The sequence below is a fragment of the Pseudopipra pipra genome, chromosome 7, assembly GCF_036250125.1.
Source record: "Pseudopipra pipra isolate bDixPip1 chromosome 7, bDixPip1.hap1, whole genome shotgun sequence".
In the NCBI taxonomy this organism is placed as follows: domain Eukaryota; kingdom Metazoa; phylum Chordata; class Aves; order Passeriformes; family Pipridae; genus Pseudopipra; species Pseudopipra pipra.
Genome location: NC_087555.1, coordinates 24,826,663 through 24,877,885, shown reverse-complemented (window position 1 = coordinate 24,877,885; position 51,223 = coordinate 24,826,663). Strand labels below are relative to the sequence as shown.

At 42.8% G+C, this 51,223-nt stretch overlaps 2 protein-coding genes across 3 annotated transcripts; both read left to right on the top strand.

Moving 5' to 3' along the window:
• The first annotated feature begins 413 nt into the window (after window positions 1–413).
• Window positions 414–38,867, top strand: SMARCAL1 (SWI/SNF related, matrix associated, actin dependent regulator of chromatin, subfamily a like 1). Of its 2 annotated transcripts, none has more exons than XM_064661264.1 (17): window positions 414–479; window positions 1,408–2,366; window positions 3,058–3,108; window positions 5,749–6,009; window positions 7,201–7,251; window positions 11,243–11,423; window positions 12,383–12,533; window positions 15,329–15,487; window positions 17,236–17,301; window positions 25,036–25,176; window positions 30,585–30,803; window positions 31,583–31,653; window positions 33,816–33,918; window positions 34,976–35,158; window positions 35,654–35,754; window positions 37,295–37,391; window positions 37,781–38,867. In XM_064661264.1, the coding sequence occupies exons 2-17, from the start codon at window positions 1,496–1,498 to the stop codon at window positions 37,985–37,987; spliced, it is 2,913 nt and encodes a 970-aa protein (XP_064517334.1). In that variant the 5' UTR covers window positions 414–479; window positions 1,408–1,495; the 3' UTR covers window positions 37,988–38,867. The 2 variants fall into 2 exon arrangements, with proteins under 2 accessions (XP_064517334.1, XP_064517335.1); XM_064661265.1 differs by having other exon boundaries at window positions 421–479; window positions 1,405–2,366.
• A 3,661-nt stretch (window positions 38,868–42,528) lies between these two features.
• On the top strand, window positions 42,529–46,149 carry RPL37A (ribosomal protein L37a). Its single transcript, XM_064661266.1, has 4 exons — window positions 42,529–42,903; window positions 43,918–44,046; window positions 45,279–45,361; window positions 45,996–46,149. The coding sequence occupies exons 1-4, from the start codon at window positions 42,544–42,546 to the stop codon at window positions 46,057–46,059; spliced, it is 636 nt and encodes a 211-aa protein (XP_064517336.1). The 5' UTR covers window positions 42,529–42,543; the 3' UTR covers window positions 46,060–46,149.
• Window positions 46,150–51,223: the final 5,074 nt, after the last annotated feature.

Genomic DNA, 51,223 nt, shown 5'->3' with positions numbered 1-51,223 from the left:
TGGACTCCTTCCTCAGTACTGAAAAGCGTTGTCACCCCTTCTCACACATCACCATCACACTCCCCACTCAGACTCCAGTTAAGAGGCACACACGCTGCTGTGCCAGACCCACTCAGCAGGAGCAGCCAGCGAGGGTGCCCTGCTCCGTCCGTGCAGCACCAGGTGCTGGCTGGAGCAAACCCTCGGCCTGGGGCCGGTAGCAGACTTCTCGCACCCCGTATGTGGCCCTGAACCGAACAGGGGCAAGCGGGTGGCAGGGGCGGCCCCTGGACCCCCGCCTGCTCCGGTGCGACCACAGCAGCGGTCCCGACATGGCGCCCTTAGCATAAGACTACACTTCCCAGCTCCCTGCGCGCTCCGCGCCGCTTGCATCTCGTCACACCGCGCGCTGCCGGTCGCTCGGTGCCGCCAGGCAGTGGCGCGGGGACTGCTGGGAGCTGTAGTCCCTCGGCGGGTCCCGGGGCTGCGCCCGCTGGCGGGTGAGCGAGGGGCGGCGGAGTCCCCGGGGCCGGGCGGGCACCGCGGCGCAGCCCCGCGCCCGGGGACGGGCGGCAGTGCCGGGACCCCGCAGGGCGGCGGGGGGCCCCGGGCGGCCCCGGGCGGCGGCGGGGGGGCGGGGAGCGGGCCGCGGGCCAGGACGTCCGTGGAGTTTGGGACGGGAGCCTGCCCGGCGCATGGGAGAGGAGCGGGCAGGGAGCGACCTCCCCGCTCCCAGGGTGGTGAGGAATGTGCGTGAATGCAGGGCTGGAGCGGGCGGGCGGCCCCGGGCATGAGGCGGAGAGGAGATGGAGCGAGGCCGGCTCCTGGGAGATGTGGCGGAAACCGGGTCTTCGCTTCTCTCCGTGAGCTGCGGGTCGACCTTTCTCAAGGCAGGAGCCGACTCTGCCCTTTGGGGTTCAATATGTACCTGCCACGCTCTGTCAGGTACCCAAAGAGCCGAAGGTGAACAGGGAGGATGGCCATCGTTCCATCTTTGCTGATGGGTACCCGAAATAGGACACATTTCCAAAAACACTGTGCAGAGATGTGCTGCTTTGCCTGCGTTTACCTTTGCAGAGCTGGCTCTGCAGTGCAGTGTGTCCCTGTGCTTTGCTATTTCATCAATTCTGCTGGGATTTGCAGACAAGAGTGCTCAGAACTGTAGTGGGATAGGGGTTTTCTCCTTTTTCTGTATGTTTTATCTACATGGGACTGGCATCAATGGTTGTCACCACCTACTTGCTGATAATGGCTGAGCCTTGGTCTGACAGCTTTGCTATACTACCAGATATTTGTGTAGGATCAGATACAGTAATACTCAATCACTAATAATACAATCAATACTTATCAATACAATAATCATTTGGGGGAACTGAGTTGAAACTTCCTGTCTCTATTTGTTCATGTTCTTTTTTTTTTTTTTAGTAGACTGGCCCCCGTTCCTGTAAAGAACAGGTGCCTCTGGATTAATTCCCGATGTATTGTTGGTGCAGATTTATTATTTGAGTTGTTGAAGATGTCGTCGGGCCTTACAGAGGAACAAAAGAGGAGAATTGAAGAGAATCGGCGGATAGCTTTGGCTCGGAGAGCAGAGAGGCTGGCAGTCCAGAGAGCTGGGCAGGTGGGGATTGCTGAACCTCAGGTGAAAGAACAGAGCCCAGGCAATCAGGGAAACTCGAGGGAAGAAAACAACCATGGCAGGTTCACCAGCCAGCACCAACAGAATCCAAACAATCCTGTGGAGCAGAAGAGCTATCTTCAGAAAGGTTATAACCATTACACTGCAAACCAACAGATGGCTGGTTCACAAAGGGAGCAGCAAAAGAATTGTTCAGAGGACTCGGAACAAGCAAGTGGCCTTAAGCATTTCCCTACAACGATCCCAAATTCTCTGAGTTATTCCCGTAAACATTACTTGGATGGTGGTGGTCAGGAACATGGACAACAAGCTTTAATTAATCTTGGAACCTTCCAGCAGTCCAAATGCTACCCAGCTTTCAAAAACTCCACAGAATCATCTCGTCCTAGATTAATTGATAACACGCACCCTGACGGTAGTAAAAATTTACAAAGTCTGAACAAATCTGCCATAAAATATGTTTTACCATCAAGCAGTGCCACCCCAAGTGATTCAGAAATGCTGATAAACACAAGCAGACTGACAGAAAGAATAGGGGAAGGTTTTGTCTCTCAGGCCAGTGGTAGGATGCAGAAGCTGACCAACTCTGCTGGTGTGGACTCTACCTTTGAAACTGCCTCTGGCAAGAAAGCAAATAATGTTACAAAAGGAAAATGTGTGAAATATGGGGAAGACCGATTCCAGGTCGAAATAGGGTATAATGCTGAACTTGTTAGTGTGTTTAAGAAGGTACCAAGCAAAGCCTATGGTAAGAATTGATTGTTGCTATCTCTGTGTTACATTGGGTTGAAGTTTTGACATCTGCTGCAATTGTAGTTGCTATATGCACCTACTAGTGTACCTATTGCTGGGGTAGAATAGGTGGTATTAATGGAGCCTAAAAAAATAAAGACAGATGAAATGGGATAGAAATTCTGGATACAAATAGCTTGAGCTTGGATTTAGAAAAGAAATCAGAAGCCTTGCTTTATGAACAGTGCTCTGAGAAATTTAGTGGCAGCAGCTGGTCAGAGTCTTTAGGGAGTGAAGGAAGGGAAGTTATTCATAAATTGATAGGGGGAAAATGGGTCACTTCTGCTGTAGTTCAGAGTTGATAAGCTGATTCTGTTAACTGGGTTACTGAAAGCAGCGGAATCTCCACCTTTTGGCTTGCTTCTGATCTTTCCCCTCTGCCTTTATTTGCTATATTCTACTTTTGTTTTCCCCGTGTGTTGCTGATCCCTGTGAATGGCTGCTGCATTCTTCTTGTTTTGATACTGATATGCCCTATGGCTTTTTTTGGGGTCACATAGCTATGAACTGTTATAACTGGGTATAACTGGTTTTCAGATATATGGCAAAAAGTTTGCATCAGTAGATTTAATTATCTTACCTCACATGAACATTGCATACCACCACTTTTTTCTACCTCAAATGATTCATATTCTACCCTATTTTAGATCCTGCTCTGAAAAAATGGAATTTCAGCTTGGGAGATTACTGCAGTCTCAGTAAGTAAATTGGTTGTTTAATGATAAAAAAGCATTGAAATCTTGACACATACCCCCCTTCCCCTGCCTTCCATAGTTATTATTTAGCTTTGTTATTGTCTTGGATAATAAAAGTAGTGCTACTCAAAGATAATGCCTATCTTTTAGGCATCTAGCTCATAGCATTTTTCTGACACTTTGTAGTTGATTAGAAATAATTTAATTTTTCATGTAATCTAAATACCAAGCACAGGTTAAACTTCTGCCATTGCTGAGTTCTTCAGCAACCAAGAAGATCGTAGGAAAATTATCTGCTGTGCTGGTACTTCATTTGAATTTGTATTGAGAATTGAGTGTGTTCCAGTGGCTAATGCTTAATTTCTGCATCCGTTCATGTATTTTCTTTTTAAATAGCTCTTTTGAAACACTTTTCCTGTTAATTTTGTGTGTCATAAAAGGATAAAGGGTAACTCTCCAGAGCTTTGAGTGAGACTGAAAATGGATTTGCCTTTTTTTGGCATAACAAGGATGGCTTTATCTTTTTTTCCCTCTCCTATCATTTTGTTCTGGAAAGATTGAGAGATGATAGAGGCAAACACTTCAGGTAAGCTTTTCAAAAGCACACTATATTGAAGTGAGTGATAAATCACTATTGATTTCAGTGGGAACAGAATTAGGCCTGTGTTGAGCACTTTGAAAAGCCACAGTTGAGTGCTGGTATTTTAGCTTCCCATGTGGGTTGCCACACATTTATAATTTAAATGCTGCTGGTTTGCTTGAATTGTATCGAGTACAGATGAGAGCAGAGTCTGCACCAAGGAGCTTGCAAATGAAGAGGATGGCTTTTAGAAATCAGACATTTTTCCTTAAAGCCATCAAATATATGAGTACTCTGTGGAAAGTTCCTGTTTACAAGTGAAGACAATATGTGATCAATATTGGGCAATGAAATTGTGGAAAAATAGTCTGAGAAAAGGGAACTGAATTAAAAGGGCCTTGAAGTCTTGACAGTGTAAAACAATTATTTTAAAAGTTCCCACTCTTAATTTAGTTCTTCTGAATAATGTGGTCTTGTATCACCTTTCTTTCTTTGTGGTATAAATTAAACATGCAGTCAAGCCGAGAAACAAATGTTGAAATAAGAATAAAATACACTTTTTTTCCCCCCATTTTCTTTCAGTATTAGTTGTAGAGGTGCGATCTAACAGTAGCATCTGAAATGTTTTCTTAGTGCATTTGCAGGAGAAAGTCTAAATTGGTGGTTTCCTATTCTTCTACTTTAAAAATTACTTTCACGGGGTGCTCTTAAACTTTTTATTTGGAGTAGAAATCTCAAATACTTGGATTTATTTTGGAAGTCACTTATCTTAAAAGAAGATTGGATTAAATCCAAACGATATTTTTATTAACTGGTTAGGAAGAAACTGTCTGAATGTCCTTCTCCCATTTCAGATCTTGACCACTGAACTTAAATTTTGTATATTTTGTTGCATATCAGTTAGCTGGACTGTTTAAAAAGAAGCAGAGTGGATCATGATGTGCAGGTCAATGCTCAAAGGACTGGATTCACCTGGATCTACTCTAAACAGCTACCAGATAGGGGAAGTTGCCTCTTCACAAATACATGGAGGCAGAATGTGCTTAGTGATCTCCTGCTTTTGAGTCTAATGGACTCTGGAGATCTTCATGAATCTTTGTGTTACTGTAGTACCTGTGAGTTGGAGTCCTGGGGACAAATTGCACTATTTTGGTGCTGTAAAAAAATACAAGAAAAGTTATTCCTGTAGCTTAACCATCAGAGTTCAGTTATAATAATGGAGGCAACACATGGGTATAGATTGGCTGAGCAACACAGGAATAAGTGGCACATTTATTATGTGGATAGCTGTGTTCTCAAGCTTACAGCTGTAAAATGCTGCATCCCTTCTCTCTCCATGCCCTGACGTGACAGAGGTGGTTGCTAGCGATGGGTAAGGCAGGAGTGCAGATGGCTGGTCAAGACAGTACAAGCCTAACTGTAAGACACAGTAGAATAAAGGGTGATGAACTTAAGTTGTAACAAAAGAGATTTAGGAATTTGGACTAGTTTCCTTCCTGCAGCACTGTGAATATGCAGTGTTCTTCCTAGATGAGATTGCCTATCAGACATTGGCAGGAGGCAGGTATTTTTAGATCTTTCTCCTTTGCTGTTTACAGAAGCACCTTCCCATCTTTTCAGGCACATACCATTGATCACCATGCCCCTGTCCCTGTGATTTTGTAAGTGAAAATGCTGTATGGCTGTGTGCAATTTACTGTTAAATGTAGTTCTGCAGATTGCTTGCCCTGGCTTAGTGAGCCACACGTTAGGATTGCTGACAGAGAAGGAGCCTAATGCAGTGACAATGCTGGACAGGGCCTTGTTCACCTACTGTCATATGTTCTCTTTGCCATGACTGTATTCTCTGTGGAAAATCCCACCAGTCTGCTCCTCCAGGCCGTTCCTCTCTCTAGTCTTTGTCCCTGTGAGTGAAAGGAGGGAATCATCATTCCTTTTCAACTTGAAGGTGCATGGTTTATTATCCTCTTGTCCCTTTTCTTCCCCAAGTATCCTATGCATCTTTAGTTTATTGGTGTTCTCTGTCATTTATTCTTTTCTGTATCTCATGTTTTTATCCCTAGTGGAAGCAGCGAATCAACTTTCATCAGTAGTTCTGGCACCACTGGAAGGAGAAAATGCAGCTGGCTTGGCATCAGGCTCTCATTTCATTGGCAGTGGGGTTGATGTGAAATCCCTCTTGAAGATGTGTAAGAACTGGAAGAAACCCTCAGCCCTTGTCAAAGGGAAGTGTGTGCTGATCTCGCGCTTGCGATTTGAGGTTGATATTGGGTATTCTGCAGAAGTGATTGGAGTGTTCAAACAGATGGATTCCAGAAATTATGGTGAGTCTCATGGTTGGTTTTTTTTTGCTTTTTTTTTAATGACCTTGTTGGGGCTGCTCTTGCTTCGAGAAGACAGATTGTGAGAGTACATCTCTCTGAAAGAGCATAAGAGATTGTGCTTTGGTGAAGATTTTGAGAGCTCTTGTAGTTCTGTTATAGTGCTGTATCTGTGTCCAGCATTTTATCCCATGGCAGAACATGTCTCCTGGGCCTGTTAGCCAAGGTAATATTTCAGAACCCAGCATGATGACATTTACTGTTGAGGTGGGATGTGCTGATAATTTGCCAGTATTACAGAGACCGTGTGAAGTTCTTGCCTTTATTATCAAATGCAGTTGGACATTCTCTTATTTCTTCTGCTTTACTCTGGTGTATAATGGCTGCAACTGCCTGGGCAGATTTAATTTACCAGCAGTTTTACCAATATTTTTGAGGCAAGTGTAACTGTAGAACACTTTTTATGTCGGCATTCAGATTTCAATGGTAAATATAATTTTTTTCCCCTTGTAATTTGGGGAATGAGGCACAGAGTGATGAGGTGACCTGCACAGTGTCACCGCAGGTCACTGACAAGCAATTCCAGATTGCTTGTTCTTTGGGCAGGGCCTCACCTGGCTCATTGTTCAGCTGATTCTGGATTCACTCTGTTTCCCTGGATGTTGTAGGCAGGTGCTACCCAGAGATAAACCTGCCAGATAGGTCTGGCATGATGTTACATTTTGGATATTGTTGAATTGGTGAATTTCCTTTGTACCCTCCTGAGCACATCAATTGTAGAGTACAGAGGTACAACTGAAAGTGATTGTTCTACTGACTGAAGCCAGAGTTTGTTGATTAACAAATGGGAACCTTCATGCACATTCTCCATCCCTTCTTGCAGTGAAAAGAAAGGGGTTGCCAAAATTCTTGAGCGGATGGGTTCATTACAGTGGTTCATTTGGAGAGCTGACCTTGGCTTGCTCTGGTGATACCAGTTCTAGATGTGTGCTCATAATTTTAAATCTTCTCCAAACTTTTTGCTTAACATGAAAGCAAACAGAGGAGAATTGATTTTGAAGAAGGTAACAATTCTTTTAAAGCAGTTCTGAAATCTGTAGCAGAAGATATGGATGAATAGACAGGTTCTTATGGACAGAGAATTCAGTCTTTATTGAAAGAGACTTATGACAGTGTTTGCTGTAACTATTGCAGATGTGAACACCAGAAAGTGGAATTTCCTGCTGGAGGATTACCCCAAACTAAGTGAGTAGCTGCATTTCCCTGGTGAGGGCTATTTTCTGGGGAGGCAAATGAATTCTAACTTTATTTTTTCTTTATTTTCACTCTGGAAAGACAAGTTGCTAATGAACTGTGAGGCCAGCGTCATCCTGTTTTGTCAAACATTTACACTGTTTGCCCAGACTCAAAACTTTATTAATGTGTGCTATTCATGACAGTACTTTAGGGGCCCATTGGGAAGGTAGCTTTAGCTTTTGTCAGATTCTGCACTGAATTTGTGGACCATTTCTTAAAGCATGGGTGTATTTACTTTTATTGCTTATAACGTAAAGCAGCTCTACTTGAACTGAGGAGTTACAGGAGAATGGATTCCTTTGTTTCCACTTGCCACGTTTGAAGAGGTTGACATGGTGGCTGCCAAGCCTACCTGTCCTTACAGAAATTCTGTCAAACTGATGTGTTTTAGCTGTGCTCCCCTTACCCTCAGTGCCAGCCCTCCTTGCACTCTTATGTGTGTATATCAATTCATACACTGTCACAGCCACCCCTTGCTTAGAAAACAAACATGTATCAGGCAATTTTGCTTCCATTTCCTTAGTAGTGTGCATGGTGGTGTGCTAGTTCATTTCACACCCAGTAAATTTGGTTTTTCAGATCAGAGCACTAGGTTTTCAAGCCAGATGATGGCTTCTGTAACGACCAGTTCATCTACAGTTACAGTCTGAATGCTTAGTTGATTTTGTTCAGCCTCATATGTTACTGCTGGTAATAATGGCTTTGCAGGCAGCACACAACTATTAAGTTTTTAGTTGATGTCTGCAGCAGGTTAGAATTCAGGTTGCTTCTATAGATTAGTTGATTCTGAGGCAAACAAGAAGAGTTGCTTGTTTCTCTTGCAGAATTGTGTAGATCTGCTTGAAGCAGAGGCATTCTTGAAGCTGAATTTCATATTCTACTAAAATGTTTTGATGCTGTTTGGATGCTTAAAAGAAAGCTTAGCAAGAAAAAAAGCATCCTATTTTTCCTTGCAAGTGGAATCTAAGCACATAGTGTCACTACAGAGTTAAGTGCTTGGTAGAAGTTGGTCAGTAGACTCAGAATCACAGAATGAGTCAGGTTAGAAGGGACCAATGTGGGTCATTTGGTCCAACCAGGGTCATCCTAGAGCACATGGCACAAGATTGCGTCCAGATGGTTTGTGGATATTTCTCCAGTGAGGGAGACTCCACAACCTCTTGGTCACTCGCACAGTAAAGAAGTTCTTCCTCATATTCAGGTGGAACTTCCTGTGCATCAGTTTCTGCCCACTGCATTTTGCCTCTATGCATCTGTGTAATCCTGCTGAAACTGTGACTTGCTGAACTGAAATGTAGAACTGTGGTTTGTTGTGTTGCAGTGATTTTTTATTTTTTTAATGGGTGCAACTTTGCAGAATAATCCAGTCTCAGCAGCATGCTTCCAGCACATCTGCTTCTTAGTCTTCTATGTTTAGTTAGAGTTTATAGAATGCTTGGAGACGAATAGCATTACACAAGTCCTAAGTGTTAGGATTATTATTTTTCATCCCAGTTGACCTGCTGTGTTTGCCTTGGTATTTGTATGTGCCTGTGGTATTTGGTTGGGGTAAGCTTCAGGAAGACAGTAAGCAAGATGCTCTACACACATTCTTAGAAAATGTGACTGAGCGTTTCAGAGATGAAAAGCTGTTGCTTAGAGTAGTTTTTATCCAGCGTGTGCTCCTGATTCCACAGGATTCCAAAGCATGTTTAATAATTGAGTATATGCATGCTTCTATGATGCATGCCTTAATAACGTTAGTAATGGCTGTAGAGCTGAAAGCCATGCAGTGGGGCTGTGTAGGAATGCCAGGTCTTGAAAACAAGAGACTGTGTCTTGGTGGAGACTATTATGAAACCGCAGGGTTGGGATGCTGACAGGTCCTGATTTCAGTGAGAGCTGGTGTTCACTCACAATTTGCTAAAAAGGCCTTTTGTACGTGCAAAGGGCCTGATCCTGTAGCACATGCTAGGCAGTCTGAGCAAACACATCACCACCCAGTCTGTCACAGTTTCAGTCATGCTGCCTGGCAGTCGTATACATTACATGAAGTATTGAGAATCCCACAGATTTGAGGAAAGAAAAAAAATTTCCGTGAATCTTGCAGGGTGTAATTTGTGAGGGCATTTGAGGCTTCTAGCACGTGCCTTTTAGAGAAACAGCATTTGCTTTGTTGCCTGTTCATTTGCCTACATCAGAATAAAAAAAGAGGAGAGAATTTAAAAAGGCTGGTTGCCATTTCCAGCAGAGAGATCTGTTAGCTGAAAACTGTTTATAGAGGTTAATGTCTCTTTGCCTAGTTGCTCAGTCATCTTTATATAAAGGTCACTTCACTAAAAAATGTCTGTTGGATGAATCATGCTGGTGGCAGATATATCTTAATCACTTTCCCAGCTCATGTACAGAACAATAGCAACAGAATTTTCAGTGAGCAAATTGTAGCAATTATGCTAACACGCAGCTCGGTCTGTGAGTGTAATAACAAGCTTCTGCTGTACTTCGGGTGGAGAGAGTTCCTGCTATTGAAGAAGTATAAATTAAACTGGAGAGTTTAAAAAGTTTGGTCATTGCCCAACCACAAATGGAAATCTTTTCATATGTATATTTCTTGGAATTGCTTTTCCCCTTTACATGGCAGGGGTCCATCCTGCTGCTTTCCTCTTGGAGATAACTGAAACAAAAATACCTAACTGAATTCTGATGCATTTACTGTTGATATAGTGAATTCTTTTTTCAGTTGTTTTTCCAAACAGTTTTTTTTATGTCTTCTGGACTTCATATACAAACCAACCACTAAATAAAAAAGAAAGTTCCTTCCTGCAGTGAAGATCTGTGCATGTGCATTTGTGTTCCTAGTGTAGAGGTGTCTTTTGTTTCATAGTCACTGGTCAAAAATTACTAAATATGTTTTCCTGGTCACAGTTCACTGCATGTTTTAAACAGGTATTTATTTTCATGGAAATTCACTGTTGGATTAAAAAGAATACTTTTATTGAGGGGGGGATGGGATAGAGAGGCTGCTGGAGGGAACTGAAATAAGGTTGTCCAGGAGGAGAATTGCCTAGATGCTTTGTTTATTATGATGCATGGGTGAAGGCCTCAAGGTCTTGGCATAATGGAGGCTGGGGAATCCCTGTAGTTCAGCTGGGAAGGTAAAGCTCAGGGGCTTCATGGGTGAAACAACATAAGTATTGAAGAACTCAAGTGACTGCCTGTGGGCTGGTTCTGACCTGCAAGCTGCTTCTGTCCAGGACAACAGCAGTGGACACCAGCTAAGCAGGGAGGTGCTGTTGCTACTGAAGGATGGCGGTCAGAGTGCTGCTGACAGCAGTACAAGAGCAGTTTCTCTGACTCCTGGGGTGATTCCTGTTTTCTTACCCAAATGTAGTAAACGAGGGGGATGAAGTGGAGACAGAACTCAACCTGTGTGAATTTGGGGAACAGGAGGAAAAGAGAGTTTTCAAAGCTGAACACGTATGATATTCTTTCGGTAACTGTCTCGGGTCACTGCTGGTGATTTGGACATGGTGGAAACCTCAGAGGTGTTTAATGCAGAATCCTAAAGTCAAGATAAAGATGCCCCTGCCTTCTAGGCTTCAGGAGCTCTTTTGTTAAAATCCATACTTTCATTTCTGAGTAAGTGTGCCCTAAGCTGCCCTCAGTGTGAATAATCCAGCTCCAGCTGTATTAGTAGCAATCATCTCAGAATGATGGCGTCAGAGTTTCATTTTTTTTATAACCAAGTCTAAATAGGAGGGGAGGAGATGTGATTCATCATGTGGTTCTGAAATAGACTTCAGGGAACAGGCCAGGCTAACACCTGTGCATGATGCAGTGATTTCTGTGAGCTGTTTCAGGACAGGAAATAATATTGCTGATGAGGTTGTGCCCTGACATCCATAATGTAAGTTGTGTGTATGTTGCCCCTTGCAATCATAAACTGCTCTGTTCTTTGCAGTGGAAGTGTTACAGAGCCTCGTGTCAGTAGAAGTGGAGCCACTGCCCCAGGCAGTAATACAGACCTTTGCTGCTCAGCTGCAGAGATCCCCGTCACGCACAGACATTCCTGATGCCGACCTTTCAGTAGTGGACTCCAAAATTGTGACGAGCCTCATGCCCTTTCAGCGGGAAGGTGTGAAGTATGTCCTTTTTGCATGCTGTTAAGGGCTACTCCTTGCCTAGAATTATCTAGTTTATATTGGTGCCCAGGTTGTATTCTCTTCCATGGAAGGCTCCACATTTCTTCAATCTTGGTCTCTTATACTCTGGCATTCTGGGCTTTTGGGTGTTTGGTATAGTATGGTTTATTTGGTTGGGATTTTTTTTTTTTTTTGTGGAATTTTTGAGTGACACATCTTGTGTCACTCACTTGTGTTTTGTTTCTAGATAGAATTCATCATGAGTCAGGAGCAAAGTAGCATTTTGCTAGTCTGAAAAAATTGTTCAAATGATACATCTCTGATCTCCCTCTTGTGATTCAGTATGTACATAATTGTCATATGATTTTTTTATTTTGTAAAGTAAAATATTTTTTTATGAGTGCATCTCTTTTGTTGTTGTTGTTTTTTGAATATTAACTACACAGGGGAAGGGACCAGGAAATGGGACCAAGGCCCTGACAGATTCAAAATGACTAACTGTATGTAAAGATAAACTCTTAAATGACCCTGTGCCCATCGTATATGATCGTTTTTTGTTGTCTTCAATATACAGTCCAGGAAAGTCTGTTCTTAGTGGCCTCAAATTGCCATTGTTATGGGTAATGATTTCTTAGCTCAGCCAGGATGAACTCTGGGACAGAATGTAACACCATGTAAAGAATGTGCTTTAAATAATTGTATGGTCTTGACACTACTTCTCATATGAAATCAGTCTCTAAGGACTGGGCTGAACCACTCTGTTCAGGAGCTTCCAAGCTGTGAGAGATCTGTGAGAGTCACTCATGTCTGTTAAGACTAAGGGAGAAAATCCAAGTTTACTGAAGAACCCAGATCACTTTCAGGTGATCCACATTAGAGGCTCGGTGATGACTTGTGCTCATCTTGGTTGCCAGATAGTAACGCAATTCTTGACCCTTATTTCCCTCTATTTTCCCCAGTTTTGCAATTTTGAGAAATGGACGTTTACTCCTTGCGGATGACATGGGCTTGGGCAAGACCATCCAGGCGATCTGCATTGCTGCCTATTACCAAAAGGAATGGCCCCTGCTGGTGGTGACTCCTTCTTCCGTGAGGTTTACATGGGCAGAGGTACTGTGAGCTTGAGCATGGGCAGGTGGCCAGTAAAGGGCTTGTGAGATGGTTATACTGTATTGCACTTTGTAAAAGTTAAATTTTTAAAATGTTAAGGCGAAGAAACTAAAAATTATACTGATTTAGAAACTTGAAGTTGGGGAAATTACTTAGCATTGACTATATGGTATATGCCAATTTTGTTTTATTGGCCATTTGTCTACTTGTGGTCCAGCTGATCCTTTGGAAAGAGGGAGAACTAGAGAAAGTATCTCCTCTGACCCTCTGTTAACTTTGTTCCTACAAGTCAGCTGGCTCCAAGGGGGCATTTTACTCATCGGTGTCAAAGATAATAGTTATATTCAAGCAATTGTCTTGTATTCAAGCCCATTGTAGCAGTATTTGCCAGTTCCTTGGCTGGAACAGGGGCCCAGATGCTGGGATTCTCTGCTCTGTTCAAAAGGCCCCATTATCACCATCATTAAGTGTGTGTCATATTAACGTCTTTTGGCCTGTCCACTGTATGCTGCTGACTCCACTGAGTCCTTAATTAATGTTGATCAAAGCCCAGGAAAGCTTGGATGATTGGGAATGTATCTCAAAATAAATCACTGCCATGGCCTGTACACTGTTGGGTTGCCATAGGCTAGTGAGATGCTCACTGTGGGAGAAGAAGGTGAGCCAGAGGTTTTAGGTCAGTAAATTCATGCCAGAGCAGGAGGGGGTGGGAGTTTAGCTTTTCCTGGAATATTGCTTTGATGAGAAGAGTATTGATTGGGATTTGCTGTTTTTGTGCTGTAGCCAGATTGTTAGAGCATCCTGGTGTGTGTTTTCACATCCAGTAGTGCAACAAAATGTAGGGCTGAAAAGAAAAGAAAATGGGAGAAGGGAGTGATGCTCATCAGACTTGAAATTTCAAGGCCTGTAGACCTCTGGGACAACACCATCGCTTCTGTGGGATATCTACCAGGAACAATTTGAGGCTTGGTTTCCTGAATTATTTGGTACCTGCAACTAAATTTCTACATTTTCCTTCAAAAGATTTAAGCAATATGAGGCATTTTTGTTTGTTTCTTTGAGTACTTGATTTCTTCTTCCTTCCCCTAATCCTGACTCCCCAGGAGGCTGTTGTATATGTTTTGTTAGGTCACTTGCTTTAGATGTGTTGCTTTTTGAGTATGTGAAAGATGCAGGTGTAAGGAAAATATGTCACAGAAAGTGGAAGTAGGTGAGGTTTATTATTGTCTCTAATCTACTCAGTTCATTCTTGCACAGATGTAACGGTAGAAACTCTCTGGAGCCAAATTGGCAGAAATTTTCTTCATCTTAATGTTATCAGTGGTTTATTTTGGCTTTTTGGGCTCAGGCCACTCAGTGACTTCATACTCGGGGTGTCATAGGAAGCTAGTGGGAAGATGCAAGGTACTCTTGGGTGAGAAGCACTGCAGCATTTAGAGTTCAGAATTGAAACTTGATTATTTAATGGTCAGGGCAGTTTTGAAGCACCTCTTGTGGACGAAGGTCAGTATCATGTGAGAAGTACAGCATCACTTGTGTGGTGTGAATTAGTCACATACTCTTTATGAAAGGAGAGGGCAGTACAATTAGGAGCTTCCAGATACTTTCCTCTTGCTGCCGCCTTTGTTTAAGATTTGACTTGGCGCCAGCCACATGTTTTTTGGTTGGGATCTAACCTGCATGTTGGCTTGTTTTGGTTGTGGTGCTTATAGTAAGTGGTGAAGGATAGTTAATTGTTACTTTTTCACATACTGAGAAATGTGGAAGCTCTCATCTAACTCCTCTTGCTGCTGCAGGTGGTTGCTGAGCAGTGGAGAGGAATGATGGTTGGGGTACTGGGTATTGGGCAGTGGGTTTAGAGACAAAGATGCCATTTCTCATCACCACTTGGATATATTTCTGTAGGGATCAGATTCGGATGGCCAAAATCCCAGACAGTTTTCTGCAGTGCAACATCATCAGAACTCAAATGTTGCAGAGAGCTTGGTGTCATTTGGGACAAAATTACAAGGGAAATGGTGGGTGGTCTGTGGCTAACAGATGGGTTTGGGGGAGGATATCTTGCTCTGGTGTGTGGAGCATTTCAAGAGGTTGATTGAATGACTATTACCACATGTATTTCAGCTGCTGTCATAGAGCAGCTGGTGTGTTGTCAACTTGATCTTTTCATTTTTTATTTTTGTTTGGCAAGTTGTTATTTTTTTTCTGTAGACCTTTTCAGAAGAGGTAGTGGAAGAGTTTTGTTGATCTGGATGAGTTGTATTTTATCCTCACTGTGGAGTAAACATTGCTATAGTAATAGATGTTTACTGCTCAGAAGTCTGTGTTTCACAGCCTGAGGTTTCCTGTTGAGTAGGAAAACTAAATTTCCCTGTAAGAAGTGGTTGCATCATTCTCTGGCTCTGAGCATAGCAGGTAACACTGTCAGGAGGTTATCCACATTTCTACTACAGATCAGGGGCTTTGTTTGTTTTATTGGGGTTTTTTGTTTTTTTTCTTTTGTCTGTCTTGCTTTTTATTTTTTCAGTAAGAAGAAAGAATAGAGCATGTTTGAGCTTTCTTAGCTGTGGAAGGTAGATTTTGCCTTATAGCCTGAATTGTGGTCTTGATCTTCCCATTACTAGGGTGGTTGGGGGAAGGCTGCTTACCCTTACTGTGCTCCCAGGTGATGTCTAGTGGTGGATGGGGTGGCTTCATGTTCTAAGTATTCATGAGGATATTCTGTGAAGTGCTTTGGGATCTTGAAAAAGAAGATAAGCACCAGAATGCAATTAATTTCTTTCCTCTTCCTCCAGGCATTTCACAGGTGGCTTCCATCCTTGAGTCCAGATAGCACTAATGTTATAGTGACTGGCAAAGACAACCTAACAGGAAGCTTGATCAACATCATCAGTTTTGACCTTCTCAGTAAGATGGACAAGCAACTTAAGAGCACATTCCAAGTAGTTATTGTTGTAAGTGGTGCACTAAAATTTCCAAGTTAATTGTATGCTGCAAATGGGGTGACCTATGTACAGCAGAGAAGTGCAAAGTGGGCCTTATTTGAAACTGAAACTATCTTATAATTGTGGCTTTGATCACAGCTGTCTTTATGAGTACAAGGAGGTTTTTCTGAAACCATTTTAAATAACTAGTGGAGTTTAATTTTTTCTGATTCCTGAGGTTGTGTTTTCGCTTTTACTGTTATGGTGCCTCTCTGATTTCATTGTGGTTGGGCATGTCCTCTGCTGGAGAGAAAGGTGTTTAATATGGTGTGTCAATACAATAGTCTTGGAATTGTATCTTCTTAAGGGGATTGGACTTCAGGGTAGTGTTACTGTTTATCCAGTAAACCAGATAACTTCTCAACAATCAAGTATGTGGGTAAAGCGTCTAAAAAATCTCCCTTTACTTGTGTTCCGCTGACAATCTGCATTAAGCCTTCTTTGATCACTTGTATCATTTCTTCTGTAAATTACTTCAAAATCCATTTTTTATCCTTTTACAGAGCCACAGTAAAAGGTGTCTTTCTGGATTTCAGTTATTAAAAATTCGAAACATCTAGTGTTTCAAATCCAGCTTGGATCAATAGAGAGCAAAAGTGTATAGGTAGCTTGCTATGAGTGTTTGATGTTCTCAGTCTAGTTTTCAGCACACATGCACCTGTCCAAAGATATGACAATTGGAACATACTAATCCTTTTGTTTCTCAGCATTAGATGACAATGTGGTAATAGGTGGAGTTCTTTGGAGACCAAACTACTCATGAGGGAATTGATTTTTTCACTTTTATATTTTTTCCCTTACACACTCTCTGACAGGAAATTCTGTTGCTCTTGTAGACTGGGGGTGGAATTGGGCTCTACTGCCCTGGAACTTTTTACCAGCCCTGAACTGGCAAATGTTCTTTCCTGTGTCTATATGTTCAAATTTGGACCCTGTGTATGTTTTTACAGAAGAGAATAGTCCTATTGAGTGCTGAGCTTTCCCATTTTTTCTTCCAGTGTTTTTGATGCCTGGGAAATTTAATGTAGCTTATTTGTTAATCAGGAGGGAGAAGCCTGTGCCTGAGAGGCTAAGCAGTTGTACTGTCTTTGCATGCATGGTTGCTTGCCTCTACACACGTGGAAAGATGAGAATGTACCTTTGGAGGGCACTGATTATTTTTTGTGTCGAAGTTCTGCCTTGCTACAGCAGTAGAAATGAAGCCTGTTTGAGGGTGATGTTTAAGTAGGAAACTATTACCCACCTGGTGAGCCCTATCAGCAGAACAGTTGGGTCTTAATTGGATTTCTTTTTTTTTTATATAATTTTCATTCACCCCTTATTAAGGGAACTGGCACTGTAGAGGCCTCCTATGTTTGCTGCATTTAAAGGATACATAGGGGCAAATGAGTATCAGTGGTGGAAATAATATTCCTTTCTCCTTCCCTCTCCAGCCCCCTCTTCTCACATGTTTTTTTGTGGTCATTTATGATTCATGGCTACCAGGTTTGGTTTCTGTTCCATTTGCTTGCAGTTGCAGTTTTGAATGCTGGAAGCCTGCTACTCTCCATCCTGTCTTTTTGTTTAGAATTTGATGTGACTATCCCAATGCCTGAAATACCATCTGACATGAGAGGCTTGTAACACTAGATAGCTGAGAATACTGGGAATTTGTTCTGTAACCTGCAGTTGGACTATGGACCAGAACTGACTTCGCTTTCATTCCTGTTTTGTTTCAGGATGAATCTCATTTCCTAAAGAACATAAAAACTGCACGATGCCGAGCTGCCATGCCTCTACTCAAGGTGCGTGTGCTGGTGGCAAACCTCGAAGGATCAAACTGCTAAGGCCAGGCTCCCAAGGCAGTGTTGCTCCATTTACCAGGTTTAGGAGCCAGCAGCTGAATTCTTGCATTGTTCAAGGGGAAATCCAGCTAAAAGTGTAGATCCAAAAGCAAAATTTGTCTCTGGCGTTACTACTTGTTTTTATACAAATATTAGATGGCAAGACCTAACAAAACAACTTCAGAAGCTCCCTTGATCTCATTGTGGTACTGCCACTGATGAGTTTTATGGTGACAGGAGAAAGGGAATATCAAACCTTACTGAATATATTCAGGGAGAGTAGAAAGAATCTAGTGATGTCAACACAGCTTCTTTAATGAAAATAATCATCAGTTACTTCTTGACACACAAATTGCTGCTGTTTATAAGAAAGACATTGCCTAGGTCCCTTCCTTGGCTTTGGATTAGGGCTCTAGTCTGTTACTGCAAGCTTCCAATGTATTTGTGTGGCTGGGGCTCAGGATCATTCCTGCTGGTTAAATGTACAGAACTACTAGGAAATGGCAAAATGTGAGGTTAGCAAGACAAGTGGCCCACAGAAGGGAGGCAGTAGTCAATTATGTGATAACAGGAAAAATGCAAATTCTCATGTTTTCCTGTTGTCCTGGGATCAAAGAATCAAACTCTCCTTGGTAGCTTCAAACAGATACAGATTAAAGTTATGGGTAGTTTCTAGGTACTGCAGAGTCTGTACATTAGAAGAAGGTACATGCAGTTCCTCTTCAGCAATTAATCAGCAAGTATGTATAAAGAGAAGATTCGATGTGTGATAGCTTTATAGCAATCAACTTTCATATACAAGATTCTTAATGGCAAACTGAAGGTGGTTGTCCTTGAATAATTTCGTTGTTCTCCTTAAAGGCCTGACTCTTGTCTTCTCTTGGTTTTCAGATCACTTCAAGACTTTTAATGTTTGGAAACTAAGTAGGAGGTCCAATTTTAAGAGTAGTTTGAAATACAATAATTAGGGGTATCTGTCTGAAAGTGGTGGAAAATAACAAATTTACCTCATTGCAAAATGCTCAAAAAGCAGCCTTATCCTTTCCTACATGAAGCTTTGTTAGGATCAGCTTGTCAGAATTATTTGCAAGCTATAAGATATGAGAATGAAGTATGGTAGCTGTTAGGCAAAGGTTAATTGCCTGTATGCACTTACTGAGAATTTACAGTTTTATGCTGTCACATCACTGGTCTTAAAGAATTGAGAACTGATGCTTCTGAAACTGAATTCCAGCACTAAGAGTTTCATGTTCATATCATGCATTATCTCACCTGCACTCAGCATGCAGTGCCAGCTATTTTGTATTAGATGTTCAGGTAAATTTTATTCTTCTGCTTGCTGACAATAACTTCTGACCTGAGTATGTGCTCTAATAGTCACTTTTTTGCCCTCCTTCCTTTCCAACATAGGCATTTTGCTCTAAAACTAGCCCCTTTGGCAGCTTTGTCTTCAGCTCCTAGTGAGTGATGCTGTGTTCGCTACTGGCACAGCACATCACACCAGTGCTTTTGTATATAAAGAACTGCCAAAATATCAGGAGCTTTCATCACTTGAATACTAGATTTAACAACTGTACTGTCATTTTTATAGTAAATAGTCAATGGGTTAACAGGGAGTATTTTCAGTATTTTACATGATGCTTTGAGATTATTGAAAAAGAGGGATTGATAGACATGCTGCTATGGATAATATTCTTGCTTGCCTTCTTTATGTTAAATAGATTGGAGCAGTACTGGGGCTCTTAGAAGAGACCAAAAAAAGGGATATCCATAGGAAAGTCTTTGATAGGTAAACTGCTTCTAGCACCTCATCCCTACCTTAAGGTCCCGATGGGAAGCCATGCCAATGCTGTATCCAGAGCCTCTGGAGCTATCTCCTGCCTTGTCTGTCTGCCTTTTAAGCGTTGCTACTTTTAACTGTTGTTAGCATTATGCTACTTTTAACTGTTTTTAGCATTATACTACTTTAAACTGTCTGAAATTGCCGTAGTTGCTTATATTCCTATGAGGTTCCCAACATCCTAAGGCATGAAAGCTTAGCCTTGAACTTTTAGAGACATAAAAAACCCCCACCCTTGGTCCTTACATGCTACGAAGATTTATGAGTCCATAATGACACTGGACAGATCTAAGTTAAAATGTTTTTGAGCCAGAAATATTTCTGTCACTTCCATCCATACTTGTTATCCTGATAGAATTTGCTCTTGTGACTTCTCCATTTGAATAATAAATAAAATACATAAATTGTTGCAAGTGTTCATACAGAACTTGACAGTAATCAGATTAAATCAGTACATTCATAATAAAGATGACTTACCTTGGATATTAATTTTAAATCTGTCTTGTTAGACAGCCAAACTGAATCTCCACCTCTGAAATATTTAACCCACGGTTACAGCATTTAAAGCCTCATTATAGCTTTAATATCTAACATTGACCAGTTTTCAAAATTAAATGGTATTTTTAGCCACTCAATAATAATAATTCATCTTTTCCTGCTCTCTTGTATATATTGCAGTACAAGTGTGGTATGGAATTCTCAAGGAAAGCCATGTATTAAACATGTGACCTAAGTTTGTCAGTTGGGAACTTCTGGACATATTTTTAATACTAACAAAAGCCACAAACTCTGTGTGTGCAGTACTCTGTATCTCTTCTGACATACTTGGCTGCTACCCTGACAGAGATTTAGAAAAGTTTTGCTTGAGACAGTGGGAGCTGTGAACAGAAGAACTTTTATAATGACTGGATGTATGCAGTGGCTGTGCTCGCTGCCTCAGCCTGCCCCAGGTTGTCATTAGCTTAGAGTAAGTATATAGACATGTTGTGCCCATTTATTGTTACTGGACAGAACTTTGAGAGGAACTTGTAATTGCACAAACAGTAAGATAAGGTGAAATGGCAGCAGCAGCAAGATGTTTAGGCCAGATTTCTTACTCCCTTCATGTTCCCAGTGGATGTGCAAACTTGTGGGTGTGCAGACTTGTACATGGGGGAGAATGCTTTATCCGCCTGCATGGAAGCAGGTGGCAGAGTTTGTACACAGTCTGTGTTATGAAGCAGGATGGTTTGAAAATTGTAGTAGAAAAAAGTCCTTTGATGTTTGATGGAGTGGCAAAACCCCTGCTTTCAAGGTCAGCCAGCTTTCACACTGGCTGGTCTGTGCCAGCAGCTTCGTGAGATCTGTCCCCAGCTGCAGCACCTCTCACAGTACTCAACAGGGCTAGAAGTTGCTGTGCTCAAAGTGGTCCTTTTGTCTTGTTTCCATGGACATCAAAGTGAGAATGGCTTCATCCTGTGGGGCTTTGATTGAGTGGTTAGGCCTGGTTTGTCCTGTTTAGGCCTGGATTGTCCTTACCCCTAATTGAAAGCTATGGCAATGGGTATTAGGACCTAGTTGTCACCTGCTGTTTTCTGTAGTCTCATGTCTGGGTGACTAAATTCTCCTGGATGTACTGATAATACTGGTTGCTCCCTTCACCTCTGCCATGCATCTGCCTCCCTCAGAGGCAGAGAGTGCCAATGGTGTTACACCTTTTGTAAGTATTTTGTTTTTTCCTTCAAAGATTAGACTGACCCAGAGACATAAACATAGGAGAGGGACCATACATGCTACCAGTATCTTAAAACAGCAAAGCCTCAACAATGTAGATGGAGAAGAAATGGCAAAACAGAAGTTTTTCATTGATCTGTAGTGGGATTTCTTAGGGACCAGATTGAAAAGGATTCTACCTCTTTTGACCAGCCAAAGTGCTGCATGGTCTTTATTCTTCTGTAGTTGCATGGAGTACTGCAATGCAGTGGAAACTGGGAAAGGTCCCAATGGAAAATGGATGAGTTTTTTGGAAGCATGACAGTAACTAGTGAAGAACTGGGTTATAAATTGAGAAATAAAAGGTAATATCTAATAAAAAATTCCAGTAGCATTAAATATTCTTATTCCCTTTGTGCTCTCTATGGGCATTGTTCTCCAACATTTGAGTAATATTAATAATGTGACTGTTCCCACTGAGCTGCTGTTCCAGTTAACAGCATGATGCACATCCTGATGTTTGGGTTAAAGGTCCTTGGTTTTGTTAGGGGAGTAAAATACACCCTTTGTTCTTGTTTCAATAGAGCAACTTAAAAATAATGAAGGGAAACAGGTCAATGCTGAAGGTAGAAGGTGAGGAGAAAACACAAATTTCCCTTTCTAGTGGGAAATAAACAGCAGTTGTCTTTAAGTCTTACAGATGTGTATGGATTAGATAAATAAGCCTTTCCTTGTCACCTGCTGTGAGAAGGAACTTCATCTTGAAACTGAAGAAGCCCTCAGGGCTGCATCTTCAGATCTGCTGTTACCCTGCAATTTCCCTTCCTTCTTGGAATAAGAAGGTAGTGTAATTTGCTTCAGTCATAGCTTATCACTGCTGTTTGACACACATTGTCTGTCTAGATGTCACTTAAGAATAGGGAAAGGTATTTATATTTTTTGGAATAACTACTGTAGGATCATCTTATGAAATCCACAGCCCTATCTACCTTGCCCAGGTATAGAAACAGATTCCTCAAAACAGCTGCTACTCTTTCCCTTTATCAAATCTTTTACTTCATCAGGTGATTATTATATTATGGCCCGTCTCAGATTTTTCATTTCAGATGATAAGCTATTCTTATGCTAAGTAGTTCAGAATGACACAGTAAGCAAAAACTGGGGACACAAGTAATTGTACAGCCAGAACCAGCCACACTTACTTAAAAAAGTATGTTGTCTGTTAGCATATGGCAGAGCTCATGCTGTGAAATTCATTTAACACAGAGACAGTCATTGTATGTTAATGAGGCTCTTTGCACGTTCAATTATTTGTTTGTTGCATAACCCCTCATCACCTATTCCCCTTCAAATTGGTTGATTGCTGCGTTTTGACCTCTGAAGTGCGTGCCATCATTTTACAAATTATTCTTTGACTTTCAAAAGTGACTTTTGTAAATGCTCTCACACCTGTGGAATTAATTCTTGCTGGTGTATTGTGAAATGCTACAAAGCCATATTTGTCTCACCTTACTTAGTAAATGAGAACTGCAGACCAGGTCTCCACTAGCTCCATGAATTCCATACCTAAATTCAACTGAGCAGCTGATGTTAGTTCTTCTATGTGGAAATATATATCAGTTGCTAACAGATCTGATTTTGCGAGAAAGTCCTTTCTGGTCCCTGCAATCTTACTTTCTCTGGTGGTGTTCCATATTATTCTTACAGACCTGAGAAGGAAGAGGCTAAGCTCCCACTCTTGGCAGCACAGAAGGTTCAACAGGAAACAAGAATTAAGCAATGATCAGCAGAGACTTCTCTGCAGGAGCAGATCTTTATTGGCATCTATTCAAATGAGTTGCCACTAGAAAAAAAATGGGAATCAAACCCATTTCTTTCATCCAGAATTTAAGTCAGCCTTTAGCACTTGGAAATTTGTCTTCTTAGGATTTCTTTTCTTCTGTTTTTTCTTGAGCTTCATCTGTCATGGGTTTTAAAACTAAAAGGGACCTTTGGAATAATGAGTTAGACCACCTATGTTACACAATTTTCTGGAATTAATTTCTCAAGTTCTTCCTAGCTCTTGTAGAGTCACTGTCTTTTGACGTTTTTGTTCTTTTTTTTTTTTTTTTTATTGTCAGGGTTTTTTACTTTTCAATTTGTTTGAAATGGTTAATCAGAAGATGTGTCACAGCCCTTAGTACAAGCTTGCAGTGGTTGGATAGATACCCTGTCTGCTCAGAAATTAGTGACACACAGCAAAACAGCAGCTGGAAAAGTTTAGAATTCAAGTAACCTGTAACTTCATAATTTTCTCTTTTGACACCTATTTAGGGATTGGGGAAGGAGCCTAATTCCCCTGACTACTGGAGAATTAGTCTTCCAACCTCATCTCATGTAGCTCCCAGGGAAACCCTCTAAAGAGGAAGAGCCTTGAGAATGGCATAAAACCTTTCAAGAGTTGGGTTTATGTTGCATTTATTATGTCCCTGGTCTGTTTTGAGTGTGCTTTCCTTGCTTTAGCTTGATCCAGAGTTATTTTAAATGAGATGTCTGCAATTGTATGACCTCTGTGTTTTCTTTTTTTCTGGTGATGGCCTTCTGTTGGCCTAGGAGGAACAACTTTAATATGGAGGTTTCTTGTTGTACTTGTGGGACTGGCTTGTCTTGTGTTTTAGCAGATTTCTCAGGGTGGTGTCAGTTTGCTCTTCAAAGGGTTCTGCAAGGCATCAGATATTGTCTAGGTTCTGCTCAGTTGTTCTCCAGTGTTACCTTAATTTTAAAAGCTGACCTAATTTCTGCCTGATCACTTTGGTTCCTCATGGCATCTGATATCTCTAGTCTCTGTGACTCCTTCCTCCATTGAGTAGCATAGGCACCTCTGTCTTGGGCAAACTAACTCTTACCTTCTGACATGTCCAAAGGTTTGACCTCTCTTACTCAGTTCAATAAACATACTGCTTTTTTTAATGTTCATGGGAATTGTCTGATCCTGGTGGTGGTCACATTTCTTTCTGATCTGTTTAATAGGGATGACTGGAGAAGGCAAGTCCCACACTGATCACAACCTATATTAAATAGTTGATAGAGTTCTGAAATTAATTTCCGGTAGCTGATCTGTGAACTCTTTTTTCACCAGATTTGGTTGGCGAGTGCATGAAACAGCTGAATAGAGCTGGGTGACTTGTTAATCTCAGTGAAGTGATAAAAGAATTTCATTTTCCTTTTCATTTAAATGTGAATGAGCTGTTGGTACAGATGTCACTCAAGAATTTCTTTGTTATTTTAATGAACCTGCATTAAACCATGCAGGAAATCGCAAGGCATGTGTAATTTAAGTATTATATGTGAATTTATAGCAGTAGAAATTCATAGCTCTCACCTAATAATAGAATTAGGTAATAGTGAAAGTATGAAAGTAGAAGTGCATCTTGGAGACTTTCATGTCTATAGCGTAATTTTTTCCTTCACTTTTTAGGAGCACCTAGTTTATGTACATGTTTCCCACCCTCTTCCTGTCTCCCCTACAGCATGTTTTACAATCTTCTTGCATGATTTGTGTTTATTGAGTCATGTTCTAGCATCCAGCCAACTGTGCCTGGACTCACCATGGCTGTCAGATCTTCTTCTGGTCCTGCTTCAGACAGCTTCATCTTTTCCTCCTTGTAGTAGAATTTAAAAAAATGAAAAAAGAAGTAAGAAAAAGAATCCTATCTCTTTGTATCTCTTCTGCTTTTGTTAGAAAGACAGTCTGCTTATGGCTTGTTGTGGCAACTTTATTATGAGAGAATTTATTTTGGAGGTGGGGATGTACCTGAGAGGGTGTGTCATGTTCCTATGACATCTGATACCAAATGAAATGTTCAGCCAGGCTTAAGATATTAATGTGTTTAGGGGGTAAATGCCAGTGGGAAAGTACTGTAATAAAGATGGATGCCCCATTCCCTAACAGCATGTGGATGTTTAATAAGAAACTGTATGGTTTGTCCTGCTCCTTAGAAGTTTTAAGTACTGTCCTTGAGTGTCTGCAGGTAGTGATGGCTGAAAGTATCTGTGGAAGGTGAAATACTCTTCCATTTAGGGTACTTGAACAGAGGCCTGGGGGTTTTTTGGGACTGGGATGATTACTTAGGTTTTTCTTATATTGTAAGCTGTATGATAATGGTGCTGTTTTGCTTTCCCAGGCTGCCAAGAGAGTGATCCTGCTTTCAGGAACCCCTGCCATGTCACGGCCTGTGGAGCTCTACACGCAGATCGCGGCTGTCCAGCCATCTTTTTTCCCACAATTCCACTCCTTTGGGCTACGCTACTGTGATGCCAAGAAGGTACTTCAGTGGGGAAAGTGGCAGACTGGGACTCTGCAAACAGCACTGTATTTTATTCAAAATGTGGGGGCTTTTTCTTTTCTTCCTTCTTCTTTCTGTCTGATGTTACATCTTTTCTTGTGTGAAAGTCTCACTGCAGAGTAACATTTTGAAAGCTCTTAAGCTGAGAAGATCTAGGTCCTGCAGTGGTGGGCCTGAGACATGGAGGTGGTAATGTTTCTTGTCAAAATCTGCCATGGAAGCCATAGAAATAAAAACTTGGAAAAAAGAAACAAATATGCCATAACTGGTGAAAGGAGCCTATTCTGATAAAATCTTCCCCCCAGAGTGTTTTAAATGGGCAGAGTAATATGGGGGCTTTAAGCAGCTGCAGGTTTGGGCTAATTGATTAAAAATCACAAAACTAAAAATCCAGTTTCTAGTCTGCTTTAGTCACTTTGATAAAGGCCTGTGTTGCTTGGGATTTTGGATTTTATACTTCCAGGTAAGTAAAAAATGAGGACTTATAGTCCATCTTTGTATTCCACTCTTCTAATTCAGGAAATGGATGTGATCCCCAGCATATCTTGAAAATAACTCCTCTACCAGTTGCTCAGCAGTAGTTTCCATAGAGTCATTGAATCCAACCACTGCAAGATCTTGGTTTTGCAGGAAGCCAGCATTTGGAGCCATGATGGCAGGTGTCTGCCTTGCTGCCAATGTATGGGCAACTCAGCTGTGCTTGGATTTGCCATCCCTAGGGCTGCTGTGTATATTGGAACACACACTGCTAAAAGAACAGCTTTTGCTGCTGCTTGTTGTACAAGGAGGCTCAGGGATCTTCTGTGCTGGTTGCATAGACACAAAAGGGGAAACCAAAGTTCCCTTGGAACAAGAGCCCTCTAATCTGTCTTGTCCTCCAGGTCCTCCAGGACAAGCATGTAGCAGTTTGCACGTGGCACAGAATGGCTTGGCAGTGTGAGGACGCACCTGTAGCACAAACTTGCACACTCTGCTTTGTTCTTGAGTAATCCATTTAACTTCTTGTGCCTCATTGTCTGTAAGACTGGGAAACTATTTTCAGCAGAGTGGTTGGAAAGACTAAATGACCTTTTCATGTTCAAAAATAATTACTGAAGAACTGAACATCATCGCTGTATGCCATGAAAATAGTTACAGCTATTTGTAGGGCTTTTGTGTTTGTTTGCTTTTCTGTTTGGGGTAGCCAACATATACCAGGGTTTCCCTCAAGAAGATTCTTATTGCAGTCTTATATAAAATTCTCGAGTTCCTTTTTTCTTAGGTCTGAATGCCCACTTTTGATTTCATAGCCAGTGTAGTGTTGTTCTATGTATGTTCAAATGTGCAACCCAGAGGAGCAATTAATTGGCATTGGTACTCATGTGCTGATGCCATTGATTAGATTAAGGCCATTAGCATGCAGAATCATGGATACAGAGCTGGAGTCCTGGACTCCATCCATAGTAGGTTATCATATGGAAGGAGAGGGTCACATCATCTGCTGAGCTTCATTGTCTTTATTGAAAGATTCCTTTCTGAGTAGTGTTCAGAATGCTTCCTAGAGAAAAATGAAGAGATGCAGTTCAATCTTGTTGGTTTTCTGCAGTAAAAAGGAAAGTTGATTTTCAGCATGTGAGTCTGAGTAGGTTTGGAGTTTCATAAACCCTTTAAGGATAAAGTTCTGCATGTTGCTTCAGTTGTGAGGCACACAGACCTCAGGTAGGATATTGGATATAAGAAATAAAATAGTTTTACATGATCCAGGTTGTAACGGTGTACTCTGTGTAAATGAGTTTTCAACCTGCAGTGAAACTCAGCATGGAGGTCACAGTCTATATCAGCTTCCCTTCAAAACCTTAGCAGGGTTTCTAGTACAATTTTTTTTCTCTGTTTGACCTGTCTCTACTAAACAGTAGAACATTGCTGGTCTTCTCCATGCTCACCTGGGATTTTTTGCTGCAGTATATGTCAGTGATAGAGTGAACCTTGAAAGAATTTGGTTATTTGGAGAAGTAGGGCTTGTGGAAATGAAGAGATGTGGATAGTATTAGAGGAAAAAATGGGACTGCTGAATATTGGATTGCCATAGATCCACTCAGCAATGAATAAATTTAAAAGGTGTTTTGATGATTGTAGTTGTTCTTTCATGACTGTAGACTGTCCCTCATGTTCCTTTTTGCAGCTCTACCCTGAAACTGTGTTAGGAGTTACATCCTCTCTGTAGAACTGTTGTGGTATTTCTGCTGTCATTACTTAAATATGTCCTTCTTTCTGTCCTGAAAATAGCAGCTTTATGAGTGGAGATGGAATTGCACAGAACCAGAGAGGTTTTGCAAGGCTTTTGAAGATCTGTCAGGATGAAAGGTGCTATGTAAAAATGTTTTGGTATTAATAATAAATCTGATTGCATTATAAGATTAAAGAAAAATTGGCGAACACGAACCATTCAACCTAAAACTAAAGCCTGACTAGTTTCTCTTTCAAGATAGTAGGTTTTATGACAGAAAACTACAAATATCTGGCAGATTTTATTAGAAAAGATATTAAAGTTTATAATTTTGTAATTCAACCTCCCAGCATCTGTATTCTTAAAAATACAAGTGAAATGTTACCTGTTATTTACAAACTATCTCAAGTCTGTTTCCCAAAATACATGCTGTGAATTCATTTTTCGAACTGGGTGATGTTGGCAAATATTAAATAATTTCTATCTGTGCACATGCTCTGAATTTGTAAGAGTTTGGCAGCTTCTGCTAACACTGTAATAAGTTTACTGACTCATGTAAGATGCTGTAACAGTTTGGTAAGAAAATCACAGTTGGAAGCATGTGTTCTGGAATATTATGGATCAAAGCCAGATGTGTATTTTGGCAAAATAAATGTCCCTCTTTTTTTCTCTTTTCTTTTCCACAATAGGGTATACTAAACTTAATTCTAATAATTCCAAAAATAATTATCTTTTTATCACTAGGTGCAGCACAGAGCTAGTATGTTTCCTTGTTTGCAACTTATTCCAGCACGATGAAAGAAATATATAATCTGAATGTACTGTAGGCACTCTGCCTGTATGAGCTTTTTAATATCTCAGTAGATGGTATATTGGCTCTCTGTGTGCCTTGTTCTTTCTCTGATGATGTTGCTCTTCTGAAATGAATTGGGCTACATGGACACAAAGCATATGCATTACTTGCTTGTTATGGAAGTGGAAAGTGGACAAACATGGGCTCCATAAGTAGAATGAGGCAGCCTGAGGAGAGTCCAGACCCCGCAGTAGGTCTTGCTGAGTAGCCTAATCTGAGTTATCTCTACCAGTGCACTGAGCAGTGTGGGCAGTGGGCTTAGAGGGCTGGGCACAGCCCAGTGGTTCCTCCTTCGTTCTGTACAGCTGCTCTGCTGGGCCCATGGAGCCTGAAGTAATGCAGAAAGGGAGCACAAAGACTGTGGCTTAGCAATGTCAGCTTTCCTGCAGAGTGCCTAAAGCTAATAAACCCAGCTAGACTTGAGCTGGCTCTTCACAGACCTGAGGGATGTATCTTGCATTTCTAGTTTCAGGGAAGCAGAGCAGTGATACCCATGTTGGCTTTTTGAGGGGTTGGCTGAGATCCAGGTGGGCTTATTACCTCTAGCTGTACACCAGTGTGCTGTTGTCAGAGCCAAAGTTTTAATTCTACAAGATTTAAAATGGCTTTGTGTCTGGGGTTTGAATTGTTTCTTGCTTTAATGAACCAACTGTAGCTAATCAGATGGTACCATAATTATGTAGGAATAGATTAAGTCAAATGAGTTTTAATGGTGGCCATAAGTTCCAGAATCTGAAGTCAGTTAATGGTTCACATCAGTACAACATGGCAATAGAACTGCAGATTGTCCTGTTTTATCTCAACCTGAAGTAGGAATGTTCACTTCCAGATATCAAAGAGGTCTTACTTGCTTATAAGCTGTTCAATTGCTCCTCTTCCTGTCCCACAGCATGTTCTCATCCCTGTTTCATCAAAGCACCACCTCTAATACAGTCAGAAATGTGACTAACCCCATGGTTAGTATGATTTGTTTTTTGTCTCATGCATTCTGTGAGAGGATGGAGGGTGCAGTGAATACTTTAGAGCTTTTTTCTATTTTACTTCCATTTCTGTGTTGCAGCAGGTTTCTCTTGGGGAAGACAAATAAAAGAGATATAGATCTTTAAGGTTAAATCTATTTTAGCAAATAATGTGGCACAATAAGAGTAGAGCAGTAGATCAAAGGGGTTGGTGCTGAGGCTCCCCACACCTCCATTGTATGCATTTCAGGAGTGAATTTGCATCCATATGCAGTGGTTTACTTTGGATTGTTATTCCAAGACCAGAGGTTGTATTTTTGGACGCTGCCAATATGACTTGGAATTAGAGCTGTGAGGAAGATTTCACCTCCCTCCCCACCTTGGTTTTTAGTATTACCGTAGCTGTATTTCCTGCCTTATTTGTGAAATTTCAGAAGAAAGGTTTTTCTTTTGCCTTTGCTTCAGCATTAAAACCTCTTCTCCAAAAGAAAGTTGTTTACAGATGCTTCTTTTGGGGAATGTACCAATTTTGATGCCACTGTGGGTCAGCTTAGTTGTTCTTTCTCAGAGAACAAATGATAGGCTGTGGAATTACAAGTAGGAGAAGTGATGAGCTGAGATTAATTGAACAGATGTGTATTGCCTGCAGACAGGATCTTAGAGGATAGGGTTCAGAGGAGAGCGTTTCAAGGAGTAAATGAAGGGCTTGTTCAGAGGAGCTTTGAAATGATGATACTTTGAAGAGACAGTGTTTGGAGTGATGTATTTTGGGCCACAGTTTATTTATGGTTTGCTTGAGTTTGAACCAAACATGTAATGGCAGAAACAGAGTATGTTAGGAAGTGGATCAAGAGTCAGGTCATAGTGGAATACAGGCAATTTTGACCTGGCACAGACAAGTGTAACAACTCTGTGAAGGCATCTTGGTTAAGGACGTTTGTCCTCATGCTGTTAGAGAAGATTTTTCTGTGTCTCTCTGCTTAAAGCTGAGGTAAATGTGCATGCACAGAACTGTATTGAGTTCTCTTGGCTTGCTCAAACCTGCAAGTGGAGAGCAGCACCTTGCTGTGTGAGAATGAATACTGGGGCGTAGTGCTGCAGTAGGGATCCCTGCCACCTTTCTGCATAGTCCTCTTCCCTGCACCTCCCTGAGCACTTGTAGATAGGGGAATTTGTAAGTAAACTTTTCACCTTGGGTGGATTAGTTTGTATGTTTCTATCTTACTGCCATTTTTATCAAATGTCTCTTCCTCCTGACCCTTAAGTTCTTACCTTGTCCAGTTTCTTGGGACATTTATTCTGCTTTTGGATTGCCCGCAGACCAGTCTCTTGTAAGTTTGACATTGATAACTGCTTTGATCTTTCCCAGATGCCATGGGGTTGGGACTACTCTGGATCATCCAACTTAACTGAACTGAAAATTTTGCTGGAAGAGTCCATCATGATCCGACGTCTGAAATCAGATGTGCTTTCCCAGCTTCCAGCAAAGCAACGCAAAATGGTTGTGGTGGCTCCTGAAGGCATTAATGCAAAGACCAAAGCTGTCTTGGAAGCTGAAGCAAAGAAGATGGCCAAAGGGTATAAAAGTGTAAGTCAGAAACTATTTTTGTGATGAGCCATTGCTATTTCAGGTACCTTTATTCAAAAACAGTAAAAACAGCTAAAATTCAGCTAAAAACAGTACCTGAGTTCCAAAGAAGGTCAGAGCCACACCTTATGTGAAGGCACAGTTTCAAGTGAATGTACAGCACAGTCAAAGCAGCTCATCTTGTTTTGCTTTTGATGTAAGTGGTCTGCTTTGTCCCTTTGTGTGAAATACCATTTCCTCTCTTTTTTTCTCTCGTGTTAATAATTTCTAATTGTCTTTCAGACCTCTTGCCTCTGTACTTACTCTTCTGTCTAGCCCTGTAATCTCATTCAGCCTATCAAAACACAGCCTTGTTTAAGCTGTGTTGTGAACAGAGCAGTAGCCAAAAATGTGAAGAGTGTGTTTTTACTTCTCGTTTGTTTTCCGTGTATGGATGGTAAATGCATGTTCTAGGCTCCTAGGTTGCTAATACAGTTCTGTAAGAACTTGGGATATTTTCCTTGCTGTTTCTCAACTAAAGCTGCATTTGTGATATACTTGTCATCCAACTTGTAGGAGTTGAGTAGGAGGTAGAAAGGGAGGTGTCAGGAATGTGTGAGTATCTGCCATACCCAGAGGTGAGTAGGAGACTTCCCCCTCCAGGCTTCTATTGTTGTGCATTTTATGTTGTTTTTTTCCTAGCAAAGTGTTTATTGGCAGCAGCAGATATCCCAGATCTGTGAGCAAGAAGGAGAAAAGGCATTTTTGAGACTCAAATTCATTTGTCTTTCTCTTTACAGAAACAACAGGAGAAGGAAGCTCTTCTTGTCTTCTTCAGCAGAACGGCAGAAGCTAAAATCCGCTCAGTCATGTAAGATGTGTGTCACTGCTCCATTCCTGCCTTGTGAAATGTGTTTGTCTGCTGAGAACAGGAAACAGTGCCTTAGAGATAACAGTGCAGGGACATGAAGCATAGCCTAAAGTCAGCCTAGAAAAAATTGATGTTAATTACAATGCACTAAACATTTTCTCCTCTCAGAGTTCCTAGGCTGAATAAGTCTTCTGATTTCATTCCAGATATGGATCTAAACTGTCATTTGAACCATCTAAAATTACTTGGTGTTTGGGACTTGGACCAAGTTCCCTGGTCCGGACCCTATTACAGTTTAAGGAGGGAGGGAGCAATGAAACTTACAAGTACCAACAGAATTTGAGGAAACAAATGCTGCAGTCCTGCTGCAGCAGGAACCCTGAATCAAAAAGCTTCTGAGATAGACTGAACTTTAGTTGGAATGTGCTCGAGGAATCTCACAGCCCCTATGGAAATTCTTGGCTGTTCCACAAGGCTCACATGGGACCTCAGTAGCGAGTTTTGTACCATAGGTGTGCTTTTAACTCTCTTCCCTAGGAGTAATTTCCTTCTGTGACTTTCTATGCCCATTCATCCTTAGCCTTTCTGCTGGGGCTGCAAAGGAGTTGCTTTAGGTCATTTAGCGTAACTTTCTAATAAGCAGTATGATAATAACATGAAAACAGTTTACTTTCCACAGCTCTCTAAATGTAAGGACCAGCTGATGTGCACTGTGTGATTTCACAGTCTCAGACCTTGTTGCAAAATTTGCCTGTTTGGCACAGAACTGCACTTCAGTGTCCCAGTGCTCATTTCTGCAGAAGAGTTTCTTCCTTTTATGTTAGTGAGCAGTTGGAAGACTTTCTTGTTTTTATTTCAGTTGCAAATATGAACTGAATATAAAACCATGAAGTGTTGTTTACTTGACTCTCTGGTAGGAACTTGTCCATTTTTTTTCTAGGGTTTAGGAGCATTTAAAATATCACTTACTATAAGCTGCTAAGGTACAGTACCATCTAGGAAATGGTACTGTCCTATGATCATCAGCACTTCCCATATTTTACCCTTGTTGACAGGTCTTCCATTGCTTCCATTGAAATGACTTGCCATTTGTTAAATGGAATATGGGAATGAGGTATTAAAATAATTGTGATGTGTTGGTTGGCACCTGCTTAGTACACTGAATGTTTGCTTTGATGTTTGTTTTAAAATCCAGCAGTCCCACTTCCCTCCCAGATTTCTTTGTTAAATGATACTCTCATTAACTGGGATCTGATCATCATGAACCCTGGGGGTTGTCTGCAAAGAACTGATAAATCTTAATACAGCACTGGAAATCCTGCCTAGTGATTTCTGACAGTTGCTGCTGACCTAAGTTATGTTGTATTTAGCAAAGAACTTGGTATTCCTGATCTTTGTAACAATTTTGCTATTCCAAAGAAAAGATGACATTTGTGTCATCTGCATAGGCTCCAGCTGACCTGATTGTAACACAGGTTACTACATGGGTTCTGTAGCTTTGCTATTAGTCCATGGGAAAAGCCAGATGTTTTCATTTAATTAACACCTCTTAACTGCATTTAAAAGGAGACTTGTTGCCTTTCATTGGCCATTAGCCTGCATGCATATGGATAACTCCTAGAAATAGCTGATGTATTTAGATTGTTAAACTGGAGTAAATTGTCAGTGTGAACCCTTGCGAGAAGGGTACTTTTAGGATATTCTGATCTATGTGTTTAGAGATCTTTTCTTCTAAAATAAAAACAATCCTAACTAAATGCAGAAAGTATAATTGCATACAGCATATTTTACTGTATTGTGATTGTTTAAAAGTTAGAAATACGGATGGGTGAGATTGTCATTAAGTGTAGATGACCTTCAGTTGATTGGTCTGGGATGTCATGTTTCAAGTAGGATATAATAAACTAATTTTCATTAGTCCCCAAGTATAAATGTAGGCAGCTGTTCAGATGTGGTGATCAAAAAATGAGTGAATTTTCCTTCAATGTCATTTTTAATCTATAGGAGATTTGACTTGCTACTTGCACTTTACTGCAGCTTTCTTTATGCTAGCCAGTTTCCTAGTGCCTGTGTGTAGATGAGCAGTGGCTTCAAAGAGCCAAGTCTGTATTGTCTCAGCACATAATTTTATAGGGTTTTCATACTTTTCCTCTTCCATGTAGAGAATACATCCTGGAGTTACTGGAAAGTGGGAATAATAAATTCCTGGTGTTTGCTCATCACAAGATAATGCTGGATGCAGTTGTTGCAGAGCTGGAGAAGAAAGTAAGTGACTGACTGAGTTGCCTTAACTTTGTCACTGTTCCAGCCTCAGAGCAGTTTAAGAGCTCCCTGGAGTTATGGCCGGTCAGATAGTTTATGAAAGTTAGTGGCAGAGATAATTTCTACTTGCTGTGCTTCTGAATGTGCCCTTCACCAAGGGAGCTGAGCTGTCAGGGTGAATGCCTCACAGAATGCACTTTGTATTAATGTTCTTTAATCTCCATCATCTTCCCCGGACCTTGTGAATTCCTGGAGGACTATTACCCTGTGTGGCAGTCTCTGCTTTGTCCTCCAGGCTTTCCTCAGAGGCAGAATGCGACAACCCAAGCCCACTATGGCTGCCTGCCTTTACCTCTGTGGTGCTCTTATGTTTTTGAACTGGAACACTGTAGGGAGACTCAGCAGACCTGCAAATCATCTTTCTTGACTCCAAAGTTGTTTGGCTAATTTTTCATTTGAGACTTCCATGGATGCTCCTAAAGAGTTGTAGGTCCTGCTGGGGCAGTGCAAAGAATGGTTTAAGATAATATTCCAACCTGTAAACCACAGTGGCAGTGGTGACTTTGCTCTATGACAGCACTGGACACTGAAGAGTTACGGCCCTGCATCACACAAGTTTGCCATGCCTGTCCTGAGCCTGCCACAGAGCAACTGAGATGTCTTCACATCTCCTCCCACTGCAGATGGGGGAATACTTAGGGAGGCTGGGGAGGTTGTACCAGCTGTAACTTCAGCACAGAGACAGTGATTAGCTTTGTATTAAGCTAGTTGCCTTTCCACTGTACCCGAGCTTGTTGCTGTCCTTCCTGTTGTGCTGGACTCTGGGAGAAGAATGGGCATGGGAGCAAGTCACACACTGGACAGAGGGGGAGGTATGTTGTATACTGAGCTACAGTGCTTCTGCCTGAAAGATTAGGAAAGGTCTTAAAAATATAACTGTTGCCTTTTTACTTTTCTGATTCTGCCATGGGGAAGGGAAATGGTATCCACTAAGACATGGAAGGAGTATAAGGGAAAGGGGACAGAAGGTCTCTAAACAGTACCTTGTGCCTTTTCACAGCATGTTGAGTACATTCGCATCGACGGCTCCACACCTTCAGTCGAGCGGCAGTCTCTGTGCCAAAAGTTCCAGTTCTCAGAGAAGCAGGTTGTGGCTGTCCTTTCCCTCACTGCTGCAAACATGGGCCTCACGTTGTCTGCTGCAGACCTGGTGGTGTTTGCAGAGCTCTTCTGGAACCCAGGGGTAAGCGTCCTGGAGGGGACAGGGGTTGGATGCTCCCTGGAGAGCAGAAATTTTGCTGATTAGGAGATATAATGGGCAGGGGACTTTCTCTAGGGTTTTTCTCTTGCTTTCTCTGATGTCTCCTATCTCTGCAACCTCAGGTGCCTGGGCTTGAACCAGTGAAGCTGGTTACACAGCTTGCTGTCTTGGAGAAGATAGCATGAAAGGGAAACATGCTCCTGTTTCTTAATTTGACAGAGCTCTTAACAGCTCGCCAAACCAAGATCTGAAAGGGTCCATCATCAATGCTGACCCTCTACTTTTGAAAGATGCTGGGAACCTGGTGTACCAGATTACTTCTTGGCTTAGTCTGTGTTTGAGGATATAGGTGTTAACAGGATCCAGATAAGAAACAGTTGCTAAGCACAAGAAATGAGATCTTCCATCCCCTGGTGCTTACACTGTTTCTTAGATGCTGCAGTTCTCACTTTGTATTTGTCATGTTTTTACGTTAAGATTTTGATCCAAGCAGAAGATCGGGCACATCGAATTGGACAGACCAGCTCCGTTAATGTTCACTACCTGGTGGCTAGAGGCACAGCAGATGACTACTTATGGTAAGAGAGAAAGATGCTTTGGTTCTCCTGCCACCTGCTCTCCCCTGTTTGTCACATATGTGATCTGAGGTGCTTAATGTTAGTGCTGATTTCCACAGCCTGTGAGGGGAGGAGCAAAAAGTGCCAGTCAGGTCTGCCGTGAGCTGGAGACATGGCCTGGTTGCAGTGGACATGACTAAGTGGCTGACAAGCAGAAGGAATAAAAGTAGTTACCTGACAAAGAAAAGGCCCTTAAGAGAAATTCTGGAGGAGGTGATGCATCTAAAACCATTACAGCCTCTGTATAAGGAGAAGGAGTTGTCTTAGATAACATTCCTATGCTAGGGTACTGTAAAATGCTGAGTATTTTCAAGCAAAGTCAGCAGACAGTGGAGATGGTTCAGTGTATTGTAAATTCGGTCTGAGGAGCAACCTGGCTTCTGAGTGCTTGGACAGGGAGCTGTGAAGGAGGACTGTACTGTTGCTGTCCTCTTGCTCTTCAGTGAGTCCTTCAGATGGATTAAAAAAGTGCCACTGACCCACCTCTGGATAGTTGTGGTATGAGTCTTTTTGGCTGCTGTGAGGGTCATCAGTGGACACAAGTCCTTAGGGCTGGGGAAGCTGACATCTGGGGGTGGGGAGGATCTGAGGAATCTTCAGTGCTGCAAGGGAACTGACCTGCAAACGATGAAAAGAAATTATCCACCAGCTGGTTCATTTAAAGTCCAAAATTACATCTTTATTACCTTGTTTAAAGGAACAGATGAACTCAGTGAACTTGTGCAGTTCCCAGAATATCATGATGGCAAATAATTATAACCCTACAATGCAGGGATCTGGAAACTGATGCATTGCCTAAATTTCATGGAAAGTTAATGACAGTAATTCTGCCTTTATTTGTGAAATGCTGTCTGTGCAGTCATTAGTGCTTAATGGGAAGGAAATATGGCTCTTGAAAGGACAGTGGCATTCTTTTTAAAGATGGGAAAAAGATCAAGACGACAAGGCTATTTGGTTAATGCATTAATTGTGCCATGGCCTTTGTGCCTTTCAAAGTGTCCGGTCTGCAGGTGCAGCTGGGACCTCTCTGCCTCTTGGGCCAGTGATGGATTCTTCCTCCTGCTGTACATTGGGAGTTATCCTTGAAATGCTGATGTGTCTGTTGTTGGGGATTACCACTGCTTGCCTTGGAGACTGAACACACAGGCTATTTAGGGTCCCTTTAGCTGCATCTTCTTGTTCTGGCTTCATACCATTGGTGTTGCCTTAGTCAACTACTTTCCCTGTTGGATATGTGTGTTTTCCAAATATTTATAGCCCTAAATCCTCTTCTTGTTACTTAGATAATTGATTGATACTTGTTTAAACTGGATTGACTGATACCCCAAGACAGCATACAGTCATCATAAACAGGAGCAGGACAGGTTAAGGAACCAACAGGCATTGGTAGAAAAAACATCTTTATACCTGGTTATATAATTTTTTCATCTACACATATTAAAGGACAGTGTCCTTGATGATGCTTTTTTCCTTTCAATAATAATCCATTTATCTCTCCTAGGCCAATGATTCAAGAGAAGATCAAAGTGCTGGGCGAAGCTGGTCTTTCAGAAACCAATTTCTCTGAAACAGCTGAGTCCACTAATTACTGTCCTAAGGTAATTGACCTGAAAGAATATTGGTGGTCCCTGGGAGAGGCTGAACAGGTTTTGGCTTGTGTAATATAGATTGGCAGGCTGACCTTACACCTGTTCTGCCTTTAATGCCATGGACCAGATTCTCCAGCACCTCCCAAGATCCATGTCTTGACTTAGACCCTCCACAGAGATGTTCCAAACCTGCTGCTTGGAAGGAGATGTGTTAGCCTCCATATTATTTGTATGTCTTTGAGTGTATATATATATGTATGAGGTATATGTGTGTGTGTGTCATACATAGTACAATCTGTACACAAAAATGCACTGTCTCGGGGGGAGCATCCTGTGATTGTTGCTCACTAGGTTTTATATGACAATCCATGCAGACTCTGTCTGTTCTGTTTTCTCAGCCTGATCCAAAGCAGCAGACCATCTATGACCTTTTCCAGAGGACTTTCTCTGAGAGCAGAGATGATGCTGATGATGCTTTGCTTTTGGAGGCAGCTGATGCTGGCTGTGAGTTTGACTCTGACAGTGTCTTGCAAGATAAAGAAGCAAAAACATGTTCAGTGAGTCCCCAAAAAAAGCGGCGTATTGAGGAGTTTTTTAAAGTGTAATAGTGACAGCAAAAGAGATGGCAACTAAGAGATCTTTTTTACTTAAAAAATAAAAAAACAATCAAGTTTTATTTTTCAGTTTTCAAAAATAAAAGACTTTTAAGTTTTCTGTATCTCTAGCATGTTTCATCTCAAACAATGAGAAGGCAGTCTGACAGATGTGCAGTGCACACCTGGCAGCCTGCAGGTTTTGCAGTTCGGGTTTGCTGATGACTGAATGGCCATGGGCAAGTAGCATGCTGCTGTGTTTCAGCATGTTGGCTTCCACAGTTGTTTGGTTTAAAAAGCAGGTAACAGTTGTCTGTCCACAAGGCAGAACTGTTGTGAAAACCAACTCCTCAGCAGCTGTAGAGTGCTTTTAACAATCAGTCTTCCATCTCCAAGAGTTCTAGCCTGTGTTTATATGAGTTGGTTCACCGGCAAACTTAGTTCCTACTTGAGTCGCTCACAAAGTGGCTTTCTGATATTCCATTTGGCCATGAGGAAAAAAGATCCAGACAGATTTTGATGTTTTGTGGATGTGGGGAAGACAAGGGAAAAGAGCAGTCGGTACCTCGAAACTAAGCAGTATAACTGTATGCCAGGAAGTGTGCATTGCCTGATAGGCACATCTGCCTGAGCACTCTCATCTCTGACCTCATCTGCTGAATCTTAAGAGCTGCTCCATGGTGTGTGCTTCTTGTGTCAGTAGAGAATAAAGCTTGTGCTAACTGCCAGGGATTAAGTCTGGCTTCTCAGGGAGGGTGTGTGTGTTTTCTTCAAGACTCAAGACTAATTTCTACAGGTGAGTGAGGAGAGGGGGACATGTGCAGAGTTTTGCTCTTGTTTTGTAAGACACTGATTCTGGAATAAACTGTTTAAATAAAAAGTTTTTCTTAAATTGTGGTTCCCAAGCTTTTGATACTTTTTCTGTTTTAGCATTTCATCTCCCATTTGGACCTTAAGCTTGAGAAGTATGTGATGCAGTTGAAATATTAACATTTTCTTAAAAGTACTTACAATGTCTGAAAGATATGTCCTTTTTGTGCTTTCTAAAACACATCAACTTTCAAATGGGAAACTCCCATGATACTTTGCTTATAGGTGAATCAAGAGTTACTTCCATAAGATGTTTAGGCTGGTATACTGGGACCTGTTATTTGCTCCCATTACAGCTCTGTGCAGTTTACACTAAGAATGCCAAAAGCAGCACTGTTGTTTGATGCAGTGATTAAAATGCCTTTTTTTGATCTGTGATAGTCTCTGCCATGCTCTCAGCCCTGTGAACTGGGATGCCTGACCTCCCAGCCTCAATGGCACCTGAGCAAACCTGGTCTTTGGTTCCTTTCAGGAGCTTGTGACACAGTTGCTGACCCTTGGGCATGGCCTGATACCACTTCACAGAGGTGATGTCTCTGCAAAAACTCTAGAGGCCACTTTTGATGTGGGCTTGATGTAAAAGCAAGTGGCTTTGTTTATCACAACTAGTATTCTTAGGCATCTCTGCATAGTTTTTATTTTTTTTTGTGTGTATTATTGCCAGGGTGGTGTAGCATGATCCCCAGATTAATGTCTTTCATGCTTCTGCTCTTAGTCCTAGAAGATACTTGGAAATGGGCTAGTGTTAAGCCAGTGTGACCAGGGAGTACAGGAGAAGATATAATTTCACAAATGTATCAGTTATCTATGTTTTACAGCCATAATCTCTAGAGAAGTATGGGGGAAAAGCAAACTGAAGGCTTACACTTAGCTCCTGGAGGCCGGGAGCTAATATGCTGTGCAGGTGGCATGCTTGGCTCTGTGCAGATACCAGACACTGACAAAAAGATCTCTCTTCCACGGCAGAGGAGAAGAATGTTTGTGCTGCAAGATCAACCTCGTAATAGTAGATATTTTTTCCTGCATTGAAGGGTTTCATTATTCCATTTGCAGCAATTGTCGTCATGGAAATGCCCCACAGGCTGCGTATGCAGTTGTGCTGGGTGGAGAATTGCTTTTCATTCATGACTGCAGAAGGTGCTTTGGGGTGTGAGAGCAGCAGTGAGGGTTGTGTGACTGGGCTACTGGAGGAAATGCTTTATCTCTGGGTTTGAGACCGAGAGCTAAACATCATTGCTCTTGCTTCAACAACTGGCCAGGAAATAAAGATACTTTCTGCCATTTTTAAATGCCTGTCATCTTGAACACAGAGTATTCAATCTGTCTATAAGACAAGTGATCTTTCTACTTGCAAAGTGGGTTGTTGTGAGTAAGGGGTGAGAAATGCTGCTGTCTGCTGACTGAAAAAAAAATATGGAAGACGTTATTTGTATACCCATATTGTTTTCTCCTATAGGAGTTGTTCTTTTCCTCTTTTTAAAGCTACAACTATTTCAAAACAGTATTTTTCTGAAATACGCTGTAAGTACCCTTGGAGAATTCTGCTTCTCATGAACTCTATTTATCTTGTCCATATGTTGATAAATCCGAGCCTGTTAGAGGAATGCTAGGTGTACTCTTCCTTTGCTAGGACCCATAAAATCTCAGCTGGTTTGCTGCAGAGATACAGAGGTTTTTTTGAAGTACACTTGAGATTCGCTTTATCCTTACTAGATGAAAAAGGGGAGAAGAATCTTGCAGGAAAGTGCTTTTAGTGATTACTGCAAGGAATTGGAGAGACTGTGCAAGCCTTATCCCAACTGCACCATTAGTCCATCATTAATATGGTGAGGAGGTGGCTGGGCAGCTGCCAGCAGGCTCAGACAGGATCTCCAAGGCTTGTTGAAGAGATCTTGTACAAGGTAATGTGCAGGCTGACAGACCCACAGGCAGACTTGGGAACATGCAGCACTCTTGGGGACTCTTGCACCTGCCCATTGAAGATGACACAGCTTTTTGGCATTATCTAAAGCCCAGCAGAGGAAAGGGAAGGACCCATCTTACTGGACCTTGGAGCATCTTGCTGTGGCTGGACGCCTGCTTGTACATCTGCATCAGTGCTCCCACCCACACTGGAGAAAGGTGCGTTTTCAAGAAGGATGCCAAACCAGGAACAACAGGTAAAAATACCTGCACAATAAGCTGGAGCAGTTCAAACTAAATCTCCTACATGTCCCAGGCTGGCCATCTTCATGTGCTGAAGAGTTCAAGGCAGTGGACTATTAAAGTAAAGCCAAGCTGGCCTGTCTGCATCCATTATCTTCTCAGTCACTTGGAAACTGTGTTTACTCTGGCAGTGCTGGGAATGGCTGTCATCCGAGGGGGCTGGGTTTAGTTGTTGCTAGAGCTGTCTGTAACACTAGTAGATGAAGGGTATGACCATGCACTATACTCTCACAGAAAACTTAACTCTTTAGATACAGACCGGAGAATAGCAGTAGATTCTCTGTCTGGATGTGTTGGCTGACACTTTATATTTTTTTAACTATATCGTCCCTAAGCAGCCAAAGGAACTTTTTACTTTCTTCCCCCCTCCCTTTTTGTTTTAATCTTCTAATACGTCGGTATCAGAGCTGCATCCTGTGAGTCATCATTATGATGAGGATCTGAAAAGGGCAAATATATTCCTAGGATATATCAAATGAGATTTTGACTCAACACAGGGAGATATAAATACCGTTGCCTAAAGCCCTGCTGAGCCCTCATCTGGAACATGGCTCTGGCCTACCAGCTCCCAGGAGAAGAGCTTACAGGGATGATCAGGGAATGAGGAGCCCGGCATGAAAATTAAAACTATGCGTGTTCAAACCCTCAAAGCAAGAGCCAAGAGGGGATGCAGCATCTGTCTGTGAGCATCTCTGAAAGTACAGTCCCCAGCCAGGGAAAGACTAACACAGTGGCAGGGTACACTTGATTCATTAATTCCTTACTAACTAAATAGACTGCAAGTAAAGAGGAGGGCTGTCATGGATCAAGGCAGCGAGGGTGGGTATGGAGCTGTCAGGAAGGGAGGAAAAGCACCTGCAAAAAGCACCTGGAGATGGTTTCTCCAGGTGGACTGGGAAGCTCTGGCTCTTTCCTGGCAGGAGGGGATGAGCTATAGCTGGATCTTACATTAAAAAGCTCTTGGGCTAACTAATTACATTTCTTAATGGAGGTTAATGGGTTGCTAATCCTCATATGAGCATTGCAGCTCACTGGCATTGGTATGTTTTGCTGACACCACATTTTGGTGCTAGTGGTGGAAATGCCTCCAGTTCCCCAAACACCTGTCTGGGTGCTGAGAGCCACCTGTGCATCGACACACAAAGGCTTTCAGGGCTGGTTGTCTCAACAGTAGATAACCCTGAGGAAATTAGGAAGTTGCCTTGGTTCCATCAGGTCAGGTTATCTTGAAACCTTTTGGTTTAGGGCTGGTATGTTCCAAGATGAGAATTTGTCCTCACTGATAAATCATCATCATCATCTTTCTGCAGTTCCAGTCAGGTTTTCTGTTCCTGTTTTAATTCTGACATCTATCTACTACTTTCTCTTTAAAAACGAAGTCAGTGAATGTAACTGCCCCATCTCCTATCCTAGTGGGACCTCCCTGGGTGGAAGCCCAGGACTCTGAGCCCCCGCGCTCCATCTCCCTCCGGCAGTGCTGGGGCTCATGGCTCATGTACCGCTTGGCTCTCACGTTGGGTTCCACAGTGTCACAGAACGGACCACGGGGCATCACCTGGTCCAACCTCACTGCTCAAGCAGGGTCATCCCAGAGCACAGGGCACAGGACTGCATCCAGACAGTTCATGTGTAGGGCCAGTGAGGAAGACTCCACAACCTCTCCAGGAAATCTGTCCCAGGGAGCGCTCGCCCCTCTTGTTCAGGGGAACTCCCGTGCAGGGGGTGTCTCCAAGAGGGACAGCGGGACCCACCCCGGCCCGGCCCTGCGCGTCACTTCCGCCCGGCCCTGCGCGTCACTTCCGCCCGGCCCTGCGCACGGGGATCCTTCTCCCCGTCGGCGCCGGCGCAAGATGGTGAGTGTGGCCGGGGCGCGTCCGCCGCCATCCCCCGCCATCCCTCGCCATCCCTCACCATCCCTCGCCATCCCTCACCATCCCTCACCATCCCTCACCATCCGCCCCGGGGCAGCCGCGCTGAGCCCTCGGGGCCGGGCCCGGCTCTGCGCCGTGTCCCGCAGCGGGCCGCGGCCCCACGCTGGGCTGCCACAGCGGCTCGCTGTGCTTGGGCCGTCGCGGGGAGGCGGCCCGGGAGCGGGGAAGGGCGACCGGGGAGGCGGCGGGGACAAGCCGGCCCCGGGCTCGCAGCGGCTGCACCGCGAGGGGCCGCGGGGGCGAATCGGGCGGCACAGCGCTCCTGAGAGAGCCGGGCTGTGCTTGGGCCTGGCGGCTACACTGCCGGCAGAAGCTGTGAGGGAGGCTGAGGCTGCGGCAGCCTGGCGTCATTTCCTAACTGCTCCTCCAGTGGAGGGCAGAGAGAGTGATTGGGGGACTGGAACATTTCCCTTACGGGGACAGGCTGAGGGGAGTTAGGCCTGTTCAGCCTCGAGGAGAGACGGCTGGGAGGGATTCTCATTAATGTGTATGAATATCTAAAGGGGCGGTGCCAAGAGGATGGAGCCAGGCTCTAATCGGTGGTGCCGAGCAATAGACAGGAGACAACGGGCAGAAACTGATGCGCAGGAAGTTCCACCTGAATACGTGGAAGAACTTCCGTGCGAGTGACTGAGCGCTGGAACAGGTTGCCCAGTACAGGGCGTGGAGTCTCGCTCACTGGAGATACACAAGAAGGATCTGAACACAGTCCTGTGCCATGTGCTCTGGGATGACCCTGCTTGAGCAGGGAGGTTGGACCAGATGATCCACTGTGGTCCCTTCCAACCTGACCCATTCTGTGAACAGTCACTTTTTACAATGGGGGCGGGAGGCAGCAGCCCCGGTTTAGGTCACTGCTGTGACAGGAGAAGGAAGCAGCTGAGGAGATGGCAGTCTCTGTAAAGTTGAAGCTTACTGTGGTTTGCCTCCCAACAGGCCAAGCGCACCAAGAAGGTCGGAATTGTGGGTAAATATGGGACCCGTTACGGTGCATCCCTTAGGAAAATGGTGAAGAAGATTGAAATTAGCCAGCATGCCAAGTATACCTGCTCCTTCTGTGGCAAGGTGAGAGATCTTACCTCGAAAAAATCTTTAAGAATCATATTGTTTCTGGTGCTAGAAAGGCAATTTGATGCTTCAGGAGTTTCGAGACAGTGATTAGTGTATAGTGAGCTTTGGCCTACTGTCAGAATCCATGAAAAAGACAATAATATACATTTCACATGCATGTTTAGTGGTAGTTAAATGAAAACAATCATAAATTATGTTTCATTATGCAAAAGATTGAGCAGCTTTGCCATTACATCTCTAATAAAATAGATCTGACAGAATTAAAGCGAATTATTCTGATAATTATCAGAATTGTTATCTTGATAATTAACACATGATTTGAGCCTTTATTTTCCTTCAGTAGCTTTACAGCATACCTGGAGGAGGAAGAGAGCTTGCTTTTTCCCACTAAAAACTGTTGATGGCAGTTGCATACTTTTGTGTGCCATATAACTGTGGAGGGGGAAGAATTTCTGATAAGCAGTAATCTTACCTGCTCATGTACCTAATCAAAATTCACTGTTAAATCTGGTTTTCAACAGTTTAAGAGGCCCATCAGCTTGTGCTTTGCCCAGATATTTTTTTATTATTATCTGTAGAGTAGGTATCTGTAAGTGGCTGGGAATTTAAAAGTATTTTCATCAGAGTTTTTTGGGGGGTTGTGTTGGTTTGTTATTGTTTTTGTGTGTTGTTTTTTTTTTAACTTGGTATCTTTGTCATGTGAAGTGAGAATGTTGATAACCCCCTTTGCAGAGCTGCCTAGATCAGGCATAGGTCTAGGCAAACCTGTTGACACCTTTGCAAGGTGAGGGATACTTGCCCAGGAGAGAGGAGTTCAAGACCCACCACTGACTCTTTAGATGCTGTTTGAAGGGTATCTGGTTTACAACAATCTTGGGTTGTCCAGGGATTACTGGGAACAGTGCTGTCACATTAGTCACCAAATCCAGGTCAGAGTATCAGTTACTATGACCAATGTATCTCCTTACTATTTTTCTCCTTCAAAAAGAGCTGAATTTTTGATGATGCGTTTAGAAGAGATGCACTTTATATCTGAATGAAAAAGTGTTTCAGGTGGACTTCCCCCGTTCTGCAGAATCGGAGTAAAAAGATTGCCTGATCCTTGCTTGTCTTAACTAGGCTTATAGGAATGCTGTGGTGTGATGCTGAAGTCCTCGCCTGAAGTTGGTTTTTTGGCTTTTTCAGCTGATAGAGGGATTTTTTTTTTTCTCCCCCTTTTATTGCAGACCAAAATGAAGAGGAAGGCTGTGGGTATCTGGCACTGTGGATCCTGCATGAAGACAGTTGCTGGTGGTGCCTGGACTTACAAGTAAGGAAATGAAGAAGCTCCTATCGGCATTTATTCTTGTGTAGCTGAGGCATAATACAGCTTTTGATTTTTTATCTTTTTTTAAATTTTAATCTACTAACCATTAAGTAGATCTGTGTTGAGTTAGTGACATGGGAGGTGTTGCCTGCTTTGTTAAAATTTGATTGCAGTGGATCAAATTGTATTTGATCGCTATTCTTTGCAATAGGCAAAACCAGATTTACTCCAAAAAAAATTATTTCCATGTTTTCCTTTTGTTGTAAAAGCACTGAATCATGACAGCCCTTATTGTGCAAGTGCTCTTGCTTACTCCCTTTCTTTACTCTCCTTCCCCCACAGAAGACACTGTTGCTCCACATGTAACAGTCGTGAGGGAGCTGAGCCCACACCATGTGCATGTGGTGGGTGCATGACTGGGTAATTTGGGTTAAGATGTAGCCTGTGAAGCTGCATGTGCTTCTGTAGGCCAAGGCCTACCCTTTGTTGTCATGAAAATAGAAGTGGAATTAGACTCCTGTTGACAGCGCAATCAGACGATAACTGTTCGAAATGAGTTGTGCTTTCTTTAAAAAAAAGATAACACTGGCACAGTTGTTCTGCTGCCACATGCAAATGACTCTGTTTCTTCCTCCAGTACCACCTCTGCAGTGACAGTCAAATCTGCCATCAGAAGACTGAAAGAATTGAAAGACCAGTAGAAGCTACTTCCTGTTCTCCATGTGAAACATCTTTTTTTCCCATTGTCAAGATCTGTCCTTTTACCAATAAAAAGGTGGTAATGGAGTACAGTCATGTTCGTCTTTCCTGCAGGAAGTTCTGTCTGTTGTGTTACATGTGGATCCTGGCTGGATGCCAGGTGCCCGCCAAAGCTGCTCCATCACTTCCCTCCTCAGCTGGACAGGGAAGAGAAAATACAAGGAAAAGGTTTGTGGGTTGAGATAAGGGCAGGGAGAGATCTAGTTACCTACTTGCCATTACAGACCTGACTTGGGTAAATTACTTTAGTTTATTACCAGTCATATCATATGATAATGAGAAATAAAATGAGAAATAAAACCAAATGTTGATTCCACTCAACTCTCCCTTCTTCCCAGGCTCAGTTTTTGATTTTTCTCTCCCTCCCCCCCACCAGCAGCACATGGACAAGGAGTGGGAACTGCAGTCAGTTCATCACATGCTGACTACACTGCTCCATCTTTTTCAGGAAGAGGGTTCCTCACGCTTCCTCTGCTCCAGCATAGGGTCCCTTCCACAGGATGCAGTCCTTCAGAAACAGATGGCTCCATTGTGGGTCCCTTCCAGGGGGTGGAGTCCCTCAGGAACAGGCTGCTCCAGTGTGGGTCTGCCATGGGGTCACAAGTGCTGTAAGCAGACCTGCTCCAGCATGGACTCTTCTTCAGGGGGGTACAGGTCCTGCCAGGAGCCTGCTCCAGTGTGGGCTTCCTACAGTGTCACAGCCACCTTTGGACATATTCCTGCTCCAGCATGGGGTGCTCCACAGGCTGCAGGTGGATCTCTGCTCCACTGTGGACCTCCATGGGCTGCAGGGGGACAGGTGCTTCACCATGGTCTGTGCCAGGGGTGCTGGTGAACCTGGTCTGCCATTGTCAGGACCCATCCCTGAACGTGGGGTAACCAAGGTTCTTGTTAATAGATCTTGTTAATAGATCCCTTAGGGTGGCTTAGAATAGAACAACACGGAATGGTGTTTATAAATATATATATATGTATATATACGGTTTATTTTAGAACAATTTGGTTGCAATGGAAAGGGGCTATTTAGCTGGTTTGGTTACTATCTATAGAAATGAAACAGTATAAAAGTATAAAGATACTACTTATGAAAATACATAAGAGTAGATAGTGGAGAGGAAAGATACAACCAGCTGTTGATCCAGTAATGGGGCTTGATGCAGTTTAGATGTTGGTCAAGGTGACAGGTCGCGGTCTTGATCCATTGGGGTTGGGGGAACTCTGTACAACATAAAGTTCAATGGGTTAAGATATGTTTGGGTTCAGGTGGGAACACCCAGGTACCTCCCCTGGAGGTGGGGGTGGGTTTTACACTGTCTGATGTAACATGGTGGATGATGTGCAGTCTCTGGTACAAGGCCCCAGAAATTAGTCATTGATGGTTTATGACACCTAAGAGATGACAGCTGCCTCTCAGGCCAGTTATGCCCCATCAGAAGGGATAAACACCTTCAGGCCTACGTGTTAATTTGAATATCCCAATACCTTCTGGGGGGAAGGTGAGGCGAGGGGTGGTGAGAGCCGGTGGTGTGTGGGTGGAAGGAGTTTTACACCTGAGCCAGCTGTGTAAGGAAGGACATTAGCTTGATAAAAAGCATTATCCCAGCTCCACAGGATCTGCTTCTTACCAGCCTTCTCCCTTACTTGCTCAAAAAACAATGTTTTGCTAAACAGAAGTTCATTTGTCATAGTTATCTTCTGGTGATGGTATGCATGCACCCCCTCTGCACCTGGGCTGTTACCTTGCACATTGTCAGCAAAGCACGCGCTGCTCATTAACCTTTAAAAATTCAGTCTCTCACAGACCACTTCCTCTCTCTCCTGCACTGACCTGAGTACTTGCAGAGCTGTTCCTCTCACATACTCTCCTCTCTGCAGCTGCTGTTGCATGAGGTTTTTTTTCCCTTCTTAAATCCAAAATCCTAGAGGCACTACCACCATTGCCTATGGGCTTGGCTTTGGCCAGCACTGGGTCTATGCTGGAGCTGGCTGACGTTGGCTCTGTTGGACACAGGGCAAGCTTCTGGCAGCTTCTCACAGAGGCCACCAATGTAGCCACTCTGCTACCAAACCCTTGCCAAGCAAACTCAGTACACTACTGTATTTATAGGTATAACTATGGAGACATTAGTAGTGCTGTCCAGTAAAGTGGCTCTTTTTACTAGTGAAGCCATTAAAACCCACTTTTCCTTTCCAGTTAATTGCACACTTCGTTGCTTGAATGCTCTGAGATGAATCTGAGGAAAACTTCAATTACTTGAAGAAGCCTGGCTCACCTTGGTATGTCCTTCATGTCTGTGCCTTGAGGAATAGCATAGAGCTCCATGAGTGGAGGAATGGTCAGATCTAAGGAGGGAGGAGAGGGCACATGAAACATCCTTGTTCATGGTCATAATTGAAGTACAGGTTTCTGATAAAGCTCAACTGCTCTGAAGTAGCCATTCATTGACAGGTGCAGAGGATACGTTTTGCTATGTTGATATCCCAGAGTGATTGCGCAGGTATCTTATCTAAGGTGATTTCTATTCCTGCTGAGGAAGTTGTTAATTACCCTTTTGATTTATATTCGCAGAGGGCAGAAGCTGGGCAGGGTGGAAATAGAAAGAGAAGATAAGGATATGAGATGATCTTTTTGATCTGCATTGTGTGGTTCTACCTGCATTCTGGATGGGTAGGCTGCATCCATCCATACTCTGCATGGATGGGCTGTGCCCTCAGACCTCCTGGGCTTGTTGTGCCATGGTGCTCTGGCCTGATCCTCAGCAAAGGCGTTTTGTGTTGGGGAATCTTCAGGGCTGCCAATTCCACCGGTTTCCCCGAAGTGAGAGCAGGGAGGAAGGTGGAGGGGCCGGGAGGAGTAAGGATGCTGCGGTCAGAGCACCGGCAATGCTGCGAGCGGCCAGCGGGCGACACTGCCGCTCTGCTGCGCGGTGCTGCGAGGCTGCTGCATCCTCTCGGCTTCCCTTCCCCTCGGGAGAGGGGCTCTGCTCACCTCCACACCCACTGTAGCTTCTCAGCTCAGCGCTTCATGTTAACCACCCCCTCTCCCCAAACAGGCCACGGTATTGAATGTAGACTGAAACGGGATTCTGTGACAAAAGATATCAAGGAGGTAAAAATGGGAATGGGGAGGTTGGAGATAAGGATTTTGTCTATCGTTTATCACCTCTAACAGAACTGAATTTGTGTTAGGTCTCTGTCTAAATGCTGTATATATCATAGGAGAAATTTTTCTATAGATAATTACGTGATTTGGCCAGTTGATCCTCCAAATTTGTTGTTTCCTCTGGGAATCTAGGGTGAAAACAGGAATTCTAAGCAATTTTGCTTACTGCTTTCCATATATTTGCTGTTGAGCCTTAATCAGGAACTTGGATAGAGTTGTCTTAGATGCTGGCACCTGTCCTGGAAGGTGTGAGCTTATGGCACCATCTGACCCATCTGGATTGCTACAGCTCTGGGAATTGGAGAACAGTTTGATGGAAATGGTGACTTTAAATCTGACTGAATGTTCTGTAAATGTGGCTGTGCAGGTGTGTTGATCTTGGTTGCTTTTGAAGAGCAGGTGGGAAGGGGACCTCTTTCTCAGAGCAATTTGTCAGTCCCATGGGATTTTTCTTTCAGGATCAAGGATGGTAGCTGTAATTGGGGTGGCATTTCAGGTGCCCAAGCCCAAAGGAACTTGGAAATAAAAAACTGAACAAGCACAATTCAACTCTCCTCATTCTGATTTCTGTTAAGCATTTACTTGTTTCCAAAAGAAAATAATTGTTTTGACTTTACCCCATTTGTGCTTCCTGCTCCCTCCTGCTCACTGACAACCTGTTTGGTTGGATCATGGGGCACCACTGGTGTTTGTATTATGCCACATATTAAAGACTCTTGGGGCCTGGGGCTCACAGGGATGAGAAACATCAGCCATAGGTGTTGGTTGCCCCTTCCCTGTGTCCTGACTTAAAGGTAGTGTGAACTCAGGCTGTGTGCAGGTGCTCAAATCCTTTCTTAGGGATTTGACTGTAATACAGCCTGTCAGTTATAAGCAATAGGCACCATGTTTTGAGGAGCATATCCCAGTGTGATTTCTAACTTTTATGAACAGCAAATTTCTTGCCATTACTGTATGGTCATCTGCCCTCATCCTTGAACACAACCAAAGGCTGCCCATTACCTTTCTGAGCTACTTCATGCCTCTTCCTCCATGCTGCATCCCAGGGAGATTTCCAATAGCACTTCAGAAACAAGAGTGACTGATGCAGATGAGTCACCTTTCTGGTGTCAATATACTCTGTCCAGGGACAATTTGCTAGGTCTCTCTCTAGAAAGAAAGGAGATTTAGTGATGAAGTTTATTGCTGGCTTTGCACGCACTGGACAAGAGAAGCAGCCAGAGTCAGGGAGTGATGTGACCACCACTTTAACAGGCTGCAAGTCACCATCTGATTTTATGTATTATCCAAGCTTCCACCTTTTTCTTGTCTCACCTGTATTTTCAGCAGCTCCACTTGGGGAAACATTGCATTACAGAGCTGGTCCAGCTCCTGTGAAAGAAGTGGGCAGGCAACATCTCTCTGCTACCCAGCTGAGCAGCAGGGCTCACAGATTTTCTCAGAGAAATGATTCCTTAAAGGATGCTACAAAATGATTTGCAGTGGCATGAGACTGTGTATTTCCAGCGGCTCAAGGTGACAGGGAACTGCCTGCTTGAAACTGGCCCCAGTGCTCTGGAAGTGGGCAGAAGTTGCCATCGGTAACATATCCTTCCTCTGAGTATTTGATCTTAGCAGATGTCTTTTGAGGCATGGAGTGTGGCAGAGTTGTGGATATGCCTCAGGTGCCCTTATTAGATGCCTGAATGCATTTTGAAAATGGCTGCTTAGAAAATGTCTAATTGCTATTCCACATATTCAAAAAGTTTTTTTCTCTTGACAAGGCTTTGGCATGCCTTGGATTGCTAAATATACTTTCCTCTTGCAAATTCTTGGCAGGAATCTGTGTAAGGAATTATGCCAAGCAGTCTCTTCAAATGTTAACAAGCTCATCGGTGTGGCTTTCCCAGTGCAGGGTTTGTGCTCTTTTTTTTTTCCACCTTCTTTCCCAAAAAATCCCAACC

Excerpts from the sequence above, each read along its gene's own strand:
- SMARCAL1 (XM_064661264.1), top strand. The coding sequence starts at position 1,496 with ATGTCGTCGGGCCTTACAGAGGAACAAAAGAGGAGAATTGAAGAGAAT. Across the intron at positions 2,367-3,057 it reads GGTACCAAGCAAAGCCTATG|ATCCTGCTCTGAAAAAATGG; the intron begins GTAAGAATTGAT and ends ACCCTATTTTAG. Across the intron at positions 6,010-7,200 it reads GATGGATTCCAGAAATTATG|ATGTGAACACCAGAAAGTGG; the intron begins GTGAGTCTCATG and ends TAACTATTGCAG.
- RPL37A (XM_064661266.1), top strand. The coding sequence starts at position 42,544 with ATGTACCGCTTGGCTCTCACGTTGGGTTCCACAGTGTCACAGAACGGA. Across the intron at positions 44,047-45,278 it reads CCTGCTCCTTCTGTGGCAAG|ACCAAAATGAAGAGGAAGGC; the intron begins GTGAGAGATCTT and ends CTTTTATTGCAG. Across the intron at positions 45,362-45,995 it reads GGTGGTGCCTGGACTTACAA|TACCACCTCTGCAGTGACAG; the intron begins GTAAGGAAATGA and ends TTCTTCCTCCAG.